Source organism: Ambystoma mexicanum, chromosome 4p (assembly GCF_040938575.1).
Source record: "Ambystoma mexicanum isolate Mex_15411 chromosome 4p, UKY_AmexF1_1, whole genome shotgun sequence".
In the NCBI taxonomy this organism is placed as follows: Eukaryota; Metazoa; Chordata; class Amphibia; order Caudata; family Ambystomatidae; genus Ambystoma; species Ambystoma mexicanum.
In genome coordinates, this window is record NC_090927.1 from 304,415,437 (window position 1) to 304,487,525 (window position 72,089).

Below are 72,089 nucleotides of genomic sequence, written 5' to 3' on the forward strand. Positions count from 1 at the left end.
TTTAGATATCAGAATCAAATCATCAGCATAAAGCAGCCACGGAATTAAATGGGGTCCTAGTTTTGGCACATCTGACACAATGTGCTTGAGTCGACTTTTTAGATCCGAGATTAATACGTTCAAAAGTGCTGACGCAAGGATGCACCTCTGATTTAAACCTCTACAAGTCGGGATAGGGTTAGTAAGTTGGACATCAAGTGTTAAGCGAACCTGTATTGTAGTTTGGTTATGCAGCGCTTCAATGAACACACTTAATGTTGGGGGACAGTGGGACATGTAAAGTTTGTTCAATAATAACTGCCTTGAGACTGAATCAAAAGCACCCCGAAAATCAACAAACGCTAAATACATTTGCTGTTTCTGAGAGTGAGCATGCTCTTTTAAGGCGTTAATGGTCATTAGATTGATGGAAGTTCCCAGCCCTGCGATAAAGCCAGTCTGAAATGGGTGTCGCTGCTGTGATTTTGTAGTCTATCTGTTGAAATCTCGTGAGATCAGGCGACTGAAAATGTTCCGTGGTGCATCAAATAAAGCGATGGGCCTATAGTTGGCTGGCTGTTTACAGTCACCTTTTTTAAAGATTTGTACGACAATTGTTTTTGTCCAAGACGCAGGGATTTCTTTAGTTTCCAGAACATGATTAAAGATGCTATGCAAAACTTTTGCCCAGGCATTGGGATGTTCTTTCAACATCACATTATGAAGTCCATCCGGGCCTGGGGCTTGCGATCGACTGGATTTTTGAATATAAAACAAAATATAATCTTGTGTTATTTCTAGATGATATTTATCTTGTGGGGCTTTAATATATGTTGGAGCAATGATCGCTGGTTGGGCGTAGATCGTACTAAAATGCTGCACCCATTTTTGTTTGAAGACTCAGTTGATAACACTTTGAGATGGTGAACTATGGTTTGCCCGATTTAATAAGTTCAAAGTTTACGCTGCGTTTTTGGACTCTATCGCTTGCAGCATATGTTCTCCATCAGCTTGGTACATGAGGGCTTTACGTGCCCTAATCCAATTTTTATATTTGATCTTCAGCTGTTTGAGGGTAATTGCTCTACAAGATGGAGTTAGTAGATTTGTGAGTCTTTTTTCTCGATGAAACAAGCATTTCCTGACCTTTATTTCTCGATCATAAACATGATTAATTTTGTACAAACATTTGCCACTAGCAGACGATTGTTGGGTGAACAAGGTCAGGGCTGCCACATAAGTCTCGTCCGGCCCTAACTTTGCTCCCTATTTTGATTTTGTTTGATGCAGTTATTTAGTTGATTCAGAGATGTCTCTGACCATTGAAATCGGTTTCTGCCGTTTGTTATTGTTAATTTCCGCGGTCTTCATATCTAAAAGAGGCGCGGACCACTTTAGTGATAACAGTTCATGATCACTGTCTATATGAGGTCTAATTTCAAAAATCGAAGCTTGAGAGAATAGAGCTTTGTCTACATAAATATAGTAAATTATCACCTCTTGGGAGCATCGCCTCCACTTACTCTGCGCAGGAATATCCCCTGGGAGGGACCCATTTGCCATAATTAATTGCCTTTCTTCCTTTAAGAAAACCCATTTGTTTACGAAGGCCCTTTCTTGTTCGCTGGAAGGAGCGAAACAGTGGAGATTTAAATCTCCCGCAAGAATAGTATGCACAATGGCCGGTTCTAGGATGATAAGGTCGAGCACCCCTTCAAGATCTTGGATAAGTTTGTTGGGTTCTATTCTTGCATGGCTCCGATATATATTGATTAGCGCCAGAGTAATGGATCGGGACAGAATTTTTGCCAGTTGAATGTATTTGTTGGGGGCTGCCCATGCACTTACTGTAAGGCCCGAGGACATTTTAGTTGCAATGAATAGCCCCAATGACGGTCTCCCTTTAAGGTTTACTTTGGCTGCGTGCAAAACATCATGGCCGTCTATGTCGTATTTGTTTAGTCGATTGTTGGTAAGATCCGTCAAGTGGGTGTGACCTCGGTATTCCAGCTAGCTAACTGAATAAATTGGGCTTCCTGTATCTTGCATTTTTATACATTCAAGGAGTCCCAACTAATTGGTTGCCTCTGATTCTCACAATCTAGGTTTGCATATTGGGTCATCTGTCGTGATTTAGTGGACTAAGTCAGCGTAAGTGGAAGAGCTTGGTCTGATAATTGGATGCAAAATAGTAGTGCAAGGATTTCTGTATTTCCTTCCTCCTTTGTTCTAGTTTGAAGAACTCTTTACGTACAGCTAGATCGGGCTTGCACAGAGGAGCACTAGGATTAATAAACTTAAATGTAGAACCTTCATTATTACTATCAGAGGTGATCGGCTGCTGATCTAGAACTACTGAAACTAAATCATCTAGTGGTTCATATACTAGATCAGAATTTGTTGCAGAGCCTGGAGTGAGTTTCTTATGTTTGATGAGATTGGCGTATTTCTTAATGACCGCAAGCTTACTTTCTTTGTTTGTTTGGGAGAGTTAAAGCGGGTATGAACTCTTCAGCCCCAGTATTAGACTACTGGCGCACTGATTTCGTATTCTTTTTTTTTTAAATGTATAATTGATTGTTGCAGAACCGCTTCAGGATTCCTCTGAGTATTGAAGATCTTAAACGGTTCCTTAGCATTTGTATGTTGGATTGTCGATTTATCGTGCGCCAAGTGCTAAGCTTTGAGTTGAATCTGGAGGGTTTAGTTGTTCTAAATCAGAATCACAAGGACAAATTATTTGTTGGAAAGATGATAAAACGCTGCCCATTGCTTGCGGTGGAATTTCTCTAGTTTGGGGCGGTGAACTATGAGGTGCCAGTATGTGATTGGGACCTGTCGACAACACTTCTCCTCTGTACTAAGTTGTTAGAGGACCTTTTTGCTCTATGAATATTGAAGGGCTTTCTTGACTATTTATAAGGTGTCTAATTAATTCTGTTTGGCGATCAACTATGACATTTAGCGTTTCAAATAATTTCATTAATGAAGTTAGCGCCGTATTCATGGCAGTCAGCGTGATGTCGAGCAGGGGGCGGGGGGAACTGCATGATTTAGTTGTGATGATTGTGGGGAAGAAACACTGAGTACTTTGCGCAGAGTGGGATGTGTAAAAGAGATGGATAATGCTGAGGAGTTATTCATGGATTGTGCAAACATTATTGGTGATTGGTAAAGATTGTGAGACCCACTACCACAAGGGGGGACACAGGTGGTGGAGGTTCTGTAGGTGCTGTCTCAGTAGATGGTAAGAAAGACGACTTCGATCTCTTATTCAGGTCAAAATTGTGATTGACCTCAGGGAATATTACTGGCACTGCCTGCGTGATCATTCATTGTCTAACATGAGGTTAGGCGGGGGTAAAGTTGCAAATATATGGCCGCTCAAGCTGGTGTTTATTGATGGGATGTGAGTAGGCAAAGCCAGCAAGAGCGGTTTTAGGGGTAGGCTAGTGGGTGGTTGAAGGGTGCTTTGCAGTAAGAAACTGGTGATATCAGTGGCCAGCGGTGTGGGGACGAGCAACACCGTAGGAAAGGAAGGTGGTGTTGTAAAACCGGCAGCCATGATCGAGTCCGGCAATCTCGTCGTACTAATGATGAGATTAGAGACATTGGAGCCCATTGGCGGGGGGACAAAGGGACTCTCAAGAGTCTGATTAGATTGAGATGTAGGCGATGCAGTGATTTGATCTTCCTCTGGGGGTAGAAGTGTCTAATGTCACTTGCTTGTGTTTTTTTGCGGGGAGCCGTTTCCATATTATACACTGATTTAGCCACTGAGATCATTGTGGGAGTCCTATTCGGAATCTGTCTCAATTCAAGTGTGATTTTGTTTGATTCTTTCTGCGGTGGCATTGCCGGTTTGAGGGTATACAGAGACTTGGACATGTTGTTTATGCTGTATACGCTGCGATATGCCACGTTGCTTGTAAGTCAAGTTAGAAAAGGTAACGGGCGTGAGCACTTGAGGAATTGCAGTTAATGTTCTACACAATTATGATTTATGATTCAGCGATTAGCGAGTGAAACCAGGCATTGGCGGCTCATGGCGCTGAGGTTGCTCCATCACACTGGGAGGTTCTCCTACAGCCGCCGCCCGAACGCTGCTGTTTCTAATGAGCACAAATGTCTTCAAGCCGACCACTGATAATGCTTGGTTCTCCGAACTACAATAACAACCAGTGTGTTTTTCTGAACCAGCAGGAAAGGGTGAAGTATCAGTAGAGAGAAAACAAACGAAGGAAATAGACAATGCGGCACTATTTCCTTCCGTTATCTCGGACCACGAGGGGCTTGTTGCTATCACTGAAGTTAAAGACATAAGCACCGAGCAGGGTTCAGACGAATGACATTACTGGGCAGCGAAATAGAACAAATATTAACACACGTTAGATTTTAACAAAATGATCATGATAATTGGCTGCCTCTGCTGACCTGCTAACTGCACTCACCAAGCACTCGATCAAATACACACGGAAATGCGCGCAGCCAGTGCTTATATGGTGAGGTCACAGGGGGGAGTGGCTGGCAGCCGAATCAAGGGAAATGAAAGAAATACTCCACGGTGGATGTTGAAATTGGAGGATTATAAAATATAAAATCCACGGTTAAAGGTCTTGTTTGTAATCCATATATATATCCAAGTCAATTATATTTCCAAGTTCTGTAAGGTAAAAGTAGATTTGTGAGCAGTTAAGATAATCAGGGGCTGGATATAGTTTGATGCTCTTGGGCTTCCATGTACCAGTTTTTCCACTGAGCCTCTCCTGCTGCCAACTGCACTCACCAAGCACTCCATCAAATGCATGCGCGCAAAAGCACTCAATCAATATTTGAATATAGCTTTAAGCAATAATTATGACAAAACATTGAACAATTTTGGGGATTTCTTTGACACAATTCTTGCCGAAATGGAATTAGACAAGCTTAAATTGATGGAAAGCCTGGTGAAGATATAAAACAAAATGAAAAATGTAAAATTAGGGAAGATATAGAGAGAATGTCATTGTATAAAGTACAAAGGGCGCTTACCACACACCTGAAGGCATATAAGGAGATGCAGTCCTCTGTGATGAGATTCCCAGGGCTGAAATATTGTTACATTTATATACTCTTTCGTCTTTACTTGCTAGGCTCCCTACAAAGGTGGGGTCCCATTGAAGAGATGCCTTGGCAAGAAAGAAATTGTCGGCTGTGTAAAAAGCTGGGGTAGCAGAAACGCTAAAACATTGGCTGATTGGCTGTAGCGCAACACTATGGCCGAGGAAAATGTGGTTGGGAAAGTTCATAAGGAGATTAGAGGATTTAAACAGTGAGGTCAAGTGAGCTAGGCTCTTGTATGGCTACTCTATCTCAACTGGAGACTTCAATATCCACCTTGACTCCACTGTCCCTGCCTCCACACTCTACCGTGATCTCTGTACCTCTCTCTCCCTCACCATTGTCCCTTCTGGCCCTACCCACTCTGCCGGGCATACCTTGATACCTTCATCCTCACTGATCTTCTGATCTCCAACCCTCTCATCACCCCCCTCTTGTGGTCTGACCACTCCCTCCTCTCTTCCCATTTGGGACCTCTTGCCTCCCTGACCGAGCCTCCCCCAGCACGGCCAGCCTCCTTCATGGTCATCTGAACGATGAAACAAGTGTCAGTCACTGCATTTGCCTCCACCTTCATCCCCCGTTCTTCCCCATATTGACTCTCCCACTGACTCTGTCCTTGCCAATTTTCATCTTGCTATTACTAACACTCTTGACATTCTTGCCCCTGTCATGAGGATCCGCCTGAAACCTACCTCCAAGCGAAACAGCTGGGATGACTCTTATCTAGCCGCCCTGAAATGGAAGTGCAGAGTTGCTGAACGGAAGTGACACCTCAGGTTCATCCTCTGACAAACTGGCCTGTTGCCTGCTCCAAAGGCAATACCGTCTCTCTATCCACTCCAAGAAGAGGGCCCACATCCAGGCCCGTATCTCTGGAACCACTAACGACACGGCTGAACTCTTTAAAATCTGTAAGGAACTAGCCAATCCGTCTGCAGTCTCTACCTCGCCTCTTCCATCTCAGGCCCTTTGTACTGCACTGGCAACCCACTTCACCTCTAAAACACAGGACATTCTGGCCTCTCTCTCTTCCCCCTCCACTCCTCTCCCCATCCCCCTGCCTCCCTTGGCTTCTCCCCTATCCCCACCCACTCTCTCCCCCTTTTGACCTTTTACAACGGATGAGGTCTCTAGAGTAGTCGGCTCTATGAAGGTCTCATTCGAACAGGTATCGCCCTGTTCTTCCAGAACCATCAAGGATAACATCTCCTCCCTCCCAACGGCTCTTTCAGACTTCTGCAACTACTCCTTAGCCTCTGGCTCTTTTCCTCCGTCTCTCAACCACTCTCTTGTGCACCTCCTCATAAGAAAGCCTTCAGCTGACCCCTTGTGTCTGCCCAGCTACCGCCCTACCTCTACTATACCCTTCCTTGGGAAACCCATGGAGAAGTTGGTCTTCCCCGAAATGACCTAACACCCTGAGCTTGTTGGTTGTTTACATGAACATCAATCTGGATTCCGAGCATCCAGAGGCACGGGAACTTCTCTCATGAACACCTGTGAAGAACTGCTCGCTATTCTTGACTTTACCTCTCCTGCTGTTCTCATTCACCTTGACCTCTCTTTTGCCTTTGACACAGTCAACTACTCTATCCTCATAAAGTGGCTCCATGATACCCTTGGTATCTCAGACCAGGCACTGGATTGGCTGACCTCCTTCCTCACTGACGGCCCCTCGCAGGTGCTCCTGGGTTCCTTCTCCTCTGCCACCACTCTCTCTACATGAGGTGTTCCTCACGGCTCTATCCTCTCGCCTTGGCTTTTCAACATTTACCTTGTACCTCTTGCTCACCTGATCTCTGCCTTCTTTCCTCATTTCCAGTGTTACACAGATGACGAACAACTCTTCTTCACGCTCCCTTCCTCCTCTTCCTCCTCTTCCTCCTCTATCATCCCTGACTGCCTGTCTGCTATTCAGTCCTGGTGCACCTCCAATAATCTCTGCCTTAATGCCAGTAAGACTGAGATTCTCCCTATCAGGGCACCTGTTCCCTGTTTCCCTCCTGCCCTCTGGCCAACCTCTATGGGCTCTCCTCCGTCTCCTTCCACTGAAGCCAGAAATCTTGGGGTCATCTTCTTCTCCTCTCTCTCCTTTATTCCTCACATCTTGGATCTTGCCATGAAGGCCCACTTTCAACTAATCCAGAATAGGGCTGCAAGACTTATCAATGGCCTCAAGCCCAGGAACCATATCTCTCCAGCCCTAAAATCTCTCCACTGGCTACAGGTTGCTGCAAGGATCAAATTCAAGACCCTTTGCATCATCCACAAGGCTGTCTGGGCCCAGGGACCATGCTACTTGCAGCTCTCTCCTACTAAATACTCTCCTTCCAGATCCCTTCGATCTTCTTGCTCCAAATCTCTGCTGATCAAACGTTTCTCCAAGCAGCAAGCTGGGGGCAGATCTTTTTCCTCGGCTGGCTCCCTACTGTCTCCCTCTCTTTCTCTGTCTTGAACTGAACCACCTCAAGTTCCGCAAACAACTCAAGACTTTTCTCTTCTCCCCCTCCTTCCCTCTCTCTCTCCTGTGCTAACCTTCCCCACAGTCGCTGAGATTGGCGGCCTGGTCCTTCAAGAGTCCAATAGGGTCCTGGCCATCCGCCCAGTTGCCTCCAGCCCTCCGCCCCCCACCTGCACTGTCCTCTGGACCCACACCGACCTTTCGGGTGGTTTGTCTCATCCCTGCAGTTACCTGTTGGGTGGTAGACCTCCCTCTTTGCTTGGGATTTCTCTGCCCATGCACTTACCTATTGCCTCCCCACAGGTACCTTTGGCACTTCCCCCCCCCTGGGGGATCCTTTAGTACTAACCCCCGAAACACCCCTCTTTTTCTATGGCAGTACGCTTCCACGTTCCAAATGTCACAAGTCCTAGTTGGACTGTTGTTCATTTTATTATTTATTCATTGCCTTTTCCATTGTTTATTTGTTCCCTGCTCCCTTCCCTTTTGCCTTGTGGCGCTTTGAAACACTGTTCTTGTTGTATAAGCGCCTTATTAATATCCAATAAATAAATAAAATGACCATTGCTTAAGTGAAGATTTTAATTGTGATACACAAAAAGTTTGAGGAAAATGTTTTTCTCGGTTAGTCCACCATAATGAAGTAGGGAAGGAAGTAACTTGTCTGACAGGTGGAAAATGTAATCTTGGGGGTTAGAAAGGGAGGCCCTGATAGATATATAGAATATTATATTACATTGTATTGTGTTGAATTACTTAGTGTCTGTAATGCTTGTTTTAGAATGTTGTGCGTGAAGTAATGTATTGCCATTTGTAACAAACTAAGAGTTGTGAAGTATATAATTAAAAATGTGTTTGAGTTTTTAATAAACTATAAAAACAAAAACAAAATAGGCGTAGGCTGTACCATAGATATGTCACTTCAGCATTGTATGGCCAGTTACTTCCATATTATGCCAGTTATTAGCTGCATGTCATGTATTATCATTATATGAAAAGGAGATCCCTTACATTGCCAGTTGCTGCAATAACATAGTATCCAAAATAATCAAAAATAGAGGTAAGTCACTTTCAGTGCACAGGACTATTAATGCTTTATTAATAATGATTTGTTATTTATGTAGCGCTTTCGCCAAAGCTCTGTACATAGCTCATATTTACAGACAATTATCATCCCAATCGAAGTTGGCACTCATTTATCAACATCGGAATGTGGGCTACATTGACCCACTGAACAGGATTTCTCCATAACCAAGTTGCGCATCTGCAGTCAACAGCAAAATGGCTGCGCTAGCTCCAGTAAGCACCATTGCACCAAAATTGCATTTTGCAGCAACAAAAAGATGGCTGCACCATCTTGCCAAGCATATTGGGGAGGATGGAACAAGGGGGCACACTGAGGGAGCTTGCCAGTGTGTTCTTCCATATACAAAAGAAATAGAGTGAAAAAGCAGCGCTGCTTTGCTGCCAGCCCAAAGTCCCCATTGAAAAGGGGGTATTTTACTTTAAAATGATGCTGCTCTCACGCTATTTTTATCTGTTCTTCCTCAAACTACTGTTAGTAATTAGGCCCTGCCATGCCCATTCATATCCCCATTGTGCTTCAGCAAAACCAAGTATGACCCCTGAATGACAGACTCTGTCAAACCAAATCTGAGAAAAATCAACAAAGAAACTTCATTTTCCGCCGCTGGGGAAAAAGATTCACTTTTAAGTTACAAAGTGTCAAGGATCAGTAATTCAAAGGAACTCCAACTCTGGGCTATGTCAGTTTCAGTGCATAGGTGGTTCAAATAAACTACTGCCTATAGAAAATAACCATAGCTGCAAAACAGTGTGGGAATCCAGAGGGAAAGTCCAAAACCGAATTTGAAAGCAAAGTGCAAGCAGCTTGCACCACATGTGTAAAAATGGACTTTGCAGACTAAAAGAGATGCTTGTTTTAGAGTACTAGGTTGAACAAAAACGTCTTCTTGCCTAACAATTAACAAGGGGATTGTACTGTGAAAAGACAATGTATGCAATGGTTCTGTTCAGCAGATTTACTTCCAATTCAGAACAAAAATAAAGACAAATAAATTAAACTTCAGTGGCTGCATGGGGGGAGGAATCAGCCCAAGACAGGTTTTTGCTGAGAGGATGACGGAAACAAAAGGGGCCCTCTCAGTAGTTACTAACACCCCAGTGATAATTACTAGGTTGCACAGAATCAGGTCTGGGATGAACAATCTACAATGGAGTTTCCAGGACATGGACGTGCGAAGTGGACAAGGGGCAATAAACCTTCAGTCAAGGGGGGAAAATCCCATCCTCCCTCTGGGGGAAGTGACAGTTGGTGGCAGCTGAAAAGAAAAAAAATGGGCCAGTGTAGGAAAAAGGATTCCCATTTGTTTCAAAATACTATTTTATTAAGAAACTTTAAAGACGGTTATCTTTGCAACAGGACTTTGCAAGAATTAAAAAATGTAGTAGTTTAAATGTGATTTTTGTGGCTTTCAAATAAGAGGTCTTGGTTGTCAATAGCATGTATGGGACACGAACGCCAGAAGAATGTGAATCATGGGGAAAGGACACATGATGCAATGTTAAAAATTAACAGAAATAGGCCCCATGAGAGTGTGTACACACGTGTAAAGTCACAGAATTTTAGGCTGAACATTTCACACTGAAAATGACCAAGGATAATTAAATGTACAAAACAATGTCTCACAGATTGCAGGGTTGGACTGCATTGGTCTGCACAAAATATGTAACCTGTTTATGTAATTTGCTAAGAGACTTCAACTGTATAAATATACCATTTGTGGAAAAAGCGGATTTTAGCCAACGTAACTGTGGGAGGTTTTTGAACATGGTAAAACTCACATCATAAATCTGACATCCTGCCCTTGAAATCCAACCAGCTGAGAGCGAGGTGGGGACTAGCACCCCTGACCAATCCAGTGGGTTAGAGGTGTATTTAGCTAAGCCTGCCCAGCCATATACTTCAAAGATGTCACTAGGCATTATAGATAAGAGTCCATGATAAGACCCTTCTTGAATTTTCTGCTCCTGCGTTCCTGATCTGCTCCATTCATCTTGCTGACTCCAACTACAAGGCCAAAGCATTGCTGACCCTACTCCAGTGCCCACTACAAGCATTGCTGATTCCTATCCCAGCAAGCCCAGTGATTCAGGATCAGCCCACTCATCTCCCATTAAAAAGGGGAAAGCTGTGGTGCCTTTTGCATCCTGAAATCAGACCGGCTTGCTGCCCACTAACTGCCTGCCCACTGACTGCATCCAGCCGTCCCTGTGCCATCCAGTGACCCGAATTTCCCAGCTGTTCGCTACCCGGTGACCAGACCTTGCCCAGCTGACTTTTGCCAGGCACGCCGCCGTGTGGTGACCAGACCCTGTTGACTGTCCAAAAATCCCAAAACTAAAAAGTGGACTGTGAGTATAATCCCCACCCCATAGAGACACATAGCCTATCTTTTCTTGCCTTTATCCTTATCCCACTCTCTAAGTAGTCATATTCTACCCTGGTAACTTGCGGAAACTATTAGAATTATCCACGTATCCTGTCCTTCATGTTTAAGTACTAGCGCCATCTCTTTTCCATTTTGTCTGGTGTAAATTGTAAGCACTTAGTTATATTTGGAGTAATCAAACTAATTTCCATATATTTTATTGTTGGGGTTTAGCACTGGGGTGGCAAGGTTGACCTTGCGAATCAACCTTGGAGCTTACTGTGTTTCTCCTTAACAATGAAGCCTAGATAATTTAGTGTAAGTAACATTTTCCTTTCTTGAAAAAACGATTTTCTCACTTTGAACTGCTCTATTTTCCTAAAAAAAAACCTCGCTCTACCTTCCAAATCTCCCTCAATTCACCAGCTAGAGATCTACTTTCAACTTGATATTGTCCTTGTGATATACCTCTAACCCCCAGCCCAAAAACCGCACTCCAAATCATAGTATTTCACCTGTTTTTATTAAAAACCGTATGGGTAATTTAAAGCGGGAATTGAGTAAATTGCAAGTTTTCCAACGTGTGATTTGGCTGCCACATACTTTAAACTTTCCATTCGCTTTCTAATTGTATGCTCTTGGTGATCCATTGCCTTGTGATTGGTGGTATTTATATATATATTACTGCCTTTGTGAGAAATCATATTTACCTCAAAGTTTTAAAATACACATTCATTATTTATTTGCCATTTCCGCGGGTCATTTCATGCCATTGCAAAGGGTCTAAAATCCTTCCTTTCACCTTTTATTCTGTGAGGGAAGGCCAGATTTGTATTCTGTGTTCTGCTTCTTATCCCTGCCTACCTGCTGCTTCTTTCTATCCACTCATAATTCGATTATTTGTGGGTTGAGGGAACATTGCAGGGGGAAACCTTAACTTAGGTGCTATCTTTCCTAAAATCAAAAAGTGCTCGTATTCTATTGCGCGGGGTAGATTTTCTACTATAGGGTTAATTAAGTGCATTGCTTACATTTCTATTGTGACTATCCCCCCATTGGTGATTGCTGCCCCATATAAAAAATTGTATGATTTCTTTTGAATTTTAAAAATAAATAAATACTGTATTTTCACCAACCGGCCTGGTTCATTGTCCATTGTGACCCGGGGTATTTTAAAAAGGGGGTGTGATACGAGTTGTGTACCATCTCAAATTGAATCTGTATAAAATAAAAAGAAAGGCATCTCAGTTGTGCGCTACCCACTAGGCTGAGACCAAGGTGTGTGCCGCCTGATTGAAATCCTTAACAGGAAGAATGAAAGGCTGAGTTGGCCGTGCCAGGATTTCAACCTGCAGATCACACACAGATCACAGCAGTGAGCACTCAACCTGCTGAGCTATCTTACCGCTTTGCTATTAAAAATGCAATGCCACCATAAGAAAGCATGTCTTAACTGGCTGCAAAATGTAGTGCAGACACATAAAAACACTTATAATGTTTGTAGCCTTGATGATGCACAGTAAAATAAAATGCCATGCCACAGTAAGACATACCTAGACTGGCAGCACCAAAATGCCAATCTAATCATGTAATAACACTTATCATGCTTTCTTTATCATAGCTGCTGTATTGAATCTAGTGATGTCATCACTCCCTCTCCAAGAGAACTCTCTTGTCTTGTGGCCAGGGAAGGGCAGCTGCTACCTGATCCTGACCCTGGGGGTGGCTGCCTGAGGGAGGACCACATGGGGAGGGAAAACCCCCATGAGAGGGAAGGAGATTTCCTGGCAGGAACATGGTATCCTTCTTTCCACTCAGGGTATAATAACTCATTGAAACCCCAAACATATATGGCCTACTGTAAAAAAGGCCCAGTCCAGCCACGTTGTATTAACAATAGGACTCTGAGCAATCTTTTTTACCAAACGATTGGGACGAAGAAGAACAAAGGAGTAACGCAGAGCACTGAAGCTTCCAACCAAGAGGAGCGCTGTAGTGGTTGGTCAGGACCTAAAGATGCCCAGACATTTAAAATCCCGGCACCGCAAGGAAAGGAGAGACTGCTTCCTCCTAGCCGAGGCTGGGAGTTCGGTGAATGTTGTGGGTGCTGTGGCGGTGCTGGTGAAAGAAGCAGGTGCAGAGAAGTCAGTGTGCGAGCCCGTGATGTGTCCCAGAGAGCTCCAAGGACGATGAAGGGAGCCAGAACTAACACTTGAAGCTGGAGAGACAAGTTGACACCGAGGTGCTGCTGGAACACGCTGCCGGTAGAATGCCAAGCCACCAGAGCCAGTGAACGTCCTGCAGAAGAGTGGGAAAGGCAGAGAAGAAGCCACATTAACGGTGAGCCCATTGTAGAAGGGTTGGGACGCCGGGAGAGTGACTGGAAGGCTGAAAGGGAACCTGGGGAAGCAAGAGACCCCTTTGCCCTGCGCCAAGTTGAAACAAGGCTTTAAAATTTGCGTGAAAGTATAGGGGAAGAACCATACCCCTTGTTGGTGTAGTTATATGAGAAAGGCCTGTCAGGAGAGTATACCAGGCAGTGTGACAGTGAGTCAAAGACCCGCTCCCAAATCAGAAGGTAAACATTGTGAAAGACCTGGCAGGAGATTATACCAAGCAGTGTTATTGTGAGTCAGAGACCCAAAGAGAAAGTGAATTTTGTGAAAATCCTGGCAGGAGAGTATACAAGGATACCTGCTGCAAGTTTGGGACCGGCACCCAAATCATCAAGTGAACATTGCAAAAGCCCTGGCAGGAGAGTATACCAGGCAGTGTGACTGCGAACCTGAGACCTGCACCTAATTGCAAATAAATTGTGAGAGATTGAAGAGGAACCCTTGAATGTGTGATATATAGGGGAAGAAACTCCAACCACATGAATTGAGGATTTGTATTTACTGGTAAGCAGAAGTGCAGTAGTGAATGGTGGAGAACCTAAGCGACTCGGGGAAAGTGGAACACCCCTCCTGAGGCTTGTGGAACTTTGCTTATTTATCAAATTTTACACCTTTTGGACCTTTCAGTTGGATCATTGGAGAATGCTACAGATGAACAGTTGAAAGACTATATCCCTTTTGCACTTTCTTATGAGTTTAGATTGTTAGGGTCAGGGTAGGATTTTGAACACAAGACAGAGAACTGTTTCTTTTTTGGAACATTCTGACATCGGCATCCTTTGGTTTTGGTGAGGCAGGGAAACCCCTCAGAGACAGGGCAAGATAGGACTTTCTCCAATCCTTCTTTTTCATTAATAAAAGTCTATAGCAATCATCGCAATGCCTCTGTGTATGAGTCTTACTCCTGATTCATTACACTTCCGAGAAAAATATACAATGCTATATAAAGGACTGGCTGCACCCAAATGCCAGTCTAGCCCGGTAATTACACTTATCATGATTGCATTATCAGAGATGCCCAGTACAGGATATCAAACCACAATAAGAAATGGCCAATCTAGCTGCAGATAAATGCTAGTCTAGACACATAATTACACTTACGAAGCTTGCTTCATTATAAATGCCCAGAAAATTATGTCATGTCACAGTAAGAAATGGCTAGACTGGCTGCACCCAAATGGCAGTCTATACACGTAATAAACACTTAGCATGCTTACTTTATTATAGATGCCCTGTAAAGATGTCATGCCACATTAAGAAATTTCTAGACTCGCTGTACCAAAATGCGACTCTAGACACTAATAACATATAATGCCTGCTTTATCCCATTATGTGATAGCGTGGCCCCACCTATTCCACCCTCCTCACATGTCCCCTATCTCTTCAATATGCCTACTCCAACCCCAAACTCAACCCCATTGTCCAGCATTACCTCCACATCCCTCTTCCTTGTCCAAAACGTATGTATGAGGCGAGGTGCTTCATAGGCAAGTACTGGGATAAGAAACAGAAGGTGTAGGAGTAATGAAGATTACAGGTAAGTAATCTAGGTATTTAACACAGACACACCATTCACAAGCTCATTTATAGTGCACCCATTCACCATTCACTTACTCTCCCAGCCACCCATACAACATGCACTCACTCACACACATTAAATAATATATATACATACACACACACACACACCCTTTCATGCACGCATACACGCGTGCACGCACGCACATTTAAAAAAAAGAAAAACACTTTCTTATTGTTTCCAAATCCATTGCTGCTCCGCCGCAGAACTCCTTTGCAGGCAGGCCTATCTCTCATGCTCCTGGCATGAAATGTACCAGCTCGTTTTCCTGTCATGCGCAAATAAGGGGAGACAGAGCCTTCCATGTCCTGTGGGAGGTGGAGGGCTGAGAGTTATTTTTTAAGTCAGTCTTACTTCAAAAAGAAATTAAAACTGTAACAGAAATAATTTGTTTTTGAAGTCTCACTGACTTCAAAAAGAAATGAATATAAAGAGGGCTCTCGTCTGAGAGCACTCTTTTCTTTTGGTTTCCATCTGCCTCTGCAGACCCCAGGGGTCGCAGGCGGAGTGGCCGCACAGGAGTTGTCAGGGGTCGCAATTGCACCCCCTGGTGACCTCCAATTGACATCCCTACCAAACAACCTACCCTGGTAGGGGCCACAGGAGTCGCTCAACCCCATATCCTCCCTCATAGCCTGTTGACCTTCCTTTGCCGAGCCAGCCGGGCGAGGATCAAATGGTAAGTAACACAACCACACACCACAGTGCTTTTCTTCATTCAGAAATGTAAAAAACGAATGCATGCTTGGGTGTGGGGAATGTTATTCTCCCAGGAGTAAGGGAGGGGCATGGGAAAGAAAATAAAGGGATTCCTGTCAAGGAGGGTGCTACCCTCATATGTAAGTACTGGACAAGCACGAGGGACATGGAGGTAATTAGCTATACTTACATAACATATTGATTATATTTCCATTAATATCGAAGCAACTGGCAACAAACATTATGTATGTTTCATGTAGCATAAATATGCGCATGAACGCAATGTACGTCCCTTCATTAACTTACCAACATATGTTTCTGCTGCGCCTTTTCATTATCATAGATCTCAACCTTTAGTGTCATTGAGGCAGGTGAAAAAACCTAAAGTTGTTTCTGGCGGGTGAGAGCACATTAAATAGTATGAGCATGTAGGGGGCTTAGAGAATGAGGGAGAATGAGACAGCTAATTACAAGGTGGTGACACCCGCCAAAGGCGGTCAAGTTGAGAACTATGCATTATTTTTCATACCGTGCCTTTTCATTATTGTGACCCGTCATAATCTTATGTAACATAAAATATACATGCCAACCTCTCGATTTCAGCGGGATGCTCACGATTGTTCAAGAAAAATATTGTTATTTTTCCTTTTGGCCACCTAAAATAATTCTAACCCCTTTGCAAGCCTATGGGAACATTTATTTCTCCCGCTTTCCGTGACAAAATCCCACAGGTGCTTCAGAATGTTGACATGTATGCATAAAATCATTATTACCTCTCAACTCACCTGCTTTTGGCGGGTGTCACCATCAAAAGCATCCACCCACCAGCCAGCTCCTTTGTTACACCAGCCACTGTTGGCTTCAATCTTACATCATTCACTCTTGCATACTAGAGCTCAAGGATGACAGGAGCCATGTATGGATTCAACCTTCCTTTAATCTCTCCAGCTTATAACTGCCAAACTCCCCCTTTGTTCCTCCCCTTCCGCCCTCTTCGCGCCCTAGCGTGCTCTCCTCTCTTAAAGGAGCAGCCTCTCTTTATTCACCCACAACATTTCCCCCCTGCTTAACATGAAAGCTGGGAGTCTATATTTGTTCGATGAGCCTCGCGGGTCTCCGCACAGTTCTTTGGGGTCTTCCCGGGGACTCTCTGGTTTCACCAGCTGTTTCGATCGGAGGACTTGCATTTTCTTCAGGCTCTGGGTCCTCTGTTGTACTCTCTGGTGTTTCTGGATCCTCGAGGTATAGTCTTTTAAAGAATGACGCATTCCGGGTTATCTCACCTGGTTCTCCCATTGCCGTTATCATGGGTCCTTTTACAGCAGTGATCACTCGGGGCTCTGGGCTGTAGCGACTGTCCGTTTTCCTTAGTTGTCTTTGTCGGACAAGGACTGTTTGCCCTACTTAAAGCTGTGGTTCTTTTGCGTTCCTTTTCTTATCGGCCCATTCTTTGGCACGTGCTTTCTTCTCAGCGTTCCGTTCCCTTATGGCTGCGTCTTGTTCTGGGGTATAGTCTTTCCATTGAGGAATACGGGTTTGTGGTTTGTACTTTACCATTAGTTCAGCCGGTGTATGTCCTGTCGCATCATGCAGGGTATTCCGGTATCTCCTGAGCATGCAGCAGATTGCCTGTGGATGTGGCATCTGATCTGCAAGAGCCTTCTGTCGTGTTAGTTTTATGGTTGCCATGAAGCGTTCCGACATCCCATTGGCCTGTGGCCAGAGTGGTGTGATTTTTTGGTGGTGGAAGCCAAGGTGGTCTGCCAGTTTCACAAATTTGCATGCCTGAAGTGGGGGACCATTGTCTGTTTTTACGGTGTCTGGAATGCCCCATTCACTGAATAGTTCATCTATGATTGGTGCTGTCTCGTAGAACGATGTCGATGGTGCCTCCTTGACGAATGGAAATCGTGAGTACTCGTCAATTGCTACGAGCAGGTATCCTCCTTCCTCTAGAGGTCCGTAAACGTCCATTGCAACCCTTTGCCAGGGTCTTTCCGGTAGTGGTATCAGTCGCATGGGATTTGGGTCTGTCCTTTTCGCTGCTTGTTGGCAGGGTCCACAGTGGGCTAGGATGTCTTCTACTATGATGTCCGTGTAAGGGAACCATATGTGGTTTCTTAAAATGTTCTTGGTGTTCTCAATTCCCCTATGCCCCTCGTGGGCTATTGTTACTAGTGTTTTCCAGAGATCCTTTGGGGCTACCAGTCGGTTGCCTCGTAATAGTATGCCTTGGTCTGTGGCTACTAGTTCTGAGTGTATCTTGGCTATGCGGTTTAGGTCTTTCTTGTCCGCCTCTTCCCCTCCATTGCCTCTTCCGTGCATGTTCTTCCATTTGTTCGTGCGAGTGAGGTGTAAGGCAGCTTTGATGGTGGGGTCAGCCTTGCTGCGAAGACCTCTGTTGAGAGGGTGGGAGGCATGGCGTTGGTGGACAGGTATGCAATGTATTCTTCCGCTTCGCAAACTAGTGAGCTGTCGTTGTCTGCTGTTGGGTGTCTTGACAAGTAGTCAGCCGGGTTGGCATTTCCCCCTGGTTTGTGTATTATGGTATAATTGTATTCTTGGAGTCTTATGCCCCAGTGTTCTATTTGGGGGGGCATTTTCGTTTTTGGGTTCCCGAATAGGGACAGTAGTGCTTGGTGGTCTGTGACCAGTGTGAATCTTCGACCAATTACGAAGTGGTGGAACTTTTCACAGGCCCACACGGCTGCTAGGCTCTCTCGCTCTGCCTGTGAGTAGGCCTTTTCGGTGGGGGATAGGGCTCTGCTGGCATAGGCTACTACTGCATGTTGGGCGCCGTCTTTAGGGCTGGTTTGGGCCAGGATGACACCAAGGCCAACTGGGATGTCGTCGACTGTGATGATGGTGTCCCACTCAGGGTGGAAGTAGGATAGTTGACAGTGGTTGGCGAGGCTTTCCTTGATGGTCTGGAAGGCTGTCTGACACCGTGAGTCCCAGTTGAATGGGGTGTCCTTCTTGAGGATTGTTCGAAGCGTGTCAGTGGTGGTGGCATAGTTTTGGAGGTATATTGCGCAGTATCCCGCCATTCCTAGGAATGATCGTTATTCCGCCGTGGTCTTGGGGGCATGTAGGTCAGTGATGGCCTTCATTTTCCCAGGGTCGGCCGTGATGCCTCTATCGGAGAATATGTGTCCGAAGAACCTAAGGCTGGTTTTATTAATGTCGCATTTAAGGCCATTGAGTGTCAGGCCCGCATCCTGTAGGATCTTGCATATTGCGAGGAGTTCCCTGTCGTGTTGTTCTAGAGTTCTTCCGAAAACTAGGATGTCGTCGCTGTAGTTCAGGGCGTTTACTTCCGATGATATTAGCCGTCTGATGGTTTCCTGAAAGATCTCAGCGGCCAAATTTAAGGCGTTTATATCTGAATAGCCCCTCGTGTGTGGCAAAGGTGGTGATTGGTCGAGAGGCTGGATCTATGACGAACTGGTGGTAACCTTGGTTAAGGTCTAATTTGGAGAAGTTTGTTGCTTGATTCAGTCTGAGGAGCATGTCTTCTAGACTGGGTCCGGAATGCCTTTCCCTCTGGATGGTGGCATTGGGAATGCACATGTCAATGCCTATGCGTAGCCGTCCATTGTCTTTGAGGACGATTATGATGGGTGACACCCAGGGTGTGGGTCCCTCGGCTTTCTCAATGATGTAATTCTATAACAGGAGTTGTAGTTCTTTGGACACTTGTGCTTGGAGGTGGAACCCCAATTTGCAGGGGGTGTTGTGGTACCGGAGTTACTGTGGGGTCAATGTGTAGTTTGATGAGTCTTTGAGCATCCCTACACCTTCAAATAGTTTAGGGAAGCGGGTTTTGATGGTGTCTTTGTTGATGGGCCAATACGTTATCGCCTGGACTTCTTGCCTGTCCGACAGGGTAACCTTTTATCACTTCAGTTGGTTCGTATTGGAGGTCAATGAGTGCCAGGGCTCTGGCTGTCCTGTAGCTGAGGAGGCATTGCCCCACTGAGGGGCTCTGTATGACCTGTATCGTCATTGGTACGGTGAGGCCTCTGTGGGTCAGGTCGCAGAGGAATTGGCCCTTGGATGTTAGGGGTAGTGCTGCTCCCCACTGGAAAATGTGTGTTTTCGACCGGCGTAGTGGGTAGAGATCCGCTATTGCGTGGTGTAGTTCTTCGTTCACGTTGACGGTAGCCCCGGTGTCGACAACAAATTGGTTCCGCGTGTCTCCCATTTGTACCGTCACTCTGGGAGCAGGCGTGTCGTCGGTGGTTGTGTTGAGGAGTCTGACGTATTCTCTGTCATAGCCGCCCTGCAGGTATAGGGGGTACTGGCTCTCTGCGATCAGCCTCCTTGGCGGGGAGTTGTTGTATGTCTGGTGCTGTGCGGTCATGTTACCTTCCTGTTGTTGGTTTGTTATGTGTCCCCTGGCGTAGGCCTCGTCCAGGGTGGTCGTTCGGGGTTGGTTATAGTGTTGGTAGTCATATAGTTTGTGAGGTTTGCTGTCAGGCTCGATTTGTAGGCCTTGCAGGGCTCTTACGGTGTCCGGGCGCGGGTGGGCCACTGTGGGATATGTCATTCCTCTCTTGACTGGTCGCCGGTCGTGTTGTTCTCTTTGTGGTTCTGGGTGTCGGCTGGGATTTTGTAGGGGTTGTTGATGGACTGATCCCATCTATGGGAGTTGTTCTTTGCACATGGCCTGGAAGTGATTATCTTTGCCGCATCGCATGCACCTTTGGCCGATTGCGGGGCATGGTCCTCTGTGGGGGTATTCAAATCTGCATCGGTAGCATTGTCTATCACTCTGAGGCCGTTGTTGGGAGCTTTCAAAGGTCTGTCGGCTCTGTGGGCTTTGGTATCTGGTGTCACGGTGGCAATGATGTCCCCCTTTTTCGGGTTCTCGATGGCTGCTGCTTGGACGTCTATCCTTTCATATACTCGTGCTAGGTCGAGGATCTCTTTGAGGGTGAGAGGTTTTTTCAGGAGGTGCTTTCTAAATATTGATGATATGCACCCTTCGATAATTTGCAGTCGAATTGCTTCATCATCATTGAAGTTGGCAAAGTCACATTTTAGAATCTTCCTTTGAACGCGGATGATGAATTCGCCTATAGATTCATGATCGAGCTGAGCGCATTGGTTAAAGGCATAGCGTTTGTAATCTCTGTTGGATGTTACTACTAGTTTCGAATTGATGGCTTCCAGAAGGCTCTGGTATGAAGCTTGTTCCTGTGGTGGAATTGTTCGTATGATGTTTTTAATCTCTCTTCCTGCTACTTTTGTGAAGATACTGATTTTATTGGGAGGGTCCTGAGTTCCAATGGCTCCTACAAAGTCTTCAAATTCCTCAACCCATTCTTCCCACCGTTACCCTTGATCATGGTGTGGGTTGAGGCTAAACGGGGTGGGTCGTCTCATAAGGCTGGCGTGGGATGTGGGGGCAGCATTGGCAGTTGGGAGCGCCCCAGCGTCAGCGTCCATTTGAGCTTGATCGGTCATGGTGGCCCAGTTCGTGGTGCTGGGCGTGGTGGTCTTGAGCAGACTTTGTTGGCGGTGTTCAAGGTCTTTTGGTGGGTGTGATGAGGTGGGTAAATAGCTCTTTGGGCTGTCGGAGCTGTTGGCAGTATTCAAATGAGTGCCCGCAGTCAGGAGTAGCACCCTTATGTGGGTGCTCCTGCTTGCGTCTGTTCCGTGCTTGAGTGTCGGGGGTCTGGGTGCACCCCTTTTATTCTTTGTTAACCTTCGTGTAGTATGCTTGTGTAGTGAGCATTACAGGTTGGCTGGTTTCTGTCTGCGTTTTACTGTGCTTGGATGGCAGGATGTTGTGCCAATTAGGCTTTCTGTTTCTCCCACTGGGTGGCCGCCCACTTCGTGTGACAGGTAGGCTTTTGTGCACTGATCTGGGGCCTTTAACGTGTTCTGGTGCACGGTTGGGAGGGCGGGATTCCTTACCGGAACTCTCCGCTTCTTTGCGGGCTGCGTCCGGGTCTCCGATGACTCTAGTTGCTGCTGCGTAGTTGTGCACGTGTTCCGGCAGGCTCCTTTCTGCTTCCACACTGCTCCGTGGGCGCTTGACAGGTACTGCTGCTTATTTCTTTGTCGGTACTGCACCGTGGGTCCTGCTGGGCTTATAGTCGCTGCGGCGGCCCTCCTCTGATTCCGATTCCCTTCTTTTCCTCTGTTGTCTGGCATCCTGCCCGTGGTCTGCTGGGCTCACGGCGGCCCTCCTTCGTTGTGAGTACAATTACTCGCTCTGCTACTGCTGGGCGTCCTGCCTGTCTGCGGCATGCCGCGGATGCGGCGGCTTCTTTCTTTCGCTGCTGGGCTCTCCCGCCCTCCCTGCTGCACGCCGTGGATGCAGCAGCTTTTTCCTTTCGCTGCTGGGCCCTTCCGCCCTCCCTGCGGCACGTCGTGAATGCGGCGGCCCCTCCGGTGTCCTGCTGAGCTGTCACAGCCGACCTGCGGCATGCCGTGGGTGCGGCGGCTTCATCACCAGTGGTTGGCTCCAATCTCACATCACTCACTCTTGCATACTAGAGCTCAAGGATGACAGGAGCCATGTATGGATTCTACCTTCCTTTAATCTCTCCAGCTTCTAACTGCCGAACTTCCCCTTTGTCCCTCCCCTTCGGCCCTCTTCCCACCCCCTCGCGTGCTCTCCTCTCTTAAAGGAGCCGCCTCTCTTTATTCACCCACAACACCCTCCCCCACCTCGCAAGACTAACTACTGTTTCACCTAGAGCCGAGAGACGGGAACTTTACTGTGCAGGCGCACTAAATGAGCCTGCGCCGCGGGAACGTCATTAGCCTTTAAAAGGAGCCATTCCAGGCAAGCATGCATCCCGCAAGCATTTGCCTCTGTGACTGTGTGCCTTGTGGATCCGACCTCCTGTCTCACATTGCATTGCTGCCCGAACACTGTGGAGGACTTTGCCCCAGCTTTCCAGACAAAATCACTGCTGCTGCCTGGGGCTGTTTTGGAAGAGCTCACGTTCTGGGCTCATTGTACCCTAGCCCCTGCTGAAGTCAGTGACTCTCTGCGGCCGAGGCCTGCCTGAACAACGCTGAAGGATCCTGCCACAGCCCTGCTGGCTTCCCATAACACATGCTTGCTTGAGGGGTTGCCTTGGAAGAGTTCTGCGCTCATCGTGCCCTGGTCCCGGCCGAAGTGATTCTTTGACCTCGCTTTGAAAGCTAGATGCCTTCAGTTAACTGCCAAGAACTCAACAGCTGGTGAGTGTGTATTTTTCTCTCCTGCAACTTCGCATATCACAAAATAAATACATATATAGTGAGTGACTCTGTCTGGCCACTTTTTAAAATCTAAAATACATTTGTGATATATATATGATATGATAGGTTATTTATAACGCGCTTAATACCCAGAGGTTTCTAAGCGCGGATCCAGGGATCGAACCCGTGTTGCTCCGTGTCGTCTTGCTTCCAAGGCGTGCACGTTGCCCCTGAGAGATCCTCCTGAGACAAATATCGATATATATATTTATTTATATTTATTTTTAACACATCATAAGGCCAGGTCAGCAAGCATGTGGCTTGACAGAGAGAAGTTAAGCCTTTCTCTTTGTAAGGGTTCTGGCAAGAGCTTTGCTGCACATTTTCTCTATTGGGCGTCTTCTGGGACCTTTCCATAGTTTTCCTCATGCATGCCTTGGGATACCATTTCACATGCTCAGAGGCAGTGTAACTGATATTCTTTTGTATACGTTTTAAGGAATGTCTTTCTCCTTTAAGCTTACCATGTGACAACACGCTATGCAACACCTGCCAGAGGCCTCCTGTTCCCTGTTGGCCATACAGAACCTGATTATTGCATAGACCCCAAGTGCTGCTTGCATAACATTACGATTTCCATCCCCATTGCTATTAGTGGCAAAAATGCACTATGTCCATAGCTTCAGCACCCGCTTACACAGTGAATTCCTTTCTTTGGAGAAGTGATAAAGCACCTTTTAAAGTTGTGAGAAACAAACTCTATGCTCAAGGTACCTTACTACAATGGGCCTCATTACACGGACGGCGGTAAGGGTTAACGGTCACCGTTAATGGCAACGGTGACCGTTAACCCTTACCGCCGTACTACGAGGTCCCTTTGCGGGTTGGAGGATTTAACGCCTGCTTCTTGCAGGCGTTAAAATCCAACCCGCTAAGGGACCTCGGAGCTAATTACGGCACCGCAAAATTGCGGTGCCGTAATTAGCGCCTTCCCCAGTCCCATAGAGCCCTATGGGGCAGAAATGGGAATGGGAAGGGCAATGGCGGAAAGGGGATTTACCGCCCCTCCAACCTTGGAATGGGGCGGTAAATCCCCTTTCCGCCAAGGCGGTGCCGGTATTTTACCGGCATGAGCCATGGCGCTAATAGCGCCATGGCTCACCGCCTACCGTGTAATGAGGCCCAATGTATTTTAATGTGTGTTACACTTGCACTGTTTTGCATTGCCAGCTTGTAGTTTTTCATTCAGGTTGTGGAAATAAAGCAATAACGATGCTTTGGCATCATATGTTACTATAGGGATTTACATGTTGCCAGGTTGCTTTACTACATGATTTGTGAATTTTGCACGTAATCACTGTAAGATAGTATTATTGAAGTCCCAGATAGCCAAAACTTAAATATGTGTACCACATAAATCTCAAAAAGAATGTGGTTAAATGGCTAAATTGAAGAGTGGGTTAAAATAGCTTCACTGCCTAACTAAAGTGTTTGTGTGATCCTAAGAGCATGAGATACTTGTTAACTGACCAACAATGTCAGTCTAGTAAAATTCTATACTAGTAAGCAACAAAGCAAATCTCAAAATATGGTCACTTCCTGTGACGCCAGACGCCACCTCTGGCATCCAACCCAAGCTCTCACCCTCCAAGCAGTTGCGAAAGTTTGAGAGCAATGTTATGGCCAACAGTATTAAGGAAGAGGAAAATATTCTATGTTCACCTTGTCTGGTACATTTCAGTGCAAACAGGAAATCACGTTCCCTCAACATATGTGTTAAGTAAGGCAAGACACCAGGATTAGATTAATTAAGGTTTATTGAAGTATACTGCAACAGGCAGCAGACACACCCTAGAAACTCAGGTGCCAAGTTCAACTCACAAATATGAAGGTAAACATTCTAAATGGAACACATATAAATAACGTGCTAAAGAATGTGCTTACATCGCCATGGAACTGTGAGTGTGACAGACTCTGCACTCACTGATGATAGACTACGAACATAACACACCTTCCTCCTTACATGTGATAAATGAAACAAAATTAAAACTACTCAAGATAAAAGTCTTTGAAACGATCTGGCATTTTCTTTATCCTTTTGCTTTGTCCTTCAATATTGGAGTCTGCATTTCCTGAGTAACTTTGTCTGATTGTAGTGGTAGTTGTGATTCTCTCTCTCCCTGTTCATCATTGGTTTCATAATCCATGTTGCCTTCCACACAACTTTCACCGCCAGAGTTGATGGTGCGCTTGACCAATCTGGATTTTGACCAGCATTCACCTCCTTCAAGTATAACAACACCACCTTGAATAGCTATAACTTTTCTTGGGCCAGGAAACTTACTTTCTGTGCATTTTACCCCAAAATGTGGATTTTATTATCAGCACTAGATCTCCTTCAGAGAACTTCACATCTTTGACAAAAAATGTGGTATTAAATCTTTCTGTGTATTCATTCTGAGCATCAGATATTAAACTCATTATTTTCTGCCTATCTACCTTTATGCAACCAGCCAACTCTAACCATCCTGGGCATAATCTGGTAGCTGGTTGCCGCCCTTTCAAGGACACAAACGGTGAGACTTTGGTAGTGGGATGTGGTGTGGTGCGATAGCTCCAGCCCATTTCTTTTAACAAACCTGACCATTCTAGTCCAGAGTTAAGCGCCAATTGAATGCCTCCCTTGATAAATCTATTAGCTCTTTCCACTAATCCATTTGCTCTTGGATGGTAAAGTGCAGTTCCTAAATGTTTAATCCCAAAACACAACAGGAAATATTTCATCTTTTGAGAACAGAATTGCACCCCATTATCAGTAATGATTTCTGTGGGAAAACCTTCTCTATAGAAAACTTCTTCAAAGAATGCAATCAATTCATTTGTGATGGCTTCCCTTGGGGCTTTCCATTCCATCCACTTGGTGTGATAGTCTACTAACACAACTATAAACTTGAACCCATCACCCAAACCTTGGACAGGACCAATAATGTCAACTGCAAGTTTCTTCCAGGGTTCACTAGGAGCTTGAACAGGACTGAGAGGAACTTCCCTGACAATTCTTCCTTTGTCTGCTCTTTTGCACTCCAGACAACCCCTCGCTTTCTTCTCCACCACACTGTCCATGCCTGGCCACCAATATGATTGTCTCAAAAGCCTTTTTGTACCGTTTATCCCAAGATGACCCTGATGGGCCAGGTCAACTAAACGAGCTCTAATGCTTGAAGGAGGAACTATCTTGGATCCTTTTCTCAGTTTTACTCCATCTTCAGACAAACTTAATTCCAACTTGACCTCATAAAAACGATCAAAGTTTCTGTCTAATGCCTCTCTGCTAGGCCATCCATTCTTGGTCCACTCTTTCACTCTGGTCAGACAAATGTCACCTGCGTCCGCTTCAATCCATTCCTTCTTTCCCACTGCACACACTGTCATATCTGAAATAGTCATGTCTTCTTCATTGACCATTCCAGGAATTTTTTCAGCATGCTCTGAGGGAAGTCTGGATAGGCAATCGGCAACTACATTATCTTTGCCCGGAATGTTACTCATCTTAAAATTATACCCTAGCAAACCAACCATCCATCTGGCAATCCTGGGGGAACCCTTTGCCCAATCGCAACTACTCAACAGTTGTACTAATGGTTTGTGATCTGATTTTATCAGAACTTCCTGTCCCCAAAGAAAGAATTTGAAGTGTAAAATAGCCCAGTAAACAGCCAATGCTTCCCTCTCTATTACTGAGTAATTGCATTCAGCTCCTCTCAAGAGCCTGGAGGCGAATGCAATTACATGTGATTCCTTTCCTGAGTCTACTTGACACAGTGAAGCCCCTAGACCAGACAGACTGGCATCCACCATTAGAACTGTCTTCCTACCGCTCACAAAACCACCCAAAGAAGGAGCTTCAGATATGCTTTCTTTTATGGCAGTGAATGCTTCTTGGCACTCAGCAGACCATTTGAATGCTACTCACTTTCTTAATAAATTTCTTAGGGGTGATGAAATAGTGGCAAACTTTTCTACAAATTTGTGGTAGAACTCTGCCATACCCATAAAAGATTGAAGCTGATCTTTATCAGTAGGAGCAGGTACTCCACAAATATTCTCCACCAGATTGGTTTTTGGTGACACACCTTGACCAGACACCTTGTGTCCTAAATACTCCACCTCTCTGAGAGCAATGCGACATTTTTCAGTACACAATCATGTTCTGTTTCAGACCCTGCATAAATTAGTATATCGTCTTGAAATACTATAACATTTTTAAGACCCTTGAGTACTTCTTCCATGACCCTCTGAAACACTGAGGCAGCGGATGCCAATCCAAAAGGCATTCTTAAATATTTGAAGGTGCCCTCTGGTGTCACAACCGCAGTCACGTCTTGACAGCTGTCCGATAGGGGCACTTGATGATAGGCTGCGGACAGGTCAATTACTGAAAACCAACTTGGTTCCCCTAGGGTGGCAAGAGTCTCTGAAATTTTTGGAAGCGGGTGTCTTTCGATGAGAATGTTTTTGTTGAGATCTCTGAGGTCAACGCAGAGTCTCAAGCTCCCATTGCTCTTTGTGACCAGGACAACAGGAGATAGTCATTCAGTTCCTTCAATGCGCTCAATCACTCCTTTCTCGGTTAAACTCTCAAGCTCTTCACGAAGTTGCTGACGCAGTTTTAGTGGAACGGGTCTCACCTTGTGCACAACTGGTTGAGAGTTCGTTCTGAGTTTTATATTGTGCTCAAAATTGTTAAATTTTCCCAATTTTGAAGTAAAGACCTCAGGAAACTCCATTGACCATTTGTCTTCAATTTCTGCAATTGTTACGGGCTCTGCAGCGCTGGCTTGAATACGAACACCCAACTCTCTTTGTTCGTCCCAACCTAAGAGCGATGCTCCATTCTTTGCAACTAAAATTCTTGCAAAGCATTCCCTTCCTTTATAAGACACTATTCCATGGAATTTACCAGTTAATGCAATGTCAGATTCTCCGTAGCCACAGGGTTGGACTCCGGAAGGGACTATAACATCAGAATTTTTGCCAAGAACATTTTTGAATGTGTCTTCAGATATTATGGTCCAAGGTGAACACGAATCTAGTTTCATTTTGTGATGACACCCATCAATCAAGAAATGATCAATTGGTCCCTTGACATTACCAGACACGGCATAAATGTGAAATATGTGTCTAGTGTTCTTCTCTTGAATGGGTGGTTCTTCTGACATTCTGTTCAAGGTCTGGCTAACAGATTGGTGTTCGGGGTCCCTCTGTTCCACAGAATTGATAGACGATTCTTTGCACATGTTTGCGAAGTGGCCCTTGCGCTTGCATCTGTAACATTCTGCCAACCTTGCCGGGCAAGCAGGGAAATTTGCTGAGTGTCTGGAGTTGCCGCACCTGGAACACTTCTGATTCCACCATTCCCTTCTGGTTGCTGTTCTCCTTTTAGGCATCACTGCGTACAAACTTTGTGCAGTGCTCTGCGTGGATTGCTTATCGATAGTGTTTCATAACTCTCATATATTGAGATGTCTGTTCGATGCTGCATGTCAATTCCACAGATTGTTCTAAGGTGACATCCTTGGCAAGTAGTTTTCCTGCACTCTGAGACTGTTAGTTCATCTTACTAGTTGATCCCTAATAAGGGAGTCAGTGAGATTGCCGAAATCACATGTGTGAATCAATGTCCTTAACAATGCCACATATGATTCCACTGATTCAACACTGTTCTGAGCATGTTGAAAATACTTGTGTATCTCAAATGTTATGTTCTTCTTTGGTTCGAAATGATCCTCAATTTTCTTTATTGCTATGAGATACTCATCAGCATCACCAGCACCTTCTTCAACACAATGTGTGAGACCATCAAACACTATACGACCTTCGGGCCCTAAATTGTGTAGGGGTAGTGCTTTCTTTCTTGCAGAGCAGTACCTGTCACCCCCAATGGCCACAATATAATTTTCAAACATCTTTACCCATCTGTCCCACCTCACTGGAGGGCGACCTGGTTCAGAGAGGAAAGGGGCAGGAGGAGGAATCGCTGCAGCCATGATATCAATTTCAAAGGTGTTTGTGTACAGGTGCCCGAAACACTAGAGCCTTAGGGGGCTTACAAGGTGCCCAGCTAGCATGGAACGCTAGGCCGTGAGAATTGTCAATAGGAATATTTGTTTGGCAATTCAGGAGGCTGCGCTGACAACAACAATCAGACACTGTGACATCACAATGATACTGTGGAGAGGATCAATAATTCATCAGAGTTAAATTGGAACGTTCACTGCCAACTTCAGTCTCGTCACAAAGAGTGCAAGGGCCTCAGCTCCGTTGGATGCCGTGGCAGGGTTGCCAGGCAACGATCGAGAAGAATACAAATGTAAACAGTGCTCCGGCAGCAACGGCCGGGGCCGCCCACACGTCATGCGCTGACGTGGGTGGGACTTCCCAAAATGTGAAGCTGGCGCATGTAATAGGCTCGCACGAGCCGCCAACTTGTTTGGGACTGCAACCCCACAATGCGGCACACACACTCTGACCTGGGGGCTCCAGAGCCTCAGCGTCTGCTGCCTGATCCGTTGGGCGGGGCTGTTCAGGGTGAACAGCTGTGAGGACACCGCCGTATGCGCAGCTCGCTACTCGCGCACCGCTCGGCACTCCCAACGACAGGGAGGAGCGGCGCCTATGAGAAGCGATGGTGCGGTGTCAGCCCCCTGGCCTGAGCTTCGTCGACGGCGGGTTCCTGGAGACAGTGCACGGGGGCTGGAACAGCAGATGCTGCGCCGCTCAGGACTCCACAGGCAGGGAGGAGCAGCGCTTCTCAGAATACGGCAGCGCGGTGCAAGCATCCAGCTTGTCAGCTTCCCCAGCGAGGGCGGAGCTTAGTGCATCTGGGTCATCCTTGTCGCCAATGTTAAGTAAGGCATGACACCAGGATTAGATTAATTAAGGTTTATTGTATAAGTATACTGCAATAGGCAGCAGACGCACCCTAGAAACTCAGGTGCCAAGTTCAACTCACAAATATGAAGGTAAACATTCTAAATGGAACACATATAAATTACGTGCTAAAGAATGTGCTTACATCACCATGGAACTCTGAGTGTGACAGACTCTGCACTCACTGATGATAGACTATGAACATAACAATATGCACATTCCTATTATGCAACATTTCTGTTATGTCCGTAATGCATGTGCGCATGCGCGAGCCTCGTTATGGCCGCGCATGCGCGTAAAGAATAAAGAAGGCCCGTGGGGCAGATGCCGCCGGGACCCTGGAAAGATCAGACATGCGTGTGCGAGTCTTATTGTGTGTGTATGCTTTGATGCTAGTACAGGGCGGCCCGAGGCATGGGAAGCCCCATCACACTGGTGACGAGGCAGGATACGGGGAGAGAAACGCTTGGCACGTACAAATGTGTCATTATGGGAATTTCATCTCACGTGTGTCACGATCCTCACACGAGTGACGGCGGCCATTTTGTTTATGGTGTTTAAGGCAGTTGCGGCCCGCGAGGATGCTTGTGCGCTGTCTAAACACTGAGGTAGACAATCCCTAAATTTTTGGACACTCTGCAGTCTTCCTAGGAAGGAAGACTGCCCTTTCTGCAAAGTCAGGCACGCAGGACATGGATATAGCCAGGTTTGCGGCCTCTAACACGGTCTGAGGTGCCTGTGCGACCTGTGAACATGACGGACAGCGACGGAGAGGCCTCTGGAACAGTGAGGGTGGTGAGAAGGCAGCATGGCTCATTACAACCAATGCAAGAATTTGACACCTCGGGTCCCCCCTCGAAACTGGGCCCGAGATGGCTCCTCTGGATAAAAAAACTTGACATGTTTTTTGCCGCCACCGGAGAAACAGTGGATGATGCTGTTGTACTCGGCGGGCACAGAGGTACTGCGCATTTATGAGTCTCTCACCTTACCTGTGGTAAACTACGATGCGGTCAAAACCGCACTAAGAGATCATTTTATCCTCTTATCCAACATGGATTTTGACAGGTTTGTCATGTGTGGAGAAAAGCAGCATGATGAGGAGACATTAGATCAATTCTGTGCACGTTTGTGACAGCTAGCCACCACGTGCAGATGGACGGATGCTGAGTTAATGGTCTGCCACCAACTGATCCAAGGGTGCAGCTCAGGGAAGCTACGGAGGCAGGTCTTGTGAGAGCCAGGTATGTCGCTGGCGCAGATTTTGGACAGCGGAAGGGTATACAAACTTGCCGAGAGTAGAGGGGCTAAGATGGATGCTGCTGCACGCCCAGGCAAGCTCGAGGAAGCTTTTGCTGTTGGGAGACAGTCCCAGACAAAGTCGAGGTGGAGCCAGAAGAGGCAGGAACCTACATCTCCACAAGGCAATGCGGTCATTTGTCAGTATTGTGGATACGATTTGCCGCATTCGGAGGACTGTCCAGCCAAATCGAGGACCTGCGGAAGATGGAACACGCCAGGGCACTATGCCAGAATGTGCAGAGCTACTGCCCCAGTTGCCACACAGCAGGGACCCGTGAGGTTAAGCGGCGGATATAGAAAACAACGCAGTGTCGCTACAGTGGAACAGGATGTCCAAAGACTCAACATCGCAGAGGAGGAGGAAGAGGATGAAGAGGTCTTTTTCATCTCAAACCTGGCTACCGGGGAGAGGAAACGCAGACAACCGATGTGTGTTGTTAACGCTACGCAGGTACTAATAGACACTGGTGCCTCAGTATGTGTGTTGGCCTCCGAACACTATGAAGCCATCCCAGGCCCCCCTCCGTTGGACCAATCGAGGGCGAAGATCTTCACGTTCGTGGGTGACACTCCCCTACCAATCAAAGGGTTATTTGTAGCTCCTGTAGCCCGTGAAGGAAAGACGATTAAGGCAAGGTTTTTCGTCACGGATGTGAGCCCGCGGTCCCTGTTGAGTTGTGTGGCCTCGGAAGCACTAGATTTGGTCCACTTTGCGTGTGCAGTTTACCAAGGGGACATAGACTCACTTTTGGAGAAATTTGAGAGTACATTTCACGGGATTGGCGACTGAAAGCAGAACCAGTACGACTGCACATAGATGAAACGATCCGCCCAACGGCATTGAAACACCGACGAATTCCGTTCCATCTTTGGTCCCAGGTCGAAGAGGAACTCAAAGCACTGATCAGTATAGATATCATTGAAAGGGTGGAAGGGCGGACTCCATGGGTCTCGCCAATCGTGGTGGCACCTAAGCCCAAACAACCGGGCAAGGTTTGCATCTGCGTGGACATGCGGTTGCCCAATGCTGCTATTAAGAGAGAACGCCACTTAACCCCCACTATAGATGATATCATCCATGAACTGCAGGGTGCCAAGATATTCTCAAAACTAGATTTAAGAGCGGGATATCACCAGCTGGAGTTGCATGCAGACTCAAGGTACATTACTACTTTTACAACGCACGAGGGTCTGTACCAGTTTAAGCGCCTCAGCTTCGGGATATCCTCAGCAGCGGAGGTGTTTCAGAATGCCATTAGGGGTGCTTTGGCAGGTCTAAGGGGAGTAATAAATATGAGTGACGATATTTTGGTCTTTGCCACTACACATGCTGAGCATTTGAAGCGTCTAGAAGCAACCCTACAGAGACTGAAAGATCTTGGACTCACCTTACATCGGGAGAAATGGGAGTTCTTCAGAGATCGCATTGGGTTTTTTGGATTTGTGTTTCATGGCAACGGTGTATCCCCAGATCCGGAAAAGGTCAGAGACATCCGCGAAGCTGTACCCCCCCAATCGCCGACAGAAGTCTTCAGTTTTCTGGGGATGGTGAATTACTGCAGCCGCTTCATCAAGGGGCTGGCGTCCCTCTCTGAACCCCTCTGGGCCCTCACGAAAAATGACACTATTTGGGTCACGGGTACCAAAGAATAAGATGCGTTCGATGAGATCAAGAAGGCATTGTCAGATCAGGACACAGTGGCGTATTTTGATCCCGCAGCCGAATCTGAAGTGGTTGTAGATGCAAGTCCGGTGGGTTTAGGAGCTGTGCTGATGCAGAAGGATGTGAGAGGCGAAATGCTACTGATCGCATATGCGAGTAAAGCCCTCACGGAGACTGAACATAGCTACTCTCAGATAGAGAGGGAGGCCCTGGCCATTTTATGGGGCTGCAGACATTTCAGGTTGTACATTCTTGGGAAACCGGTAACTGTCATCACGGATTACAAACCGCTTCTTCCAATCCTAGCGGGTGTATCCTCGAAACCTCCTCCCAGGATAGAACAGTGGATGCTCGCCCTTATTGAATACAGGGTCAAGTTGGTGTACCGGCCAGGGACGAACAATCCGGCGGACTACTTGTCCCGTCATCCCAATATGGAGAGGGAAGGTGATCAGGGAGATGTGGCAGAGTGCAAAGAGTCCATACACAATGTCGTGGCAGTTGCCATGCCGGTGGCGTTGGACAGAAATCAGATGGCACAAGAGTCGGCAAACGACGAGGTGTTTAAAATCATCAGAGCTGCAATTCAGAATGGTGACTGGAGAAGTATTCTGCAGAATAACACAAGGAGGGAGGACAGAGCCCAGAGGGATCTTTAAGCACTATGGAAAATCCGCAATGAACTCTCCACTTTGGAGGATGGGTTGCTACTAAGAGGTCGGCAGATAGTGGTACCTCGGTCGCTAAGAGCCCGAGTCATGGAACTGGCTCACACCGGACATCAGGGAGTGGCAAAGACGAAGGCGAGGCTGCGCACAAAAGTTTGGTTCCCAGATCTGGAGGCCCTAGTTGAGCTGCATGTGAAAGGATGTTTGTCGTGCCAGGCTGCCAGCCCCGTAGAAAGAGCACCCCCGATCAATTCTATGGAACGGAGCGAGAAGCCGTGGGGCACAGTCCACACTGACTTTGGGTCAACTGGAAGGGGCATGTACTTTTTAGTGGCAGTAGACCAATGGTCGAGATATCCAGAGGTGGAGCTTGTTGACTCACATGCCACAGATCATACAATCCTTGCGTTGGAAAATATGTTTGCCACGCATGGCCTCCCTGAAATCCTCTGCTCTGACAACGGGCCGCCATTCACTGGGAACCAATTTCCACAATATCTGAGAGAAAGGGGCATACAACATCGGAAGGTGTCACCACTGTGGCCCAGGGCGAATGGAGAGGCCGAAAGGCTCATGAGAACACTTAATAAGGTATTCCGCATAGCGGCCAACAGTGGGGTGGAACTAAAGAGGACCCTATTTGAGTTTCTTCGAGAATATAGGTCGACACCGCATCAATCTACAGGTGTGGCTCCGGCCGAGGCTCTGTTTGGGAGATGCCTGAGAGGACTCCTCCCGGAAGTGGAAGGTCGTGAGCCGGGGATCATAGGCAATGACCGGGTGAAAAGGGAACGAGAAGCCCACAATGCCAAGGAGAACGAAAGGAGAGGACTGCGAGAAAAAGAGATAGCGGTTGGAGACTCGGTACTGGTACGCAACCGTAGGCCAGAGGGAAAACTGTCACTGCCATATGAACCCCAACCGTGGGTCGTCACCCATGTCAAAGGATCTATGATTACCGCGGCAAATGCAAGGGGAACCATCACCCGCAACCAGTCCTTTTTCAAAAAATTTGACAGCCGGCCACCAGACGCTGATCCGACAAGGCCTACGCAGCAGGAGAACGGTGCAGAGGTTCCAGAAGACGACCCACCCGTGGGTCCACCACCGACAGTCGGGACCCCACTGCTCAGCTCGCAGGCGGAAACGGCGGTACCTGGCACGACAAGGCCGCGCCATACCTGTTCGGCTCAAGGACTACATTCTAGACTCAGGAGACTGAACAGGTGACTGTCCTTGGTCAATGATTCACTATTCAGAAATTTAATGTTGGTAACGTTCATGGTTGACATGTCAATATGTTGCAGTTGTAATTTGTTGTTTCTTTTTTTTAAAGAAAAAAAGGAATGTTACGTCCGTAAATGCATGTGCGCATGCGCGAGCCTCATTATGGCCGCGCATGCGCGTAAAGAATAAAGACGGCCCATGGGGCAGATGCCGGCGGGACCCTGGAACGATCAGACGTGGGTGTGCGAGTCTTATTGTGTGCGTATGCTTTGATGCTAGTACAGGGTGGCATACATGCCAACCCTCCCGATTTAGGCGGGAGACTCACGACTTTTAAGTAAAAAATGTATCTATTTTTCACATTCTCCTGTCTGTAATCATTCTAGCCCCAACGTATTCCTGTGGGGAAATTTACATCTCCCGCTTTCCCTGACGAAATCTCCCTATCAGGTGCATCAGAATGTTGCCATGTGTGGGGTGGCCAGAGGCACAGGAAGCCCCATCACAATTTCCAATTTCAGTTTCTGAGTGCTGAACATAAAAAAACATAACATAGGCACGTTGTGAGATAACCGTTGGTAGTGCTGCTGTAGCTATACATTTACTGGAATTATGCTGGAAATGCTTAATATTTATTTTTCTAACGTATTGAACGCACAAATACATATAGAAAAGTAAAAAAACATTGATTTCAATATACGAAGTTGAAAAGATACGCCGAAACGAGCCGCACGGAACGAGATGCATGTCTCGTGAAGCTGGAACGCGGCCAACAAAGAGAAACACAGGTCACTACAGAAGTCTCTTTTCTGTCCCACGGACATCGTGTTGAAGTCTTTCTTTTCTTGTATCATCTAGAGAACTCTGTTCTACAGTAGAACTTTGTGTGGTTGCCATAATTGTCTCTTTTTTGTTTCTATGACCTCAGCCAAAGGAAGTGACGTATGTAGTGAACACACCGTCATATCCTGTTAATTTGTTTACCCTTTCTTCTAGAGTGCTCAAACCTGGTTGGTATCGGACCACCGTCCACGGGTTCGTTTCCTGGTTTTCTTCATATTCCTTTCGGTGAAGCGCCCCAAAGAGCCCCGCAGCCATGGCGATGCAAGCGGCCAAGAGAGCTAATGTGAGTATGCGGCGATCATCTTCCTCCGCTCGGTCCGAGCATTCCCCATATCCGCGGTACAGGCGTGAGGGCAGTGGGTTCTTGTGTCCCTGCTCTGAATCGTTTCTAACGCAGATGGGAGCTGTACCTACTTTATTTCCTAGGGACAGTCTTGGGTTAAAGGGGTGAGGTCTAGTTTAATGATTATTGAGGGCCGCTCATATTGTAAGAAATCGAAACGTAAATTGCAACTTTAAATTGACAGAATAGAACTGCCTGGCATGATACTCTTTTTACCCTTTTTGGTCCATTTTTACGACCAGGACAGCAGAATCGATTCCGACGCACCCCATAACCATTTGTGTTTGTGATGTCCGATAATATAGACGCTGATCCCATCGAAGTGATTAAGCACAGTAAACTGTACAATACAGAGATTATGCTGTGGATAAAGTACTTTAGGCTTTTGAACAAAGCGTAGTTATGATAGTGAAAACTATAAATCATGCTATATCATTTTTATGTAGGCCTTTATACAGTGTTGGCCATACTACATATACATATTTTGATCCTACCGTATGTACTGCGGGGAATGGACAGTAGATCCCACTAGATATACCAATACATTTTGACTGGTGTACATATGTTGCACTGAATACTATTTAATGTCAATCACATGTTTCTACTGTGATTGTACACACAAGCTTGCAGCAGTATCATCGTATGGCTATGTCATTTTAAACTTGACCTTATTAGCCGAAGGCTAAATCACCGAGCAAACAAATGTGCCTCGTTGGGAACGTTTTACCCAAAAAAAAAAAAAAAAAAAAAAAAAAAAAATATATATATATATATATATATATATATATATATATATATATATATATTTCTGAATTATTTATTGTACGTGATTCTGCGCATTATCACCTTTGTTCACAGTATTACTAATCACTCCAAACAATGTCGGAACCACGGTATTAACAGGGCATTTCCCAAATAGGATACCAGACGAAGACGTGCATTTCTTTCTCACCTTCAACGCTCCCATAAAAATCCACATCAAACATTTAATCCTTTTACCAAAGCAAATGCATTCAGGGTGGCCATAAATCCGGTATAGTCATTAATTCCCTGCCTCCCCCAGTTCACTCTCTTCCGATTCTCTACTTCTGCCATCCCCCAGCGCTGCTCATCTCAAATCCGAGGTTGCACCAGTGGCCCTTTAGGGCATTTCCATGATGTCGTCTGGCCAATATTAAAATAAATTGTGCCATTTTTTTCTTTGTTTTTGCAAGTTCCTCCCCTCCCTTGCATCAATCCCCAAAGACACACTTCCGGTGTACATTCATATGTACTATGTGTCCAGGAGTTTAATTTAGCAATAGCTCTACCCAGTAAGTTTTTAAATAATTTTGGCATTCCCAAGTCATGTGCCAGAAACCTGCCGAGGCTTCCTCACATATAGGGCAGCAGTGAGAGATCTGCAGGTTAATCACGTGAAGCCTCGTCGGGATCATGTATACCCCAATTAGACGAAGCCATGCGTTTCAGGGTGCTTTCTTGGCCTGTTCCCGTATGAGTCCACTTGTCATCTGAAATCTCGTAACCCATGTCCTCTCCCACTTTGCTTTGATCCCTACTTCAGGTCTGTTTATGCTCATTGATGCCCCTATACAATCTCGGTAAATCTCTTTACTATCGCCCAGATTGAACACATGCTGCAACAATGAATTGTTCTCTGGCTCCTCGGGAGTGTCTTCCCATAAGTGTGCTAGCCTTTTTACCATCCGTGCATATACCATAAAGGAGCTCCGTAGCGTATCATGTGTGTCTCCACTGTTTGAAAGTTAGTAGTTTCCCTTCCATGTATAGATCACCCACCCTTGAGCAGCCCTTCCTGTTCAATTTACCCGTATCTAGATTATTTAATATCTCTCGCAGAATCGGGTTGAACCCTAGTGGCAGGTATGAGCTGTACATCTTTAATACAATGAATATGCTGATGACAAAGCGGGAAAGGTAGGGCACCAGTCTCTAATGCTGCCATTGGTGAGAAGAAAACTGGGAGCCAGAGGAAGCTGGAGAAACAGGAGAAGGCTCTGTTAGCCAGGTGATGGGCAGAGAAAGCCCTGCGATTAAAGAAGCAAGAGGTTTTCAAACTGCGCTCCATTTGCTCAGAGATGAAGCAATGAGGACTTGCCCTCAAAGCGGATCGCCAAATACAAAGCTGCTGCTATGCAACCTAATCGGCTTGGGCAAACTCAAGTACACATTGCGTAACATAAAACATACCGCACTGACTGATAGAGCTATAGCAAACATTCACTGTTATGCCTAGGGATCTTCCTTTGGTCCTCAAACGTCCCATTGTATGTCTGCTGCATGAGGTCTCCCACACTTGCCTGCCTTTCTAGATCCGATCCTCGCACCACCCTTTAATCTCGTCACTTGTGAGCCATTGGGCCCCACACATGCCATCCTCCCCCCTGCTCGCCCATACACGTACTGTCCTGCCTTTAATAGAAGTCCCCCGCTGTGTGCCTTACATATATATCAAGATGATAATTCCCCCTACAGCAAATCCTCCCCCTACAGCCTATCTGTCGGCTACACTGTGGTCCCCAACTTCTATCCTTTGACTACACAGCACAAATCTAACTGTCCCTCCTCATCTTTCTATTGCCCCTCTGCTGCATTAGGTTATCCTACTTGTGCTACAGAGTAACACCCCAGCCCTATCCCTTCCACACAAGGTCTCCCTGCACCTATTATGGCTCTGCTACACAGGGTCTCCATCTTTTTTGTTCTTACTAATTTTCTATCTTGGTTTCAATTTTTTACAATGATCGGCACAGAATCTGCTGTAAGGGGCATGGGTTGTTGCAGTGGTCTTCTCTCTCGATTTCGGTCTTGTCCAGATTGGCCTAGTCTGAAGTTGCCTAATGATGAGACACATCCTTGCGCTTCGAGTACTCCAGGCCGTTTGTGCTGAGAGTGTGCAGAGAAGGCTGGTTTTCGCAGGCTGTGCCATGTAGGTGTTGGCCTGCGAACTGAAGGCACTAGAGAATGGGCCATGACTCTGGTCAATCATATTTCCCCTTCTGGGAAGCAGGCACCTGAATGGAAATGGGCAATACAGACAGATTGGGTGCTGTATCCTAAGGGACTAACTTGAGCAGAGCTTCTTCTGTACGATTTGGTATAGCACCCTTTCTCCTTTTACATGTAATGTATGTTTTAATAGACTTCTTTTTGAAGTCTGTGCTTTGTTGGTGCACTTTTGGTGGAAATCGACCAATTACATGTACATATCCATGCGTACGTGGGCATGTGAAGGTGTGGACTGATGGGTGTGGTGGTTTAGGCATGGGGGGCATTACTAAAAAAAAAAATAAAAAAAAAATCGAATTCATATCAACCATGGGTGCACCAACAAAGTGCAGACTTTTAGAAGGAAGTCTATGACAAAGCGTACAACCCTTCTTCTAGCCCACTTTTCCTGGTCATTTTTTCTTATTTTCTTTAAACCTGCATCTTTGCCCATGACTTTGCATGCACTGTGCCTTTCTGCAATACTTTGCTTGATACCTAAATTACAGAATGACCACTAAGAGTTAATTCCTTGTGCTGTCGTATCTTGGTAAGAGTTCTGGGGAAATAGGTGTTGGATTGAAATGATATTTTAGCCCAAAGCACAGGGGCAATGGTGTACTGTTAAAAACAAATGGGGATCACCTCTGGAGCTGAGCCTGTATTCCAGCAGACGACACAGACCAGACGAGACCTGCTCCTGTAAGAGGCAGGTAAGGCCCTATGTTGTGCCACTATCCTGGCTGAAGAGACCATTTGGGAAATGGCGGCCGTTTTCAGCAGGCACCTGTGTGCCTTTGTGTGTGCGTGTGCATAGTCCTCCATTGCATACTTTACAATTGGGTGTAGTGTGCTTTATATCGACCAACACTGAGCCGACCATCTATTCCGGCCCGCATTAAGGCCCCCTGTCCGGAGCTGGAGAGACCTCCTCTCCCTGCCGCCAGAGGCAACGCTCCCAAAGGTTTCTCACTGACTTGGTTCTCCTGCACGTCCCGACCACGAACAAAATCTTGCTTTCAATTGCTCTAGTAAGCAATATGGATCGCATTGTTCCATCCACCTTCCTTGGACTCTAATTGTTTTCCGCTTCTTTTCCTACCTGCCTAATTTCTAACCTCCAATATCTGCACCAATTGTACTGTGCATCGTGATGTGCCCATACTGATTGCTTCTCTACTGCTTTCTGAATGCCCTGCTTAAAGAAAATTAAATCTCTTTTTATATTCTCTGGTGTGCTTGCAACTGTGCATCCACGCAGCCCTTGCTCTTCGCGCAAATGCCCACCCAACCCACATCGCTGAACCCACTACTGTCAAAACTATTGCAACCCCTCCAGCCGGTCTTGTTGAACAATCACTGTGCTAGGTTGTCCTCTTCCAAAGCCCCACCCACTAGGCCCGGCCTCACCCCCTGCCTGGCCCCACCAAGCCATGGGCGACCTCAAGCAAACTATTTGCCATTCCAACCACTCGCACATGCCGCCACCAACCATAACACACATTCACCCTAAAATGTCAATCTCCCGGACTCGCACCGTCCCACCATCACTCTTCCTGCTCAAAGAATATCCACTCAACACCACCCCTATCCCACAAGACACGGGATATAAGTCAACCTTGCTGCCTCGACAATCTGAGCGCAAGACTAGCGTCTGGCTTAGCTACATGCCGGCAGTTTTACAAAAAACAACCCTGCCGATCACTTGGAGGAATGCACCCTTCAATTCGAGAGCCACCACCGCCGGCACCACAAGACCACAGCAACTACCCCTCCCAGCCACTTAACTGTAAACACAATGTGGAAACATGTTCCCTGTGTCCAATACCCTCGGGTGCGATGCTCCCTTATGCGTTTCTCACGCTACTCCCATGACAGCTTCCCCAGCCATCATCCCTACTAACACCTACCTAGATATAGCAGCCACAGTAATGGCCAAAGCTTCCTCCCCTACTAGCCTAGAACACATTCCAAACAAGATCTCCTCCTCTGACACTAAAGCAAATGCCACAACTCAATGCCAGATCCCTCCTGGCACACACCCTCGACATCTCCAACCTCATCGCCACCAAAAAACTAGACTTCCTAGCAATCACAGAAACATTGCTGCATCCGGCTGCTGGTCCATTTCCCTAGCCATACCGGATGGTTACACTATCTCTAGTATCCATAGGAGGTGGCGTTGCCTTTATTGCCAAAAACATACTATCCATTGGATAAATCCCTAACCGATCCATCAGCTCAGGCGAGCTGCTCTCGATGAAAATTGCCTTATCCGCTACTGCCACCCTTAGGATCCATCTAATTTACAGACCTCCGGGTCCACTGCTTTCCTTCGAACATTGCGCAACTCCTTTCTACTAACACAAAACCCTCCTCCAAAAAAGCTATTTTGTGAGATGTCAACCTAGGCCTAAACGACCCAGCTGATCCCCCACACCCTAGCCAACACCATCAAATCTCTAGGCTTCTCCCACCTGATCTCAAGCCTCACCATGATAAAGGCCAAACACTAGATTGGATAGCAGACCTCAACTGCAACACCAGCATTCTAACCAACAAACCATGCCCCATGTCAGATCACAATGTTACCACCTTCAACATTTCCGAGACAGCTCACTCAGAGGTCATCCCAACCAGTACCGAGAGGGAACATTTCTCCAGCCAACCTACTCCCGCCCCCCCCCCCCCCCCTATTGCTACCTCTAACCTCTCATCCACACTAACCCCACTGCCATGGTCGAACTTTACAACCAAACCATCAACCAAGTACCACCTCTGAACATCCGTAAACCTGAACATCCGTAAACCTAAACCAAGTGCCTACCTCAGTTCGTGGTATACCCCCACTCTCAAAACCCTGCGCTCCTCAAAAAGAGCAGCTGATACTGTGTGGATAAAAACACGTCAGAGGAGAACAAATAACATTTCACTACCCTCTCCAGAAAATATAAACCAGCTATTCTCTCAACCAAAAGCATCACATACAATAGGAGAATTGAAGAAGCAAGCTCTGGCACAAGAGAGCTTGGAACGCCAGCTTCCCCACCGGATCACTGTACCACAGATCTCCGCTGGTGCCAGCAAACGCTCTCATTGATAAAATGTCCCCACGCCAAACCAAAATCGTTGTAAAAGGAAAAAACCACAGACCGGTTCGAATTCACCCCGGTCACTACCACTGAAACCACCACGATTATTAAAGGGCTGAAACCATCAAAATGCCAAGGAGACATTTGCCCGGCTACCTTCATAAAGGCTTTCGCTGAAGAGCTTGTCCCTTTCATCACAGCACTAATTAACAATTCCTTTGCAACTGGCAATGTCCCAGAGAATCTAAAAGAAGCCTGGGTACACCACCTCCTCAAGAAGCCAACACTAGACTCCAACATGCCCATCACAACCGTACCAATCCTCAAAATACTCGCCAGAGCAGACAACCCAAATCCAACACTACCTGGAAACCTCAGGCTTCCGTCACACAATGGAATCTGCCCTCTTGACCTTACAAATCCAAATGGATGAAATCAAAGACGGTGGCAACATGGCCGTCCTGCTCCTACTTGACCTCTCTGCAGCCTTTGACTTGGTCACAAAACCCCACTTTGACCTCCTTGATGGCCCGCGGTTACACCTACTCCAACTACGCGGGCGACGCCCAAATCCTCCTACCCATCCCCGGCATCCATGACACCGACTCCAGTGCACTAGGAAAACTATCAAACCATCCAGGCCTGGCACAACACACTGTGCCTAAACAAAGAGAAAACTAAACTCCTTATTGGTACACAATCTCTGCTAAACACACTCCATGATTCATACAAATCCTTCTCCAACGACTGGAACATCATCACTGTTGCCAAAGAGGTAAAGACCCTGGGAGTTTACCTGGCTCAACGCTATCACTAATTAGACACATTAACTCTATTGTATCAATGCCTGCAGACCATTCCTAGCCACTTACGGCTGCATCACATTTGCTAGAGCAGTCAAACTATCAAGGATCGACTACTGCAACTCCCTCTTTGCAGGCACCAATGCCCGCAATATAAAAAGAAAAACTCCAGGTCATTCAGAATAACTCTGTAAGAGCAGCTCTAAACCTCCCTGAAAAAGGTCACATTTCCACAGCTAGACGAAACATCCACTGGCTCCCAGTCCAAGAGCGCATCATGTTGAAAATGCTAGCATTGACACACACACATGCATCTCAAACACTGCCCCCACCAACCTATACAGAAAAGTCTCCAAGGCCCAGTCCTTCAGACCGACTCGCATCTACTTGACATTCCTAGATACAGGCGCCAGAAAGCAGGGGAGGGGCAGCTTCCCGGTGAACGCAGCTAAACTCTGGAACGCCCTCCCTCTAGCCCTAAGATGTGAGGACGACTCCTGGTCCTTCTGCAAAGGCCTCAAAACCTGACTCTTTTCTCAAGACTCCAAAATTCAAACTCAACTCGACAATTCCTGGCTCTGACACCTCCACCCTGATTTGGAATTGAGCTCTAGGCAAATCTGTATGTATCAATGTATGCTTATAACCATTATCTGTAACTAACGTACTACCTATGTCTGTAACCTTGCTGTAACCAAGTGCACCCACTGCCCTTGTGTTAACCAGCGCCCAAATGCTCCTGGGTTCGGTGCGCACTGTCCCCATGGTGCTCTCCGGCTCCCTCATCTATTCTTACTGCTTCTCAATCACACAATTGCGCTTCTGACCTTCTCCCCTGCTATCCTCAGATTTCTCTATGCCCCCGCCCCCTTTCTTGTCTCTGTCCCCATGGTGGTCTCCGGCTCCCTCATCTATTCTAACTGCTTCTCAATCACACAATTGCACTATCATGGCCCAGGGCGCTCAGCCCAACCACTACACTCCAATTCTTGCTCTATCAAATACTACTCTGACATCGGTCACCTCCTTGATGTCCTTGCTCTCGCCGAGACGTGGTTCAAGGCCATCTCTGTCGCTACCTTTGACACACTTCTCCCTGAGGGCTATACAATCCTGTCTGATCACAGGCCCCCCCGGCCTGGTGGTCTACTGGCTCTGATCTTCCCTGAGTGGGTTCCTGCCTCCATCATCCCCACTCAATCCTCTTCATCGTTTGAAAGCCTAGTCTGCAGGCTTTCTCCATTGCATACCATCTCTCTTACTCTTGCTACCATCTACAGGCCCCTCCGGACCAACCTCCCTCTTCCCCTCAGAATGGGCTGACCTGTCCTCGCTTCTTGCCTCTTCCCCCAAACATATCCACCTTGGGGACTTTAACATCCATCTCGACTGCCCAGATGTGGCTACTGTTCCTTCGCGACCCTCTGGCCCAACCCACTCTTCGGGACACGCCCTGGATGCTCTCATCTCAACTGACATCCCTCTCTCCTGGTCTGGCCACTCTCTCCTCTCTTCCCGTCTTTACCCCGTCTCCTGATGCCTTTGCCCGCACTGCCAGTCTCCTTCATTGTCATCCAACCGAAGAAGCGTGTCAGTTGCTGCATTTGCCCCCCCCCCCTTGAGACGCCTTCGGACTCTGTTTGAGCTGATCTCTCTATCTCTAACACCCCGACATCCTTGCCCCCGTCATGAGGATCCGCCTGAAGCCTGCCTTCAAATGCAACTCTTGGTATGACTCTGACTTGGCAGCTTTGAAGCGCAAGTGCAAAGCTTCAGAGCGGAAGTGGCAGGCCTCTAGCTATCTGCTCCAAGAAGAGGGCTCATGTCCAAGCCTGCATCTCTGGAGCCACCAACGCATCTGAACTCATTAAAATCTGCAAGGAACTTGCCACTCCTACTGCGGTCTCCTCTCTCCCAGGCCCTAGAATAGAAATGCCTGTGAGGTCAACCAATGCTTGTTGTACTTGTCACAGTAACTGAGATCTTGTTTTTTCTTAATTATGGACTTTGTTTCCATAATAAAATTGGCAGTCCTTATCTGTTGTGAAAATAAATTGGAGGGCAAGGAGTACAGTAATTTTTCTGTAATTTGCTATGTGGTAGTTTACTAATACTTAAATCAGAAAATCAAACTTAATAGAGCTAGCGGTACAAAGACACTACTGAATGTTTAATACACAAGAACATCTGCTTATGAGCTAGAGGAACTAAGAGGGAATTACAGGGAGGCTTTCACTAAAACGTACATAAACCTGCTTGAAAACTAAAACAAATTTACCTCTGATTATGTTTCCTTCCACAGATCCGCTTACCTCCGGAAGTGAATCGGATTTTGTACATTAGGAACTTACCGTACAAAATCACAGGAGAAGAAATGTATGATATTTTTGGAAAATATGGACCTATTCGACAAATCAGAGTGTGAGTGCCCTTTATCATCTTTACTGAAGTGGTGTGGTTTGTTGTATAAACAATGGTGTGCATGTGAGGAAAAACAAGCTATGCTGAAAGCCTGCTCCATGCTAGATTTCTTTTAGTATGGACTCAACCCCGTAGTTTGACTCAATATAAAAAACAGAAGCTTGTTTCTAATGGGAGTCCTAACTGCATTTCCTACATGCTTTCTTTCTGCTCCATGTGTTGGTGGGGGCGAGCTTTATGGTACTCCAGCATCAAGAAGAAATAAAATGGATTTGATTTCTGGCCATGGACGACAAACACCTTGTGCGCCATTAGCCACAGTGGTTCATGCCTAGTATTCAAGTGCAAAAGGAACATTGGGTTAGAAAACCAAACGCTCCCATTTGAAATACATTGGGTGAAATGTTTAAGGATCATATCTAAATCCAATGTTATCCCCTTCAACACATGGGCAGCTGGGAGCTTTGCGTGCATTTTACGTCTGCCTTGGGGTGTTTGTGTGCCTGGGGCAATAAAATGGTCATAGTGCTGACCTTTGGACATTAGAAATGTCAGGATAGATCACCCCAGCGGATGATTGTAGGAATTGCAATTAATAAAGCTGTTCAGGGGGGCAACCAGCTCCAGGGCAGATTATTCAAGAGACACCAAGGCAGGGACAAAAAAAAGTTTGAAATTGTGTAGAGATGGTGTATGAATTTTCTTTTTGTTGTCATTTAATGTATTCTTTTTTTCAAAAAGTGTGTAATAATGGGTTACTAACCAATGACTGAACACATCACACTGATGTCCATTTTTCATACGGTCCAAATGTGGAGCAAAGTCACATGAAGTAATTTTGGACAATGTCTCTTGCAGTGGTAATACACCAGAGTCCAGAGGAACAGCTTATGTTGTTTATGAAGACATCTTTGATGCCAAAAACGCTTGTGATCACCTCTCTGGATTTAATGTGTGCAACAGGTATCTTGTTGTGCTATACTACAATGCAAACAGGGTAAGTATACACATTCATTGGTCAGTTTACTCTTTTAATTTGATGGCTGAAATTCTAGAGGTGGAGGTTTCCAAGCTTTGCACCCTTTTGAGATCCCCTTTTACCTCGGTCCTTGAGCAATTCCTTTGTTTGCCAGGTCGTGTTCGCACACTTCTCTCTTTGGCGTAAGATGGCATGGACAAAACATCAGGGATATGGATAGAGATTAAAAGGAGCTTCTAGATCGGAGTCTGCGCTCAGTGTGCAGGTGCTTCCTTGGCCCATTATGTTTAAATGGCTTCTAGATGTACCCCAATTTCTCATTTGCACACATTCCCAAACACACAGATTAAAGCATGTTTGTATGGCACCCGGTGACCTGGGAGCCAGCAATATCTGGTCATGCTAACCAGGCTTTTCTAGGCTACAAGCAGCAGAGAAAAAGTTTCCAGCAATTTTGAACCTTGATCAGGGTCCTGTGCACTAAAAATGTGCATTTGCTGCCTGGCGTTGGTGAGTGTGGGTAAGTGTAAATGATGTGCCTTGGGCATAGCTAGAATTGAGGAGGCGCAGGACTTTCTATGCTTGACTGGTAGCTTTCAACCACCTCACAGGGAGAGAGAGCCCCACCTTCCTTTGGGGGGCGAGGACTCTCGTTCCTGTGAGGTCCTCCCTAGACCGAATTTAGTTCCATAAATGGGATTACCTGGTAAGCAGAAGAATGTGGCTTCCTTCTCTTTGGCTGAAGGCAATGCAAGATTAAACTCAGTTGCACAAGAAAAGGAAGATGTCTCAACAAGACACATATTTAACTGTGACGAGGAGGAAGTAAGCGAACAACCTGATGCTCAGGGGAAGTCCCCCAACATCCTTATGCTGGCTGGAGGCAGAGCACAAACTGGTTGCGAGTCTGAGACTTGGAAAGACTGAATGAGAGTACGAGACACCTGAGAATTGGCATATGCAGATGCAGAGAGTCTCGGGTCGACAGAGGAACAAGCCACCTGGTGGTGGCGTGACCTCCAGCTGGACGCGGTGGGCCAGCCGCCCCAGAAACAGTCAGCGCCCATATGCGAAGCGTGGATCCCTTCCAATCTGCAGCACCGCTACTACGCTCGACTCCCAGCGTGGACCCGGGAACGTGAAGGTGAATCATCTCGAGCGATAGCTGACCCCAATGATCGGCCCATTCCAAAAGGTATCTGGAGAATCAGGAGAAGCGGGGGGCCCGTGGGATATCGGCAAACTCGCCCCCAGTCACAAGAACGAAAGCAGGGCCACAGAAAGTAAGAGAAAAGTGTTCTTGAGGATCTACAAGAATTGATCGCAGAGACTCTGTCCCACCAAGAGATGTTCTACTATAAGAGACTATTGAGCGAACTGGAGAGGCCATGCAAGGACAAAATCATTCCTGTGGTCTATTTTCATTTAGTTAGAATTAGTGGCAGGGTCGTTTGGGCAGAGGACATATTTTCTTTTGGACTTCATGACAATGGATGAGCGCCTTTTCTTTAGCTCAGTGGGGTATTTCCTCTAGTGATGGGGAATGCTAGGCCTTCTTTTAAGTTACATTGAAAGAACTTGAACCGCGTCTTCCGAGTGACCAACTCCTTCTAAGGCAGCTTTAGTGTTATGTCAAAATCCTAGAATGTATACTTATTTCACTTTCTCCTCACTGAGGACGCTAAAATAGGCAGCGCTTTCTCTCGGACGTGTTAACTGCATTCAGCTCCAGGATCTCTATCTAGCTCAATGCGCCAATGGCAGCATATGAATAGGTATTTGATTTATTGAGCATTTGTTAGGTGCCTATACAACAAGATGGTGTTTCCGGGCATGCGCCACAAGGCAAAGTGGGGAGGGAACAGGGGAGTAAATTACAATGGCAAAAGAAAAACAATAAACATTTGAACATGCAAGATCTGCGAAGGAAGGGCAGGAGATTAGGGGGCTGGGGGAAAGGGAGCAAGGATATCGGCAAGTGTTAGTGAGAGCCCAGGAGGGAAGTGCTTGGCGGCGAAGGGGGAGGGGGGTCCAGGGGAGGAGGCCGCTGGCTAAGTACTAGGGTGGAGGGATCCCATGGGGGTGGATGCACAGCAGACAGGTAGGGGGCCCCATAGGGTCAGTGCTAGGGAGGGGGTGCTGGTCGACTGGGCAGGGCCTGGTACCTGCGAGATTCATGAAGGTCCAGGCCACCAGTCTCAGCGGCAGTGTAGCAGGGAAGGGGAAGAGAGAAAGAGGTAGCGAAAAGCAGAGTTTTGCAAAGGTTATGGAATTTAAGGAGGTCCGGTTCGAGTCTGAGGGGAAGGGGGGCTGTTCCAAAGAGAGGCACCAGCCGAAGAGACCTGCCACCCACTCTCTGCTTGGAGAAGCGTTTGACAAGCCGGGGGTTGGAGGAGCAGAGGGCTGTAGCAGGGTGGTATATAGGGAGAGAATGTTGGAGATGGCGTGTTCCCTGGCCCCATGAAGCCTTGTTGATGATGCAGAGGGTCTTAAAATTGTTCATCGCGGGCTCTGGTAGCCATTGGAGAGATCTTGGGGCTAGAGAGATCTGGTCCCTGGGCTTGAGGCCAAGGATAAAGTCTTGCCGCCCTATTGTGGATTTGCTAAACAGGGAGGTTGAGGGAGAGGCTGTTGCCGTAGTCCAGCCTAGAGAGGACCAGAGCTCTGGAAACATTGAGCTTTTGGGGAAAGGTGAGGAAAGGGAGAATGCATCAAAGGAGGTAAAGCTGGAAGTGCGCCCTGGATGTAAGTGGTGAAGGAGAGAGGAGTTGAAGATGACCCCCAAGGTTTTTGGCCTCACAGGAGGGTGAGGGTAGAGGGCCCAAGGAAGGCAGCCAGTGTGTGAAAGGGACACTGGTGCCGATGCCCCAATAAGAAGGATCTCTGTCTTACTGGCATTAAGACAGAGGTCATTATCCAGACACCATTCCTGGATAGCCGAAAGACAATCTGGGATGAGAGGACGACTGAGATATTAGAGGGAAGTTTGAAGGGAAGCTGTGTTATCAGCGTAACACTGGAAATGAGGAGAGAAGATGATCAGGTGTGCAAGAGGGGCAAGATGGATATTGAAAAGCCATGGCGATGGGATAGATCCTTGAGGGGTGCCACAGGTAGAGAAGAAAGGGCCCAGCGGGAGCTGGGAAGGGCGGTTAGTGAGGAAAGAGTTTAGCCAATCCAGTGTCTGATCTGTGATGCCGAGGGTATAATGAAGCTGTTTTAGGAGGATGGAATGTTTGACCGAGTCAAATGCAGAGGAGAGTCCGAGGAGAATGAGAATAGCAGGAGAGTTCGGAGTCGAGATTTGCGAGCATGTCTTCATGGGTGTTCAGGAGAGCAGTTTCCATGCCTCTGGATGCCCGGAATCCAGATTGATGGTCCTGGAGGCAACCAGTGAGTTCAGTATGAAGGATTGGTTGGGGGCAACTTCTCCGGGTTAGCCGGGCAGGAAGGGTCAGCAGATTTCTTTTTTAGGAGAGGGTGCAGAAGGGAGTGCATAAGGGATAGAGGGAAGGAGCCAGTGGCGAAGGAGTGGTTGAGTTGGGAAAGCAAAGCCTCAAGTTTGCCTGGCGTGGAAGCCCCTGGAGAAAATACAGATATGTGCTTTACATTGACTAGAAAGAAACTGGCCCAAAAGTGATTTCAAACAAGTGTTTTTGTCAAGCCTAGTTTTACCCTTTATTAATCGGCTGATATTGATGTGACTAGTTGGGAGATGGGCACTATGTAATGTACAGTATTTCACTGCCATTTACTGAACTATGATTAATAATTGAGAACTATACAGATGTCTGCACTTGCTCGGATGAGTGTTTTTTATTGTGCATTTGTGTTTCTAAGCACCAACAGGGAGGGAACATGGGACAGAAAACAATACACTGGAGGACAAAGACGAACCTACTAGTCGCTATGAGCTTTCAGAACGTACAAAAGTGCAGGGAGAGGTAAAGGGGAGAAGGGTGGTAAGTGCTGGAGTGCCTGTGCTTGTGAGCAGCAAGGTGCAAGTGCTGAGTGTAGGAAGTGCAAGGGAACTTTTATCTGTAAAATAAAAAGGTAAGCGCAGGCCTACAGAGGTCCCTGGCCCCAGGCAGCCTTATGGATGATTCAGAGGAAGTTGAACTTGATCCTTGCATCAACCGGTAGCCAATGCGTTTTTAGGGCAGGAGAGATGCGGCCCCTGGGCTTGAGGCCAAGGGTACGTCTTGCTGCCCTTTTCTGGATTAGCTGGAGGGGTCGTAGAGGGGAGGGAGGGTAGATTCAAGAGAAGGCTATTGCAGTAGTCTAGAGGGCACAAGAGCTCTGGTAACATTGAACTTCTGGGGGGGAAGGGAGAATTCCTTGGAGAAGTAAGAGTTGAAAGTTGGACTTCTTGGCACTGTCCTGGATATGAGGGAGGAAGGAGTAGTTTAAGATTGACTCCCAGGTTTCTGGCTTCAGATGAAGGGGGAGAGAGAGAGCCCTAGAAGGTGGCCATAGTGGGGGGCAGGGGGGAGAGCAGGGGTTCCAATAGGACGGATCTCAATCTTGCTGGCATTGAGGCAGAGATTGTTGGCAGTGCACCAGGACTGGATGGCAATTGGGCAGTCGGGGATGATTGCAGATGCAAGAGGGTCCGCAGGAAGTTTGAAAAAGTTGTCATCTGCGTAATACTGGAAGTTGGGGGAGAAGGAGGAAATGAGTGCCAGCTGAGCAAGGTACGTGTTAAGGAGCCAGGGAGCTATGTTGGAGCCCTGGGGGACCTCACAGGTGGAGAAAGAGGTAGGGGAGGAGTAGGTGCCAGAATAACCTGGGACGGTCCATTAGGGAGGTCGGCTAGTCCAGTGGCCGCTCATGAGATACCGAGGGTAACATGGAGTCATTTTATGAGGATGGAGTGGTTGTCAAAGACTGAGGAGAGATTGCGTAGAATGAGGACAGCTGGAGAGTTAGAATCCAGAGATGATGGCACGGGTGTTCAGAAGATTCAATGCCTCTGGATGCTCTGAATCCAGATTGATGGTTGTGGAGACCGCCAACCAGTTCAGTGTGTGAGGTAAGTTGGTGGAAGGCCAGCTTCGCCAGGAGTTTCCCAAGGAAGGGGGTGATAGAAATAGAGCGGTGGTCGGGTAACGTCTGCTGAAGGTGTTTTCAGGAGGGGACGCACAAGGAAGTGCTTGAGGGAGGAGGGGAAAGTTCATCCGTATTGTTGCATACACCAGATACCTGTGCCTGAATGTGGGCCCTTTCCTTGGCACGGATGGAGAGTCTGTATTGCCTTTGGAGCAGGCGGCAGGCCAGTTTGGGGTGTGCCTGAGGTTTGCCACTCGTGCCGCAGCACTGCACTTGGCGTTTCAGGGCTGCAAGTTCGGAGTAGTACTAGGTATTACGCTTTGAGGCAGGTTTCAGGTGGATCCTCATGACTGGGGCAACAATGTTCAGAGTATTAGTAATTGCCAGATGGAGGTTGCTGAGAGCAGAGTCCAAGGTAGTCTGGGGTGGCGGGGGGTGGTATTAGAGGGGGGGGGGGAGGAGGAGGGTGACGGTGGGTGTGAAGGCAGCAGCTGACACTTTTTTTCATCGGACCGATGTTCGTGAATGAGGTTGGCAGGGCTGGAGGAGGTTCGGTCAGCGGGCCGAGGGGACCCAGGTAAGAGAAAAGAGTGGTCTGACCAGGAGAGAAGTGTGATCAGTGGGGGAGGGCAGAAGAGTGCAAGATATGATATCAAGAGTGTCCTGCCGTGTGGGTAGAACTAGAAGGGATTATGGAGAGGGAGAGGGAGAGCGAGGTGCAGAGGTCCAGGAAGAGTGGATGCTGTGAGAGGATTCCAGGTGGATGTTTGTCACCCATGAGAAGGAGTTTAGAGGAGATGAAAACTGCCCATTTAGAGAAGAACAGGGTGGTGGCTCCAGGGGGCCTGTAGATCGTGGCAATGGTCAGAGAGGAGGAGGGAGAGATGACCAACTTGCAAATCAAGCTCTCAAAGGAAGAGTAATGCTGTGTGGGTATTATGGCAACCCCACCACCAGCTCACTGGTTGGCCCAGGGACACTTCAGAGAAGGCTTACTTGCAGGTTTTGATGAAGGTGCCAAGAATAGTTGGTCCCAGTATTCCAATGGGTCAAAGCATCTTTGCAGTCCTTCTATGACGACCAGATGCAGAAGGGTCCCACGGGACGACAGCCGGCTAAGGCTGCCAAACCTTCCAGCGGTTCCTCGACTCAGCTTCTTAGTTTCAGGATACTTGGATCCTATCCTTTGTTCAGTGAGAACTCCAGAGATCGACATGGTATGGGTGTTTGGGGCCTTCTCTTATCCAGAATCTCCTTTGTGCCAAAACGAGGACCCAATGGGAGATCTGCTCACAGGCATACTATACGTGGACCAATCACAGACCACAGTGGTTCCAGGCATTCACAGCACTCCAGACTCTGGCACCCAGGATGTGTATTGGAACCTGACGTTCCAGCCCACATCCTGGAGGCGCGCACACAAGGCATGCAGAAGCCCATGAAAGCTTGGTGTTTCGCGGGAGAATGCATGCCAAAATAAGGACTGACCCAGGTTGGCTCGGCTCGGCCTGGGGAAGCTGAAGGGGCAAGATGGCCAAAGGGACACAGAACCTCGTGGCATGGCCATTTTGGAGCCAGGCCACCTATTTGTGCCAAACGCAGTATCGCGGCTTACCTGGCAGGAAAAGGTAAAAGAAATATACGAAATAAGCTGCCCCCAGCCCTGTCCAAGGCACATCTGCACTGCTCCAAAAAAAAAAAAAAATCTAGGGCCTAGACCATGGGTGCACAACATACGGCCCGCGGGCCAGTTGCGGCCCGCCATGCCCTTTTGACCGGCCCGCGAGGCACAAAGACTTTCCTAATGGAGGGCGGCCCGCGCCGCCCTCCATTAGGAAAGTCTTTGTTGTCTTCCGGGCCGGTCGAAAACGCTGGCCCTCATTGGCTCAGCGCACGCACGCATCACGTCGCTCCTACGAGCCACGTAATGCGTGTGTGCTGCATGAATGGAGGGCCAGCACTACGGCTGGCGTGGTCCATAAGGCTTGATGCCGGAAGGCATTTCAGCCTTGCTGGCCACGCCAGCCGTAGTACGATTCCAGCTTACCTGCCTTCCAGCCTTCCAGCACGTCTCCGGTAAGTGGTCTGTTTGTGTTTGTGTGTCGGGTTTGTTTTGCTTTATGTTTGTGTGTGTATGGGGGGGGGGGGTGTGTATGAATGTTTGTATTTTGTGTGTATGTTGAGATGCGGGGGTGGGGGGGTGTGTCGGATGTGTATGAATGTTTTGATTTGAATGTTTTTTGTGTGCTGAGTTGGGGGTTCGGGTCTGTATGGGTGCATGCTTGTGTGTGTGTGCTGAGTTGGGATGTTTGGTTGGGGGTGAGGGGGCCATGGGGTGGGGGGTTTGGTTGGGGGTGAGGAGGCCATGGAGCATAGTGTTTGGTTGGGGGTGAGGAGGCCATGGGGCATAGTGTTTGGTTGGGAGTGAGGGACATATGGGGCATAGTGTTTGGTTGGGGGTGAGGGACATATGGGGCATAGTGTTTGGTTGGGGGTGAGGGACATATGGGGCAGAGTGTTTGGTTGGGGGTGAGGGGGCCATGGGGCAGAGTGTTTGGTTGGGGGTGAGGGGGCCATGGGGCATAGTGTTTGGTTGGGGGTGAGGGGGCCATGGGGCATAATGTTTGGTTGGGGTGAGGGGGCCATGGGGCATAGTGTTTGGTTGGGGGTAAGGGGGCCCTGGGGCATAGTGTTTGGTTGGGGGTGAGGGTGCCATGGGGCATAGTGTATCTAGGGTCCATAAAATATATATAAGTTAATTAAACAGACGAGATACAGTAACTAAATAGAAATAAATTATAACAATGGAAAATGTGTAGTACAAAATGTAAGTTTGAAATGCAAATAAAAATCGTTACCCCTCAAAAACATTCTTTTTCCATGTGTTTAGTACAAATTGGGGGTTTAAAAAGCCTCCTGCCACGCCCCGCCTACCGCCCCGCCCAAATTTACTTTTCGGCCCACTATAGCCCTCATGTAAGGTACTTTCGGCCCTCTGTCAAAATCAGTTGTGCACCCCTGGCCTAGACCTAAGTGCACTGTACTGGAAGTGACATTGCATTGGATGCCTGCTCCGGCAGCCTCTCCAACCTGCAATTCTTCATCCGGATAGCGCTCGCCACGGGCAGGGTAAGACTTGCAATTGTGCTATGTACACCGCGCGTCCTGCGCTTTTTCTCATTCTTGCTCCTGAAAATGAGAGTTGAGCTTGCCCTTCCAAGATGGCTGCATCTTTCTTCATTAACTGCCCTGCAGTCTTTTTCCCCCCATTGGCTGCCTGGCCCTTGATAGCCCAATCATGGCAAGAGAGAGCCGGCACACCTGCAAACGCTCATGAGGAAGGCCTGTGTCTGCTCCCTGTCTGCTACAGGTTAGCTTGCTCTATATATATATATATATATATATATATATATATCTCACAACCCAAGATTTCATAGAATAACACTCTACTAAACCAGGCACAATTTGGTTTCAGACCAATGAGAGGAACAGAATCGGCTCTCCTCTCAATATGGGACGAACAAAAAACAAATGCAGACTCGGACAACAATACTGCCTTGATACTTCTAGACCTATCCGCAGCATTGTATACAGTTAATCACAACATCCTCATATTGAGATTAGAAGGACTGGGAGTAACAGATACAGCCCTACTATGGATCAAATCCTTCCTAATAAACAGAAAGCATATGGATGAAACCTTTCAAATCAATCCCGACTGACTCCACATGTGGAGTACTACAAGGATCATCCTTCTCCCCGCTGTTATTCAACATCTACCTGTCTCTTCTAATCAAGATCATCAAAAGTCACGGCCTCACTTGCTACAACTACGCAGATGACACACAAATTATCTTCAAAATACAAGACACTGAAAAAAAACGATCAACGATCGAACTGCCTTCGTGATGTATTCAACTGGATGAACTCTTAACTACCTTAAAATCATCCCCGGTAAAACAGAAATGGTTGTCACAAAAAACGGAGGAGACAACCACGTCATCCCTTGGCCAAGGGAACTATTTTATTTATTTATTACATTTATTATACGCCCAGACAATGAGGTATCACAGCGTAGTTACAGACAATGAAGATACAGTGTTGGTATTAAAAACAAGACATTAGACGCATTTGCAATTAAACATTTTTACAAATTATATACAATTCGAAACATTTATGTACAGTGAAGATTATGAGTTTGGTCTAGGATGTGAGATGTTTGGGAGGGACTTAGAACTGGTTGAATAACCATGTTTTAATTAGTTTTTTGAATTGTGGGAAGGACTCTTCATTCTTGATCTTGAGAGGTAATGCATTCCAGAGCTTAGAAGCGAGTACTTTGAAACTGCTGCCCCCTGCTTTCTCTCTTTTGTACCGTGGGATGTCGAGGTTTCATTGTTGGATCTGAGGGGTCTGGTGTGAGTTTTCTTAGTAACTGTGTTTAGGAGATATTTGGGTGCTTTGTTGGCGATGCATTTATGGGTGATGCTGAGACTTGATACCAGGTACAACCCCAGCACCATCACTGATTGTAAAAAAAAATCTGGGGTCCTGATGGACAGCAATCTTACCCATGACCCACAAGTAAACGCTATACTCGAAATGCTGCTTTCTCCTGCGAGCGGCAAAAAGGATCCTACCATTCCTATCATTTGCCAACAAAACGACCACCATCATCGCTCTTGTCATGTCCAGAGTAGACTACACCAACAGCCTATATTTGGGTATGCCTGAACGACTCCTAAAAAAAACTACAACGCATAAATGAGGCAGCCAGATTGCTTCTCAAATTACCCCGAAGAGCATCACACCTGCGCTAAAAACACTACATTGGCTACCAATAAACACTGAATAAAATTCAAAACCATGTGCATCGCACACAGAGCAATACACAAACAAGGTGCTGAATTCCTGAGACAAATTACGACTACATCGACCAACAAGAATGCTCCGATCAAGCAAGACATCTGCCTGGAACCAAAACGCTACAATAAAAGTAAACTCGGGAGGATCTTCTGTCTCACCTGGCACCAAAAACTTGGAACGATCTACCTTGGAACATACACAACGCAAGAAATCGCCTACTATTCAGGAAACTGCTCAAATCCTGGCTCTTCACTTCATAACTAGAAGACCGCCCACAGGGTCACGCGCGTCACTAAAACAACGATGAACGAAGACACAGATCTCTATTTCCCCCCCCCCCACTTAGCAATCGACTGGAAAGAATCTGCATACCCAACTCACCCAAAACCTCACACAACCATGTCTCGCCCAGCAAACCACACACACTTTACCACACTGCATCAACAAAGAAACACGCAAACTGCACCTACAGCACATGTGGTCTCCCCCGGATCGCTACTCGCACCAAAAGCTCAGAGCACAGTGTATACCGAACTGAAGCCGCCAACAGCACACCTCTTCTCCCTCTCTCCTACCCCTTTCCTCCCGACTAACCGTCCCCGCCCACAATGTTTACAGATCCACTAAAGCGCCTGGGGACCAACTCTGTTGGTGATGGTGCGCTATATGAATACCTTTAACATTAACACTGTTGGACTTTCGCATTTGTGTTCTGCTGCCGCCCTGCAACATGGGTTAGGCTCCATGTATTTTCCCACTGTCTTGACTTTACACGTGTGCTGCTGCCGCTCGGCAACGTGGGGTCAGGCCCAATGGATGTGATCAGCATGTACTTCTCTTTTGCACTTGGCGTATGATATATTATATTACCTTTTGCACGTTCCACGATGTAACTCGCTTCCTTTTCTGTAACCTGAAGCACTTGCTGTAAACATATTCTTAAAATTAAAGCGCCTAGATACCTTTTGGGTTTTGTGCGCTTTACAAGTGTCAAAATAAATCATTTGTATTGGGGCAATACTCAATCTATGATCAGATGTATGGTATCATTCTTGGATAGGCTCTTCAAAAAAAAGAGACTTATGGAGGTAAAAGAGCTTGAATAAACCATCATTCGCCAAAAAAACCTAAAAAGGGGGCCTTAATCTAACTCCTAAACCCAGAATATCGATTTGGCTGGGACTTGGATTACTGACTATACATTTCTTTGCTCTATTCCTCCACTTTTTCCTCAGATTTTTCTGCGTGGAATCTTGGATTTTAAAGGATTCTTCTTTCTTTGGGAGTTTTAAAGTGATGATAAAGGACAAACAAGTTTTTGTATTCAAACGGAATGTTTAATAATAATAAAAAAAGATAAATTGCTCTGACTAAGCCATTAGTACTATGTATTATTTTATGGGCCAACTGGAAGGCGTTTTTACCAAATATATTAACCGCGTTCTTTAGTTTGGTCAATGTAATGAAGACTGCAGGTTATTTTTGTTTTTTTTTCGTCAAGGAGAACAATGATGAATTTGTTTATGTATAAGGGTGATCACCTCTGGAAGATTATATACCAGTCAACATGTGCATGCACAGTGTGTCCCATTTTCGTTTTGGAAGTTACCTTTATTAGCAACTGTTTAGAATATGGACCTATGCGACTGTGTTCTTCATATGTGACACATCATGATTGAGACTAATGCTCTTGGATATTTTTCCTCCTTTACCATATTTACTCATGTTACTGTTACAATCTTTACTTGATACTAGGTGCATACCCAAGTGTAGAGTTGCGTCTTAATAAATGGCGATTAATTGGCCAGTCCGGTCATTGATATTTTAGAAACTGAAGCACATTCGTTTTGTAGGTAGTTTTTAAAGGACAATAAAGGTGAAAGCATTTTGCTGTTATGTTGTGAGGTCCCGTATGGTTTAATGTTGCATGTTCTTTTGACACTGTTCGGTCTGCTATAACTCAAATTGATTTTAGGGCTTTTGCAGCTACACCTTTTTTATGTTAGTAAAGGCACGTTCTATGGCTTTTTTTTGAAAGTGCTGGTTTTTAATAATGTTTTGCATCTTCCAGGCATTTCAGAAAATGGATACCAAGAAGAAAGAGGAACAACTCAAGCTTCTCAAGGAGAAATATGGAATCAACACAGACCCACCCAAATGAGATTCTGGACCCCCATTCCTCTGGCTTTGTAAAGGAAGACTATTTACATTTCTTGCCCAAAGCACGCTTTTCATTTGAACTGGGGGCACATCCGATTTGTAAAGGACCATTCTATTTGGCCATAATTACGGTCCCGTTTCCCCTTCTTGACTTTTTCCTTCAGATCTTCACTGCTTATCCTGGAGCTGCTGCAGCATCTGTTTATTTTCTGCAAATAAACCTGAACGTTATTTATGGCCCTGTTTCAAATGGTTTATGCACCCTCCTTCCTCTACACCAGTAGTTGAGATGTTTCTTTAGTAAAACTCCAATAGCTTGATTTCTTTTCCGACATTTCGTTTAAAAATACATGCTAATGCCTTCTATAGGTGTTTCCTCCTTGGACCCTTGAGATGATGAGCTTTCACTGAGAATCTTGAGTTGAGTAATTAGTCTGTAAACTTTGTCAAGACAAATTGGCACAGTGGGTTTCTGCCAGGCTCACAGTTCCGGGTTCTACCTGTGTCTGCAAGGGCGTACTTTTTTGCAGTGCCTTCTGTCTCTCACTTTGATTCCGTGTGATGAGCTCTTCTGCAAACTACTCGCTGGAGCTCTTTATAACACCAGACAACGGGGGTGTCCTCCGACTGCAGGTAGGTTTGAGAAGTAATAAAAGCGAGTTACCCGAAGCACTTGCAACTTTTTTGGGCATAGCTGACTGAGTCCTTGATGTCCATGTCAAAATGTGGTGCAGGCTTCTTTTGTCATGTTGGTGCCTCAACGGCCATGCTCGGGGGTCCAGGATGCATCCATGGGAACTTGCATGAGGTTGTATAAAGTGTGGGATTCTTTCCTTAAAACATGAAGTACTTCAGGGACCTCGTGTGTTGATGATTAGAGATTGGACCCCACCAACCACCCGATATTGCCTGACCAGCGCAGCCACCTTACAGCCCTGAAAACCAGCTTCTAAGGAGCCCAAAACCCTAATGCTGCTTCTAGACTAGTCTCTCATACAGTCACCACTTCAAAAATGTTCACTTTGCAACACATTATTGTCAAAAGCATATTCCTGAACCAAAGGCAACATGGCCACAGCGCTTTAAAGCAAATAGGTTAAACTCTGTAAACGCTATAGCTACAGACAAATCTGGGGTTGTAGATCGTATGTTGTGTGATTTTTGGTTGGGCCAGCAACGGTAGCAGAACGGAAGGAAAGTGGGGGATTTAGGGTTAAGGGGGCAAGGGGTGCGCTGGGAGAAGGGCATGATGACAAGGAACACTGCTGGCAGAAAAGAGACACACAGGCTTTATGAACCTTGCTGCAGTTGCAAAAAAAAAAGCTGCAAGGTGAGACCGGCTTAGTGCCGGAATTAGTGCAGCTGGCATTGTTGTGCCACCATTCTGATCTGGATCAAAATACCACAAACCAACGCTTCAAAATAATAGGCCTTTTTACTTGTACACCCATGAATGTAGTTCCTCTGATTGCATGGAACCAACCAATGCTCACCTGGTATTTTCTACAATGACAAAATGGGATAGACCTGCTATGTCCATAATCGACTTCTATTCTGTAACAACCCCCTAATTTCAGTTCCTGTACAATCGAAAATGCAAAAAGGTTAATTGATATATACGTTGATCTTGCCTCTAAGTGGCCATCAATAATTTAACATTCACTGGTATACAGTCCAACACCCCTCCGCCCCCGCACCCTCCCCAGTTCTGGGACAAAAGACAAGCTGGTTGATTAAAACTCACATTTATTCAAATAATTGAAGGTGGTTCCTTTCATGTAGGTGAGACCATTTTTAGGATGCATTGTTGCTAGAATTGTGTGTTTGCAAGATGTTTTTGATTACGTGTAGTGCCCTTAACGTAAAGTAGCAGTAAGGCACTTGTCACGTAAGACCCAAAGTTGGGGTTCCACCCCCGGAAGATCCATTACATCGTCCATTGGTAGAACCACTGAGAAACTTTAAAACGATTAGCTTTCTCTTTCCTTGTGTTTCTCGTCTCCCTTCGTATACAATGAAATTAATCATGTTAACCTCGCTAAGGATCGAAGTGTAGACAAGAATTGCATCTTGGTCACTAACGGTGCAGGTTCTTTATATACTTGCACTCGAGCATGGCATGGTGCCGCTGGCATATTTTTCTTCTAGGCAGCAGCCCGATTAATTTCTGGCACGCTTGAGTTTATGGTACAGTAAGCGTATTTAAATGGTCACGACAATATGTATCTTTTTAAGAAGGCATAACAGGGGTGCTTTGAGAAAATGTTACAAGAGGAGTTTTTCTTTCTTAAACCCCATTATACCATTAAAAAATGCAGTCAAAAGGGATTTTTACATTTCGACCAAAACACATAGATCCATTAACTGTGTACCCTAAGGATGTGTATCCTGGGCTTAGTTGCAAAGGTATGGTCTTACAATTCTATTAAGCCCTCAATGACTATTGATACAATGTAAGTTTCACAATTGAGTACTCTTGCAGAGGTCGTTTATTTCAACGCATTAAAATGGGCAATATTAGTATTACAGGCATGGACGGGACATCTGGAGTCCATTTGGAGTGCCAAAAGAAACTACACGTGCACACTTTGATTGCAAGATAATTATATGGAGACTTTTTGAAGCAAGTGGATACATCTATTCCGTAGAAGTTGCTCCGGGCCAGCACATAAGGTTCTCTTGTTAACATTGCTTCCTTCATCCACTTTCTCTGGATGTGTAGGTGACAAAAACTGTCCAGGGCAAGACGTGGACAGAATTGGAGACCATCCCCATGTTCTGGATCTTTGGGTTTAGCAATGAGAAGCAATTGCTAGTTGATTGTGTTTGCCAGAAGTGGCTTTTTCAAAGACTACCCTGGGTTTTGGCTTTGCCATTTTGAGTAGGTAAACTTTCCTTTAGGTGTCTTCACCCTTTACGATTGTTGTAGAATTGCTCAACACACAGACGAAACTGTAATAAAAGGTTAGATACGTATTAAAACGTTTTTTTTTAAAAATCACCTGATCCACACAGCAAGACAAATGCATCTTAGATTTTGAAAGGCGATTGATGCCTCTTGAAGCTATGCTGATGATATTGGACAACCTTTGCACCAGCCTCTTCTGAAAACTCTCCAAAGAACTGATAGCAACCAACCTCGACTTCAGGCTCCATCTGCAAGAGATCCTGATTGAATGGTTTTCAGTATACTGGCATTCAAATATGTTTAGGCACCCTGATCACCCAGGTCTTGTATTAGTGAACAGTTTAAAGTGCCAATGTAATGTTGCTCGTTGGCCTCACCCTTCACCTGGCTTTGGCCCTTTCCAGCCTGGATTAGAACAGCTATGGATTCCATTGCCCTTTTATTTCTGTAATTCGGTGAAACATGTAGACTTGAAATTTCTACACATTTTACTGAACTCCATTCGATACGTGTGGAATGCAGCAATTGGTGGTGGTTCTGTGGCCACATATTGTGCTATATTTGGTTTTCCTGTAAATAAATACAAATAAATGACATTCAATGCATCTTACACATTTCTTAACTACAATCCACTTTAATGATCTCCAACCGGTTTTATTTCTCAAATCACCGAGTTATATCTACTTTATGATTGTGGCATTACATTTGTTTTTCAACCGCAAGTGGTATCTAGTTCTATATTTCTCATTTCCTGACTTTCCTTTGTTTGGATATTATGATCTTCATCTCGTGAGGTATTTTATGATGATCGTTGCTGCCCATGTTTGAGCATTTCAACTTTCAGTTTGGTAAAGCTGACCGTGAGGTAGCCATGTTTAACTCTGGGAGACCTTGCTCGCCATCTTGTGAGTTGGTGAACCCAGGTAGTGTGTGTTGGCTCGTGCATCGATTGTTATGCCTTTACATATATGCTTCTGCTGAGTAGTTTAGGAATAGCCAAAGGCGTATTCTAAATGTATCTTTACCCATACATCTGAATTTATATTGTTTTACAGATTCGTTTATGAAAACTTGTTACGGCTGTATTGTTCCACTATCCTTTTTGCTAATTACTGACTTTCGTGAATACACCAAGCAAATAATTACCATGGCTATACTAATTTTCGTTGTTTGCTCGAATTTTAAAATAAATTGCCCCAGGCCTTGATGATGAAGTTGTGAATGGCATACTTCAGTTTTCAGCCTTGGTATGTCACCACTACTTCCTTGGACTTCAAAAATAGCAGGGAGCTGCTTTGGCCTTCATTTAAATATAGAACCATGTCTTGGGCGCAAAATTGATAGATTAATGGAAGAAAATACATTAATAATCGGAAGGATGTTTTGGGGCCAGGCTGTAGTAATCTTGCCAAATGCAGGGTGCCCTTTAAGATTTTTAAACCAGGTCATACTCCACTTATGTGGCGTTTTTTATATTCAGACATTTATTATTGGTTTAAATATTTGTTTCATGGATGCCTTAAGGTTGCTCCATACCTCATTAGAGTTCATAGCTCTTCAATAACTGCAATGCAAGTATTCATCAAAAGGCATGAGAAAAGGTAAATGTGTCTCTAATGCGAGGCCAATATTTAACTGTGGAAGGAGGAAGAGGAGAGGAACCTGATGCTCGGGAAGCCCCCCTGACATTAAACCAGCAGGAGGTGAAGAACAAGCTAGTTGTGGAGCACACGACTTGAGGGAGAGCGCAAGGACAAGATGCATGTCGACCGAGGGAGAAGCAAGAAAACCTGGTGGTGACGTGACCACGAGCTGGATGTGGTGGACAGGACGCCCCACGAACGATGCTTATACCACCCATGAAGGAATGCTTGCTTCCAACCAGCAGCACCAGGGCTGAGCAGGAGTCTACGCAGACCTGAGAACGTGAAGGCAAGAAGCTGACTGAGCGACAACAGTCCTGAGCAAGAGCCAAGCCCAACCAGTGGCCCCTACTAAGTAAGAGGTATGTGGGGGACTGGAAGAAGCGAGAGGCCTGTGGGATATCGCAATTATTCTGAGAAAACTTGTCCCAGTCACACAAACCAGAAAGCAGGGTTAAAGTTATGTAATGGGAGCTGGAGACAAATGAGTGATCGAGAGAGGGAAGAGACTTATGACGCTGTCAGCTTGTGACAGTACAAAGGACTAGTTATCAAATGCAGAACAGAGTCAAGTAAGAAGTCAAAAGACTAGGAGAGAAGGGATGAGTTCATGCAAGTGTTGTATTTATTTAGTGTTTATAGAGTGCGCAGCAGCCCAGAGGCATTGTGGCGCTGTTAGACATTGAACTTCATTACAGAATACATACATGTTACATGTGATGGTAGACTTGCATGGTACAGACTTAGTTAAAGGTTGTCACAGGGGCAATGTTAGATTAACAGAGTGGTTTAACGTGTTTTGCGGAATGCTGGGAGGGATGTCTCGACTCTGTGTGTTAGGAAGGGAGTTCCAGAGTTTGGGTGCAATGTGCGGAAAGCCAATACCCCCTGCTTTGGCTCTGAGAATGTGTGGGATGTGTAGTTTGTTGGCATGGTTGGTTCTCTTGGGGTGAGACAAAGTCTCTCTGACAATGGTTTCTGAGAGGTAAGGCGGGGCTGAGAAGTTCTGGCATTTATGCGTCAGGGTGCGAGTCTTGAATGTGATCCTTTCTCTTACGGGAAGCCAATGGGCATCTCACCTGGTCTGTGAGATGTGATCTCTTTTAGGGATTCTGAGGGCTGCTCTAAGTGCGTTGTTTTGGACAGTTTGAAGACGGTTGAGGCTTTCTTGTGGAGGTGCCTGCCAAGGGGAAGTTGTAATAGTCTGGCTATCGATAGGCAGTTCTGGTAGTATAAGAAGGGTGAGACTGCCTTTATTAGTTTAGTGGTGTTAGCCGACGCAGAGGCTATGGCGCTGACTTGACTTGTCATGGAAAGAGTGGAGTCTAAGTAGACCCCTAATGTTTTAACTGAGGAGGAGACGGTGATGGTAGAGTTATCGATGGAAAAATTGCAGTATTGTTGGTTGAGTTTAGCTAGTGTTTCTTTTTGGCCCATGATGATGATTTCCGTTTTATCCCTGTTCAGGCACAGTCCATTGGCCGCCATCCACACTTGAATGATAGAGTAGATCCTTGTGAGGGCTGCAGCGTCCTGGCCATATGAATCTGAGAGGGGCAGAAGTACCTGTGTATCATTGGCATAGTTTGTGTAAGCTATGCTGAAGGAGTCTAGTTTACAAAAAGGGGTTTGGTAAATAGATTTTAGAGGGTGGGGGCTATGCAGGAGCCTTGTGGGACTCCACAGTGGATGGGAGAGGGTTCTGCGTTTGCTTGGTCTGAGAGGACCTTCATAGCTCTGCCCTCCAGGAAGGATGTGATCCACAAAGAGGCATTGTTAGAGAAGTGAGCTGCCTGCCTGGGTGAGGTGTGTGGTCAGGGTTTTGTGATCCACGAGATCGAAGGCGGCGGAGAGGTCTAGAAGTAGGAGGAGGGCTGATTTACCCTTACCCATGATTGTGGTTATTAGATTTTTGAGGTCCCGAAGGGCGGTTTCTGTACCCTGGCATTTACGGAAACCAGATTGCCTTTTATCCATGATAGTGTTTGTTTCCAGGAAGTGCTGAATCTGGTTGTAGGCTGATTTGGCCAGGATTTTGAGGAGGAAGGGGATGGTGGTAATGGGTCGGTAGTTGGTGGGAGATGAAGGGTCGAGGGTGTTTTTTTAAAAACAATTTTTTTATATAGAAGCGGGCGTACCCAAGCTTCTTTGAGGCTAGAAGGGACCAGACCTGTCGAGAAAGAGGCATTAATGAATGCAGTTAGTAAGGGAGCCTGCACAGTCTTTAATGATGGCTGGGGGGCAGATGTCTCCTTTGCAGGTAGATGGCTTGAGGTGTAGAAGGATATTGCAGACTTCCTCTTCTGTAATGTCACGGAAAGAGAAAATGGGTTCTGTCTCGGAGTGTGGGGGGGCTTGGCTGAGAGGGATGGTTAGGCTTGGGCCGAGCCATGAATTGCACTTGTATTTTTTGTTGGAAGAGTTCGATTTTACTGAGTAGGACAGCCTGGATGCTGGAGCACCAGGCTTTGTCTTTGATGATCTCGTCTGGGCTGGTGGACGAGTAATGAGGTCTCGGAAGATGGTGAACGTTTCTTTGGGTTGAGAGTTGGCCCTGGTGATCCGTGAATTAAACAAATTGGATTTGGCTAGAAATATGGTGTGTTTATATTGGTTAGAGATATTTTGAATTGTGATTTGGAGTCGTCGGGGTTGGCTTGCCAGTTTGCTAGAACAGTACGTTTGCTGTTGCATAAGGCCTGTAGATCGTCCGTGAACCAAGCGTTGGTGTGCATGGATTTTTTTTCTCCTTTTGTTCTCAATTGGGGCTCAGGCGTTAACAGCTCTGGTGAGAGTGTCAGCGTAGATATTAGCAAGAGTATTGGGGGTCACTGGAGAAAGGGGGGTCTAAGTTCAGCGATTTCAAGGAAGTGTCTGAGATTATCTTTAGTTTTTTGGAACTTCTGACTTTGGCTGGTGGAGCATATGTGAGGGTTTTGGTCATACATGTAGTTGCGATGGTGAATTGGATGCAGTTGTGGTTAGTCCAAGGGTAGGCCATGTTGGAGATGACAGAGGTGGAGCAGTTATGGTCTTCCACCCAGTCGAGGGGGCTGCCTTTGCAATGTGTTGGGTCGATAACTTTTTGTATGAAGCCAATGTCTTTTAGTTCCTTTGCTAAGGCAGCAGCAGCTGCTTTGTCTTTGGGGTCGCCCAGACCTAGATTGAGGTTGCCAAGCAAGATAGTTTTGGTAGAGATTTCTAGGTTGTTGCTAAGCATGTGAAGGTGTCCTTGGAAGTCGGGTTTCTTTTAGACGTAGCAGTGGGTAGGCTGAGAATAGCCAAGGATATTGTGCGTGATCTGAGTCTGGTCAGTCTGGAGCTAAGATGGGTGGAAGGGGTGTGTGTGGAGGTGGGACAAGGAATGCTAGGCAGGGGGTGTGGGGGCGTGCAGGAGGAGAGTTGGTTGTGTTGGAGGTATGCATGTGATGGAACGTGCAGTGGGGAGTGAGGGATGCCCAGAGTAGCAGGGAGAGTACGATAAAACTGGTCAGGGTTGGGAAGTGTGCGTGCTGTTTTATGTGCGTGCGTGCGTGAGGGAGAGGAAGTGCATAATAGGAAACATTTGCTGGTTGGTAGGGGTGTGTGCTGCACAGTGTCTGCAGGAGGTCTCAAGTGGCAGCGGAATACAGTGGCTAGCGACCAAGGGTCTCCGGTATCAGCAAAATACAGTGGCTAGCGACCAAGGGTTCCAAGTGGCAACAAAATACAGTGGCTAGCAGTTAATTTGGCACATAGAGTGGCTGATGCATCAATGTATGAGGTAGGTGGCACTGGAGTACACAATTGAGGCTAATTAGGGTTAAATTAACAATAGTCTTTGTTGCTGCGGGGCTAGTAGGAAGTTACAGCAAGTGGGCATGTGAGTGGGTGAGTACATAGAAAATGCAAAGTAAACAGATGGGTATGTAAGCAGTTCTGGTGACATTTAAGGCAATGCATGTGCGAGCAATTCACAGTATTGAAGGCAGCGTAAGCAAAATGGTGTCCGTATACCGAGACGAGCATATAAGCATCTGGGTGACCTCGACATGTCAGGTAAACGCTGTAGTGAAGGCTGTCTCAGGGTGCGATATGAGGTTGGAGGGAAGATGACCTACGTCGCTGAGTGCAGGGGCTCCAGGGAGAGGTGGAAGGGTAATAGTGGGTAGATAGCACAATGTAGATATTATGGGTCCTAGCGAAGGACTGGGATGTAGGAATGGGAGTGCTATACTTTCCATAGGGGGTATTCAAGATGCAGGTAAGTAAAACAAGAGGTTTCCTGGGCGGCCAGTAGTATGTGAGAGCGGGCAGACTTGGTCGGACCAGGAGAGAGTACTCACAGTAGTGGAGAGAGGGTGGGCGAACAGCGAGTCTGGGCGACGGCTGATGTACCGCCACGGACAGACAGACTGACCCATTATCCACGGCCCTTAGGTTATGGCCGGCTTCTGCCTACCGGTGGCCAATTAGCAACAAGATACTCACCCAGAGATGAAAAGCCTGGAAGAAAGGTGCTTAATACAGCTGGAATATAACTAGCCAGATCAGAGACGATGTAAGACTTGAGTTGTGGAAACCCTGATCAAGTATTCCTGGAGAGATGGCCTGGGAAGAAACTAAAAGTGATGATCTGGGTATTAAAGGTTCTCTTGAAGGACATTCAAAAAAGGAGACCACAGAAAGCACGAGAAACAAGTGTTCTTGTGGAGCTACAAGAGTTGATCACAGAAGACTATCTGTTCTACCAAGAGAACGTATAATTCAAGGGAATATTGAATGAACTGGAGGAGAGATCAGGCGGAGGCGAATCATTCCCGTGGTCTGTTTAAGTTAACATTAGTGGCAGGGCCAGATAGGGTAGTTTGAACAGAGGGCATATTTTCTTTTGGGCTTTGACAACGGATGTGCACCTTAGTTTATTTTTAGGTCCCTGGTGCAGTTGAGCGTCGTGCCCATAAAGGACTCCCGCCCCCCATTTTGGGCCTTTCAAAAGGCCATGCACGCTCATCGGGTCGCAGCCCGTGTTTCCCTTTCCATATCCCGCCTCCCATCCCTCCCTCCCCTGATTGGCCAAGCTCTGTGGAGTGTTCCCTTCCATCTGCGACACCCACCTCACCATTTAGGTCCCTGGTGCAGGTGAGTGTTGTGTCCATACTGCACCCCCCACCCCCATTTTGGGCCTTTAAAAAGTAGTTTTGCTCCCCGAGCGCTCACTAGGTCGCAGCCTGTGTGTTCCCTTCCCATATCATGCCACCCCCCGATTGGCCAAATGGTTCCATAAGTATCATAGTGCTACGGCAGCCCTCTACCCGTTGCAGCCCCTGTTTATAAGGGCCGCAAGGCAACGGGCAGCCCTTACAGGCTGACCCGAGAGGTCTCTGCAGGGGAAGCAGGCTGCCAACCACGAAGTACCCACTTACCCAGACGCCACACAAAACAGAGAAAAAGCAACAGGTTAAGAAGTGCTGGCCACCCTACAGCAGTGGCTAGCCCCGCCTACTCCCAAAGCGACTGCTGACAAGTTCCCTGCTCAAACCTCGGCTCGCCTGCAAACAGCACAAACACTGTCAGACAGTATCCACACATGCCTAAACCCCAACCTACGTTAACAGACAATGTTGGGAGAACTAAGTGTAGTAATTGCTACCACCTCCTGCAATAAGTAATCTAACCACTAAACGTACACACCCAGGATATCCTCTGGGAATCCAATGTGAACACAACATACATGCTTACATTGTACTACCGTTCATTTGCAGGTGTCGGTTAAAATGAAAAATTACACACACAAGATCAGTAATTCAGAGGCGAGTGGGTATAACAGTCAATTCGGCGGACAATAGTATTTCTAAATACGTAGGGAATTTGAATAGTTTTAATAGTAGAGTACAGAAATTCCTCAGCAAATCAAAGGGCAGCCTATATAACCCCTTGCACTTTTGATGCATTCTTGGAGAACTTTAAGGGGACAACAAAGGGCAACCAGAATGGGGAATGTCGGGGAACCCACCCATTTGATATAGCCATCCAAAATATAAAAGCTGAGATCAGAAATTCACCTCTTGAAAGGGATTAATAAGAGTGAGCAAACCTTCTTGGTTAGTGTTAAACTCCTCAAGCAAAGATTTAAAAAAAATGGTTGAACAGCTCAGTTATTTTAACTCAGAATGAGGGATGAAAGATGCTAGAAATAGTCACCAAATGAGATTCTAGGAATTTCTGGGATCTGATAAACGCCATGCAAAAAACACATGGCTGCTATCAGAGCAATCCTGGAGCAGAGGGGGAATGGATGAAACACTTTGAAAAGGTCTATAGGCAATCAGATCACCCTATAAAGGAGCCCATTGACAGATCATGAGTGGACATGTCTGTGGTCTGATCAAGAGGGCCTCTAATTCCAGAACGGCTGGGCCAAACGGGCTATCAAATGCACTTTTCAAATTAGCCCCTGGGCTATGGGCTAGAGCTAGTTTTTCGATTCTGTGTTGAGAGAAGGTAAGATGCCATCCTATTGGCACATAGCCATCATTGTGCCAATATATAGAAAGATGATAGGTTAAGTCCAGAGAACTATCGTCCCATTTCTCTTATAGACAGCGAATGTAAGATGTTTGCTGGGCTGGATCTGCAGGATCTGAAGAAGTGGGTGGCTAAAACTGGGTGCCTGCTAACATTCCAGACGGGCTTACAAGGAAGGCTGGGCAATGACCTTCATGGATTGGTGGTAGAATGGTTGAGAGAGGAGGCTCTTGGACCGGGCAATTTGCCTTTGTACTTGGTTGCCATTGATTATACACAGGCATTTGACTGCGTTAATCAGAATTTACTGTGGCTTAAGCTAAGGGACTGGCAGAATTCAGGCCCCTTACTAGTGATATTGATACACCTCCATGGTACAGCATCTTTGTGGGTGAGGTTGAATGGGCAGGGGGAGCTGACCGAGTCCTTTTGGGCCTGCGCCAGGTGTGTGTATTGGCCTCCTGCCTTTCTAACCTGTACCTGTCTGATTTGGGGGGAGTTCCTGATGATAGCCCTGTTTGCCCAACCTAGACTACTGAGTTTGATAGTCTCATACTTGACCTATGCGGATGATGTAGTTTTGATGGATAGGACTCGGGTGGGCCTGTAAAGACAACTGGACACTATATGGGAATATTCCCGGCAGAATGTATTAATATTTTTAAAAAACTGACATTCTAAGATTCACACACAATAGTAAAGATGATTTCAGGACCTTTGAATGGTGTAGAGATTAGTGACAAATTGCGCTCACTATCCTTTTGTGAGATTGAGTCCGGAGTATGAAAGCGGGCGCTAGGCCTGCCGGATTCTGTGCCTCACTGAAATGTACATTATACCAGAGGATTGTGTCGCTGTATAGGCAGTTCTTGGTCCCTACGAAAGACTCACTGTATGAGGACATAGCGGGCATCCTGCGTGCAGGGGGGCTTAAGGCTGCTGCTAAATTTAGGAGGAGAGCGGAGGACATCCTGGCCGATCTGGAATTGTCAACGGCTGACTTGGAGAAGTCCCCGAATTAATTTAGGAAGGCTCTGCTAAGAACTTACTGGATGGTCACAATGACTAGCATGAGAAAGTTTAAATTGTACTATAGCTTGTCACCTTTGGACAAGTATCCCAAAATACTTAGACAAATTCGTATTGGGCCATGCAGTTTTTACGATGCAGGCTAAACCTGCTCCCCACGGGTGAGATCTGTCAGATCAGATCTCAACCCAAGAAGAAGGGACTAGGTTGCACTTTATGCAAGGATCAAACAGAGGTACATACCAGAACACATTGTATTGCACAGCATTGACAAAGATTAGAACTTTATATTTGGGGTGCTTTATACACAATTTGGAAGCACTGAATGTTGAAATTCTTTTGCACAAATCTCTAGTGGAGACAAAACATTAGTCACGATTGCAGTGAAAAAGTCTTCAAGAGGCAGGTGTGACTGAAGCAGCAGTCCAGTTGTCAGGGAAATATTAAAATCTAACCTTGTAATTTTTGTAGCTATTTTAACAAGGTGTTGAATGAATTGTAACATTTATTATATAGATTTGAAAAGATGTGCAGGTTTACTCCTATGAATTTGATATGGTTTTACTGTGTTTGTGTATATTATTGTGTAAGGTTGACATGGAGCAACCAGAATCACAATACATAAATTAAAAAATATATTTAATTACCTCATCCTGTGTCCACTCTTCTTATGGTCACAATAGCTCCAACATGCTTTCTTGCGGAGTCCTTGTTCGCCTGTGCATTTGTTTGGATTAGATGTATTGTGTAAGTTGAGTTGTTCTATTTACTGTTCACCTAATGGTGTATACCTTGATTCTTTTTTCTCTCCCTGAAAGCACAGGGTGCTGGCAGTATTACAGGAAATTCCCGATTAGATCCAGGGAGACTGGGCCGGCACGCCCTGTTTGTGGCAGGAACTGTTGGACTGCGTCCTAGTCAAATTATGGTCAACCAATGCAAATCATACTGGATGTATGGTTAATGTTGTGTCAGTCAAAATTGCCTCACACACTGTAGAAGGTATTCGCCCTGTAATAGAATCCATTCTGCAACAAGATGATAAAGAACTAACCCACAACCCCTGTAATACTCCTATAGTTAATGATGCTATGTTACCGTTTTCCCCAAGTTATTCCCAATCTGGCTACCATTTTGTCATGTATTCCCTACTCGGCCAAGTACTTCACTGTTGTAGATTTGTTTTTAACATTTTTCTTCATACCTAAACGTCCTGAAAGGCTGTACCCATTTGCACTTACCCATACATCTACTCAATATACATTCACTAGGTTTCCAATGGGATACATAGAAAATCCTACCATGTTCTCTGAAATTTTAAAGAAAGATCTTGATTCGGTTCAGTTTCCAGGAGCGTCTATGCTGGTGCAGTATGTAGAGGCTCTGCTCTTAGCCTCCCCCCTCCTTGGAAGCGTGTGAGTGTAAGCGATATTCAATCAACACTACAGCTAAGTCAATGCCTAGTCTGGGATGCTGAGGAAAACCCTTATTGATATATTTTTTATAATCAGTTCAGTACCCTGTATGACAAACCTTGTATAACACCCCCCCTCTTAGAATCCCCCTGACCCCACTGAGCCAAGAAGTAGGTTTGTTTTGCAAATTAAAAGGTTTATTTGAGAATTTAAACAATATATATATATCACACTTTATAATAAATTAATATCTGATAGTACACTTAGACATATGATGTTGATCAACAATGGGTAATCTGGCACTAGCACACTTCTTTACAATAAATGAGGAGTTAGTATAGGATGGATAAAGTAGCAAAA

At 46.3% G+C, this 72,089-nt stretch overlaps 1 protein-coding gene across 1 annotated transcript; it reads left to right on the forward strand.

Moving 5' to 3' along the window:
- The first annotated feature begins 35,630 nt into the window (after positions 1 to 35,630).
- Positions 35,631 to 58,464, forward strand: SF3B6 (splicing factor 3b subunit 6). Its single transcript, XM_069605868.1, has 4 exons — positions 35,631 to 35,788; positions 45,055 to 45,173; positions 46,032 to 46,170; positions 58,139 to 58,464. The coding sequence occupies exons 1-4, from the start codon at positions 35,759 to 35,761 to the stop codon at positions 58,226 to 58,228; spliced, it is 378 nt and encodes a 125-aa protein (XP_069461969.1). The 5' UTR covers positions 35,631 to 35,758; the 3' UTR covers positions 58,229 to 58,464.
- The last annotated feature ends 13,625 nt before the right edge of the window (positions 58,465 to 72,089 follow it).

What these genes read in the sequence shown, in the direction of transcription:
- SF3B6 (XM_069605868.1), top strand. Translation starts at nt 35,759, where the DNA reads ATGGCGATGCAAGCGGCCAAGAGAGCTAAT. An exon ending in AAGCGGCCAAGAGAGCTAAT is followed by an intron (nt 35,789 to 45,054) that starts GTGAGTATGCGG and finishes TTCCTTCCACAG; the next exon opens with ATCCGCTTACCTCCGGAAGT. An exon ending in TATACTACAATGCAAACAGG is followed by an intron (nt 46,171 to 58,138) that starts GTAAGTATACAC and finishes TGCATCTTCCAG; the next exon opens with GCATTTCAGAAAATGGATAC.